Source organism: Rutidosis leptorrhynchoides, chromosome 11 (assembly GCF_046630445.1).
Source record: "Rutidosis leptorrhynchoides isolate AG116_Rl617_1_P2 chromosome 11, CSIRO_AGI_Rlap_v1, whole genome shotgun sequence".
Classification (NCBI taxonomy): domain Eukaryota; kingdom Viridiplantae; phylum Streptophyta; class Magnoliopsida; order Asterales; family Asteraceae; genus Rutidosis; species Rutidosis leptorrhynchoides.
The window spans coordinates 53,182,145-53,254,233 of NC_092343.1; the positions used below are offsets into that span (position 1 = coordinate 53,182,145).

The window sequence follows — 72,089 nt, forward strand, 5'->3', positions numbered from 1 at the left end:
GGACAGAATTTTGACTTACACCCTTACAACATTCGCTAACATACCCTTATTATTAGAATTAAAATTAAAATTAAAATTAAAATATAAATTATATATATATATATATCGTATATATTGAGAGAGATTAAAATTATGTGTGTAAAACTCGGCAGAAAACTGGCTTTATATAGGACCTGACCAACATTTTCACTCCATGCGACTCGCATGGATTTTGTGCTTCTGGCCATGCGAGTCGCATGGCCACCCTGGATCCAGCCAAATTGCTTTGTTTTCTTCTTGCCGACGTAATATAATATATATAATAATAATATATAATTATATATAATTATATATATATTATATTATATTCTTGTGCATAGTAGACTAGATATTTTTGGTCCGTTGCGTCGGGCGTTTCTTCTTGGCTCAGGTCCCGGTTCCGGATTTTCGGACGTCTTCGCGTATTATTTTATATCGTGTACTTTGCGTCTTGTAACTTGTACTCTTGTCATTTTGAGACGTTCCTCATCAATATTTTGAACCTTTTTAGTTGTATCTTGTACTTTTTAGCTCTTTGGACCTTTTTGTCTTCAATTTGTCGAATCTGCCTTTTGTCTTCACTTTTTAATATTTAAACGAATATTGCTTGTAAATCGAACAATACCAACTAAAATCTTGTCTTTCTTGGGGAATAATGCTATGAAATATATGTTCGTTTTTAGCATTATCAAATATTCCCACACTTGAGCGTTGCTTGTCCTCAAGCAATATTGTCTTGAAATACTAGAATCACTTCTTTATTCTTCATACTTTGTACATCAGTGATTTCTATACGGCGGTATAAACAATGGTAATAACGATATGGTTTACAGTCCCACATGACTATAAAAATTTAGATCCATTAAGGAAATTGGATCTTTATGAAAACATTTGATCTTTTGAAATCTAGTTTTTTACCCTAGATAAGTTTTCCGGAATAACCCTTTACCGGTGTTTGCAAAATATTTTTGTGGGTTTGGTGGGTTTCAGATTTGAAAATTTTAGCTCAAAACTTGCGGTTTTGTGTCACCCACTTGCTAACCTTGTATTTGGAAAGCAACACGTCCAGTTTACTTGTCCCGTATATTACCTTTCGGTAAACTACCGTCCGGTTGTAAAGGAAAGCGTTGAACAAGCAACTGTTAAGGCAATGTCCCGTGACATGCTTTTGATTATGGTCTATAACGTGTCGGACGCAATTACTATCCTTGGTAGGAGCAATAGTAAAAGCTCACCCTTATAATTTTTCGGTCTGGCACAAGGTCCTGTCTTTGACCATGTTATGCAACCACCGTTCTTACGGTTGACACCCGATTTAGTTCAGGTGACCTAATGAATTCCAGGTGAATTCCTAGGATTTTACGTTCAATGGTAATGAACGCATTGAAAATAGGGTTTTCAGAAAACAAATCGGTTTGTATTTTTGATCAAAATATTTTCTCGTTCAAGCTCGAGTTTAGATATCATTGAATTCCATGAGTTTGTAATTCTCAATCTTTAAGGTCAATCTCTAGGATTGAGTAATATCAGTCTTAAAAGCTGATTTTTAATCTTTAAGGAGATTATCCTTTCTGGGAATCTGATTCATTAGTCTTATCCAGCTAATTTGCATGGTGCCTCCCCATTGTACGAGATAAATCCTTCTCATGGTTAGGATAAATCTGACCACTTGGCGACCCTGTTTAATGCTGAGGTCCGTGGATTTCCTGCTGATTTTAGTGATGACTTTTCTAGATTTTTCGTCAACCTACAGCTGGTCTGAACGACAACTTCATGACCTAAATCAAGAAGCGCGTGTCTTTTTCGGAAGACTTTACTTCCTTTTAATGATGGAATTGATTCATCGTGTAGATCCATCTCTTCTTTTCTTTCATCGGGTAAAACAGTTTAGTTTAGTTCAAAGCAAAAGTATTTTCAGTTATTTGTTACAGATATATGTGGCATATGTTTAAAATAACTTGGTAAATTTTCCCACACTTGGCTTTTATTTTCCTTTTTATCGTTCTCTATTCCATTTTAAATGAATTTTAACATTTTAGTTTGTTTCTCAATTTATGTCCTTTCCGAGGTAACAATAATTTCGGTGTTAAAACCTAGTTTTATCGTTCATAAATATGTATAAACATGATTTGAATTCATTTAATTGAAAAATTTTACTAGAATTGGGTAGTCAGTATATAAGACTAGGGCTGTTCTTTTTTATCAGAGAGCACTAGATTCTAATACAACTACTGCTTTACTAGTATTTTTAATGGTAACCAAGTGTTTAATATAAAAATTTTAAAATCCGAAAGAATTTAACCCCTTCCCACACTTAAGATCTTGCAATGCCCTCATTTGCAAGAAATCAGTAACAATTTAAATTATTGAGGGTGATTTGTGTGAAAATGATTAAATTTTTACCAAAGTTTCCAAATATATTGGCGTTTGTTTGCTGAATGATAAATGGTGCACATCATTTGTTCATTCCGTCTTGTTGCTATTTCACATATATTTTTCATCTTGTCGTCAAAATTTGTTGCTTTTGCTGAACTTAATGCCAGTCTTTGAAAATGCGTTGTTTTACCCTGTTTTGTGCATAAAAGAGAATACATACAATACAAATATAATCATACATGCAATTTGAAATGGAACTTTGGCATCCCACTTTCAAACTATAAGAAAAATATTAGTACACAATAATAATAAGAATATCAAACATTACATAAACGTAATAAAATGTTAAGTGTTTAAAATAAAAATAAAAATTACCAACTTATCTCTACTGATCAGGAGGTGGGTTAGGAGGATAATTAGGATAGGGATCCCAATTCATGTTCGCGTCCGGGTTCCATGGCTGATTATAGGTGAACTGGTATGCTGCGTCATAATCATATGAATCATAGGGTGGTCTCATTTCTGGCTGATGTGCGGGATAGTATGCGGGTCGGGTCGGATAATACATCTCGCCAGGCTGCAACTGGCTTATAATTTGGCGCTGATGATAATCCCATCGGCCATGCTCTCGTTGCCGGGAATGCTCGTAGTCATTCCGACGTTGCCATGCCTCGTACTGCATATGCCTATCATAGTTCGTCATGTATTCATCCTCCATACGAACGCCTAAATCAAGAGCAGTCTCCCGAACAACTCCTATAATGTTGTTCGCCTCTTCCATTTCATCATCCGAACCTCTTTCTACCTGTCGCTGAGGTCCCTCGTATCGATATACCCGACCACGTCTCATCAATAATACCCTTGCACCGTGATAAAGGTTTGAACTTATAGTTTCACCTCCGTCCTCTATTTCGTTCATTGGACCCCCTTGGTGCTTATCTACACCTAAATACTCTCCAATGAGAGTAATGAAAATACCACCACCTATAATACTCCCCGATTTCATCCCCGAAACTACATTAGCGAGATAATAACCAACACAATAGGGAATGTTAACGAAACTCCTCGGGTCTCTAATACACTTGAGGTAGAACAAATCGTTTACGGTCAATTTCTCCTTATTTCTTCCCCTTTGTGTAATTGTGTTTGCTAAGAATCTATGAATCACCCGGAGTTCAGCTCTGTCTATATCTAAGTATGTATGATTTCCACTGGCGTGAAATTCATTAAAGTGGGACATACACCTCCAGATGGCGTTAATATCAAATTCCCTATCTACCCTTTCTCCTTGGGCAATCAGGCTATTACAGTCGGGGCTCAAAAGTTCAGCAGGGGTGTAAATCTGTAAAGCCCTAGCTAAATCTATCATGGACATTCTGTACATGCGTCCACCTAACAGAAATCTAATAAAGCTTCTATCATCTATCCTCCTAACATCACTGTTTAACTTAATAGTACTAAGTAATTCTATACACCATTCCCTATATATGGTTCTACGAATGGAAAATAGGCGCATCCAATCGTTAAACTGAGAATTACCATACCTTTGCACCAATAATTCCCGAATCGGTTCGGCAAGGTCAACTGTTTCCAAAGGTACCCAGTCAATTGCCCTTGGCATTTCAACAACCTTAAAGTAGAGAATGTGCATGTTCTTTTGATAATCTGGATACTCTATCCAACATCGATCAAATCTCAGATTTGGGTGTAACTGATCTTCATTAATGTCTAAGCTCAGAATCCTTTGATGTGGAGCGAATTGACGAAACTGATTCATGAATAATTGATCTTGATCGTGATATGGAATATGTTGCTCCTCCTGTTCTTCTTCTTCTTGTTGCATATGTTGTTCTTGTTCATGAAACATTTCCGGTTCGGGCTCTGGTTGCCTGGACGATGATGCTCCTGAACCTCCAGTATCGGCTCTCTGTAAAACACATTAAACACAAAAATTGTGCATCCAAATATGCATTAGTGTTAGCAAAATAATAACTTGAAACAATTATGATGACATGTTCAATTCATAACACATTTTATACACATTTTCTTAACAATAACAATTCTACATTTTTACATACGAAAATGTATACAATGTTTTATCACATTTAAACTCTTAAACATGTCAACAATAATCATTATAGCAATTAAACACTTGTTACATGGCATTCAAATCAAACTAGTGCTCATTTTCATATTTTTGTCAAGTCTACACTTTGTCAAATAAGCATATACGAAAAATGTACATCAAGTTCATAAGCATTTATCTTAAATAACATGCCAAAATAATCACTACTAGCAATGAAACAAGTTTCAAATGGCCTTTATATCAAATTATCCAAGTTCATGAATTTTTAGACTTAAAAAGTCCACTTTAATTCTCAAAAACATGTTTAGGCTCAAAGTTTGGATCAATTAACTACCTAAACATGTTACACTACTTAATTTAGCAACAATTCATGACAAAAATCGGCCATAACCTGTTTATATCAAAAAGCCCCAAATTGCTCAAGAACACAAACCCTAGATTCTTAAAAATTTGAAGTTTTTAGCTTCAATTCATGTTAAATAGCTTCTATCTAGGATATACATGCATAATATAACAACAATTTAGCTCTAATTACACCTAAATTTAACAAAATCAAAATATAAAATTTCTAGCTCAAGAACACAAAAATTCGAATTTAAAGAGATTAGGGGTGAAATCTTTACCTTTCTCCTGAAGGGGTTGAGACTACTGAATCTAGGCATGATTATTGTGAAATTTTTGCAAGAAATTTGGTGAAAATTGGTGAAAAATTGAGAGAGTTTGGGAGGTTTTCGTATGTGTTTGTGTGTGTATTGTGAGAGACAGAAGCAATTCGCTGGATAAATTGATCCTGTCCAGTTTTTGGCTGCCATGCGACTCGCATGGTATAAGCCTTTCCCCCATGCGAGTCGCATGGGGTGTAATTCTGGTATTTTTTTTTTTTTTTTTTTTTATATAAAAACCTTATACTTTTAAAACATAAAATTTAAAAAATTTTGTTTCTTTTTAAGACGAGGTCGTTTCGGGACGATGCCCTAGTCCGCCCCTCGACAAAATTTTAAAATTTTGTCATTTTCAAGCGATTGTTTTAAAAGCTTAGATTTTTGGATTTTTTTTAATTTTTTTGGCATACTTTAAATCAATAAGATTAAAAATAATGATAATAAAAGTTCTCGTCCCTCCCTCGGGTAAAGCAATTTCGGTTCAAAGACCTAGTCTTCAACTTACGACGAATTTTTAAAAATCATATTCTTAACTTAATGAGATAAAGTAAATTTTTGTTTTTAAATTCACACAACTTAAATATAAAATTCAAAATTAATATTAAAATTTCACACCAAACTTAAAATTTGAAATGCATAAAATTAAAATTTTATATTTTAAAAATTAAAAATTCACACCAAACTTATATTAAATTTTTTTTTCAAATATTTACAATTTTAAATATATTGTTTTTACAAAGTTTACAATATTAATTTAAGATTTAAATATTAATTTTAAAAATATGGTAAAAATAAAATTAAAAATCTTTTTGTCTTTTTATCCCACTTTAATCAATCAAATATTATCAAAAATATGCGCCCCTCTTTTCGGTAAAGTAATTTCGGTTCCAAGACCTAATTTAACTCATGACGAATTTTTGAAATATTTTGGGTTGATTGATTAAAGATATTTATACCTTAAGAATAAACGTTAAATTTCGCAGTGATGTAATAAATTTTTGAACGATATCAATAATTTCGGTCGCCAAACCTAATTTTATTTAATACCAATTTAATACTTTTTAGCGAACAAATTAGCGTTTATTATCAAAAGGTTAAAAAAAATAAAAATAAAAATAAAAACTGTACAGACATACCTGTGAAATAGATTTCTTAGTTATATGATCTATTCCATTCATAAGATAGTCGGTTTAATTGGTTTTCCATGGCTGCATAAGCGTAACCTCGAGCATTCATTGTCTTTTCTTCTAAACATATGAACGGTCCGTCTCTGCATAAAGTAACAAATTCGGTATTTGAATAGGTTTGATTATTTGAACATTTACCTCCATGTGACCATTTTCCGCATTTGTGACATCGTTCTAGGTGTCGTGCTCTTCTTTTCGCTGCGGATTTTGATTTTCCTTTACCAAATTGTAACTTATTATCTTCGCATCTGGATCCTTTTCTAACTCCGTCCATTCTTTCTCTGATTACTGATACTAATTCACTCGGTAGTATGTCATTATTACGTTTAGTGATCAAAGCGTGTAGCATTAGACCATGGTTTAGTTCACAGGCAGTCTTCATTTCGTAAAAACCTAAAAAAAATAAAAATTCAGAATGGGGGGAAAAGACTAGTTCTTTAGGGTCTGCTAGGGAAAGACCATACGTGTTCCATTTTCGAGAACTACACGAAAACAGACAATCTAACTCTAACAGAAATACATATTATCCTTTAAAGACTTGATTCTCCCCACACTTAGTTAGCTGTGGTATCGAAATTGTGATTAACTTCGTTGTCGACTTCCATCGGACCATGTATGTAATGTTTAACTCTGTGACCATTAACTTTAAATTCAATCCCATTTGAATTTATTAATTCTATCGTTCCGTATGAGAAAACTCTTTTGACTATGAATGGTCCAGACCATCTTGATTTCAATTTTCCAGGAAATAGCTTGAATCGTGAATTGAAAAGAAGAACTCTGTCTCCTTCTTTGAATTCTTTTGAACTTCTGATTCTTTTATCATGCCATTTCTTCGTTCTTTCTTTATAGATTAACGAATTTTCGTATGCTTCATGTCTTAATTCTTCTAATTCGTTTAGTTGACTTAATCGTAGACGTCCGGCTTCATGTAAATCAAGATTACATGTTTTCAAAGCCCAAAATGCTTTGTGTTCAATTTCTACTGGAAGATGACATGCTTTTCCATAAACAAGTCTAAAAGGTGTGGTTCCAATTGGAGTTTTGTAGGCTGTTCTAAAAGCCCAGAGTGCATCCTCCAATTTAATGGACCATTCCTTTGGATTTGATCCTACGGTTTTCTCTAGAATACGTTTTAAAGCTCGGTTGGTATTTTCAACTTGTCCACTTGTTTGTGGATGATATGCGGTGGAGATTTTATGAGTTACTCCATATCTTTTAAGAACTTTCTCAAGTTGATTATTACAAAAATGAGTACCCCGATCACTTATTAAAGCTTTCGGTGTTCCAAACCTTGCAAAAAGACGTTTTAAAAAGTTGACTACAACTCGTGCATCGTTAGTTGGGAGAGCTTGTGCTTCCGCCCATTTAGATACATAATCAATGGCTACGAGTATATATAGATTATTATGAGATTTTGGAAATGGACCCATAAAGTCAATACCCCAAATGTCAAATACTTCACATACTTGGATGACATTTTGTGGCATTTCATCACGTTGACTTATTCTTCCGGCCCTTTGACATGCATCACAGGATTTGCAAAGAAGGTGTGCGTCTTTGTAAATTGTAGGCCAATAGAATCCAGCTTCATAAACTTTTCTTGCTGTTAGTTGAGGCCCATAATGCCCTCCTGTTGGTCCTGTGTGACAATGGTTTAAAATTTTACTAGCTTCATCTCCAAATACACATCGGCGTATTATTCCATCGGGACAACTTTTAAACAGATGTGGATCTTCCCAGAAATAGTGTTTTATATCACTGAAGAATTTCTTTCGTCTTTGGTACGATAATCCTTTTTCAAGGAATCCACAAACTAAGTAGTTTGCATAGTCTGCAAACCATGGGATTTCTTTATAATCTATCTTCAATAGATATTCATCAGGAAAGTTGTCTTGTATGGCCGATTCATTTAGAACTTCTAATTCGGGATTTTCAAGACGAGAAAGATGATCAGCGGCGAGATTTTCTGCTCCTCTTTTATCTCGGATTTCAATATCAAACTCTTGTAAGAGTAAGATCCAACGGATTAATCTTGGTTTAGCATCTTGTTTTGAAAATAGGTATCTAAGAGCAGAATGGTCGGTATAGACCACCGTTTTTGCTAGAACGAGATATGATCGAAATTTGTCAAAAGCAAAGACAATAGCAAGGAGTTCTTTTTCAGTAGTTGTATAGTTCGTTTGTGCTCCTTGTAATGTCTTACTAGCATAATATATAGGTTGAAATCGTTTTTCAATCCTTTGTCCTAAAACGGCTCCCATTGCAGAATCACTTGCATCGCACATTAGTTCAAATGGTAGATTCCAATTTGGTGTTATCATGATCGGTGCATTAGTGAGTTTTTCTTTAAGAATATTAAAAGATTTGATACACTCATCTGAAAAGATGAATGGCGCATCCTTTTCTAGGAGTTTATTCATAGGAGTGGCAATTTTAGAAAAATCTTTTATGAAACGTCGGTAAAAACCGGCATGCCCTAGAAAACTCCTAACTCCTCTAACATTGGTGGGATGTGGAAGTTTATCAATTACATCTACTTTAGCTCTATCCACTTCAATTCCTTCTTTTGAAATTTTATGTCCAAGAACGATGCCTTCTTTAACCATGAAATGGCATTTCTCCCAATTAAGTACTAGATTTGATTTTTCGCATCTAATTAGCATTCGTTCCAGATTAACTAGACATGATTTAAATGTATCACCGAAGACTGAAAAGTCATCCATGAATACTTCCATGCATTCTTCTATCATATCATGAAAAATCGCCATCATACACCTTTGAAAGGTTGCAGGGGCGTTACAAAGTCCAAATGGCATGCGTTTGTAAGCAAAAGTACCATAAGGGCACGTGAATGTGGTTTTCTCTTGATCTTCGGGTGCTATTGGAATTTGAAAATATCCGGAAAATCCATCTAGAAAACAATAGTAACTATTTCCGGCTAATCTTTCCAACATTTGATCTATGAAAGGTAAGGGAAAGTGATCTTTTCTGGTGGCGTCATTTAATTTTCTATAATCAATACATACACGCCATCCTGTTACAGTCCTAGTAGGAATAAGCTCATTTTTCTCATTTGTAATGACAGTCATGCCACCCTTCTTAGGCACGCATTGAACTGGGCTTACCCATGGACTATCAGAAATTGGATATATCAAACCTGCATCTAGCAGTTTAATAATCTCTTTCTTAACTACATCTTGCATATTAGGATTTAGTCTTCGTTGGCGTTGCACATACGTTTTATGACCTTCTTCCATAAGGATTTTATGTGTGCAATACGAAGGACTTATTCCTTTAATATCATGAATCTTCCATGCAATGGCTGGTTTATGAGCTTTCAACACAGAAATGAGTTGTGATTTTTCATTTTCAGTAAGAGAAGACGATATTATTACAGGTAATTCAGATTCACCATGTAAATAAGCGTATTCCAAATGGTTTGGAAGTGGCTTTAACTCTAATTTCGGAGGTTCTTCTATCGATGATTTATATCGATATCTGTCTTCTTCTTTTAGCATTTGAATTTCTTCTGTTGTTGGTTCATATCCATTAGCTATAAGTGTAGCTAACATTTCAGCTTCATCAATTGGTTCATTACCTTCTCCTAAAGAACATTCTCCCGTTCCTTGTAATTCTGGAAATTCTTCTAATAATTCTGCATGTGCATCTATAGTTTGAATATAATAACATGTATCATCTGCAGATTGTGGTTGTTGCATTGCTCTATCAACTGAAAAGGTAACACTCTCATCCTCTATACTTAGGGTCAGTTTCTTACCGAACACGTCTATCATTGCTTTAGCCGTGTTTAAGAATGGTCTTCCTAATATGAGAGGAACTTGTGAATCTTCTTCCATGTCCAAAACAACAAAATCTACTGGAAATACTAAAGTACCAACTTTAACTAGCATGTTCTCCATTATCCCTCTAGGATATTTTATTGATCTATCGGCTAGTTGTATGCTTATTCTGGTTGGTTTTAATTCTCCAAGGTCTAGTTTAGCGTATAGTGAATACGACATTAGATTTATACTAGCACCTAAGTCTGCCAATGCTTCTATTGAACTAAGACTACCCAGAAAACATGGAATTGTGAAACTTCCTGGATCAGATAGTTTTTCTGGTATCTTATTCAACAGCACTGCTGAACAATTTGCATTCATAGTGACAGCCGAAAGTTCTTCCATTTTCTTTCTATTCGTGATCAGATCTTTCAAGAATTTAGCATATCTAGGCATTCCTGAAATCACATCAATGAAAGGAAGATTTACATTTATCTGTTTAAACATATCCAAGAATTTGGATTGCTCGGCTTCAAGTTTTTCCTTCTTCATTTTACTCGGATAAGGAAGTGGTGGTTGGTATGGTTTAACATAAGGTTTATCCTTAACTGTGTTATCTTCATTAACCTTTTCAACTACCGGTTCTTTTTCCTTATCTTGATCAGGTTGTGGTTCTTGTGGAGTAGGAATAGTTTCATCAGAAGTTACAGGTATTTCAGGTGATTTAAGTGTTGTACCACTTCTTGTGGTAATAGCTTTAGCTGTTTCATTCCGGGGGTTAGCATTTGTATCACTAGGTAAACTTCCCGGTTTTCTTTCACCTATTAACCTTGCTAGGTTACTTACTTCTTGTTCCAGATTTTGAATAGAAGCTTGTTGATTTCTAAATGCTTGAGCATTTTGTTCATTAGTTTGTTTTTGAGATGTGAAAAACTGCGTTTGAGTTTCAACTAGCTTCGTCATCATATCTTCTAAATTCGGCTTTTTATCATCGGTTTGTTGTGGTGGTTTGTTTTGAAAATTTGGTCTTTGCTGATTGTAAGTATTATTGGATACTTGTTGATTGCTAGGACCTTGTTGGTTGTTGTATGGAATATTTCGGTTATAATTCTGGTTTTGATTGTAAATCGGTCTTGGCGGTTGATAATTATTCTGATAATTATTTCCAGGCCTTTGGTTTATGTATGAAATATTCTCTCTTTGTTCCATTGTTAATTCAATACTGAGACAATCTTTTGTCAAATGTGGTCCTCCACACTGCTCACAACTGATTCGTATTGAGTGAATATCCTTAGTCATCTTTTCCATTCGTCTCTCGAAAGCATCTATCTTTGCCGAAATGGAATCTAAGTCATGGCTAGAATCGGCTCTAGCTGCTTTAGATGATCTAATGATGTCTTTTTCTTGGTGCCACTCATGTGAGTGGGAAGCAGTGTTATCAATAATTTTGTAAGCATCAGTTTCGGTTTTCTTCATAATAGAACCACCAGCTGCTATATCTATGTCTTTTCTTGTAGTGATGTCGCATCCTTGGTAGAATATTTGTACTATTTGACAGGTGTCTAAACCATGTTGCGGACATCCTCTTAACAACTTTCCATATCTTGTCCACGCCTCATATAGAGTTTCATTTGGTTTCTGTGTGAACGTAACAATTTCTGCTTGAAGTCTTACGGCTTTAGATGCAGGAAAGAATTGTTTAAGAAATTTGTCAATTAAAACGTCCCATGTATCGATCGCTCCTTCAGGTAACGATTCCAACCAATCTTAGGCTTCTCCCTTTAAAGTCCAGGGAAATAACATGAGATATATCTGTTCATCCTCCACTTCTCGTATTTTAAATAGTGTGCAGATCCTATTAAAGGTACGTAGATGTTCATTTGGATCTTCCTTCGGCGCACCACTAAATTGGCATTGATTAGTCACCATGTGTAAAATTTGTCCTTTGATTTCATAATCTGGCGCATTAATGTCTGGATGAGTAATTGCGTGACCTTGGCCAGTGCGTTTAGCTCTCATTCGGTCTTCCATACTTAGAGGTTCCAGATTCTCCATAATTGAATTTGTTGAATCGGTATCACTAGATGCTTCAGATTTAATGGTTCGTTCCTCAACAATCTCTGTTTGAATGATTGGTGGCTCCGGAGGAAAGTTTAGTGGTTCAGGATCTACGAACCGTTCCTGAATATTTTCCGGATTCTCAATTGTGAGGTTGGGTTCAAAAAATGGATTATCGGAAATTTGAACTGAAGTACTTGGTCGACTGGATGACGATTCTAAAGAAAAATCAATGGCGGTTATATTTGTTAAACGATGTCTTGATCGAGTTACAGGTGGTGAACGTACAAAAGGTGATGAACGTCTTGCTCGGTGCATTCACTGAATATCCTATTAGTTTTTAAAAGGAAAGAAAAATTATAATAAGTTATCCAATCAATAGACTTTTCTGATTTTGCCCACGTTTCGAATAGCCAAAAGATGCAGCAGAGGGGCAGGATTCGTTTGGTCTCAATATAATTGAGGACTGTTTGGCTCCAATAACCCGGTCCACGTACAAATCCAACTATTACTACGAACCAGAAAATTTTGATGTCTATTAATTTAAACACTTAAAATAAATTTTCGTAATTTTAAGAAATTTAGATAAGAAGTAGAAAAAATTCTAAGTCCTAAAAACTAGAATGGCGAGAAATAAGAGAGAAAAAGAGTTCGTCGAAAAAGGTCGAAAAAGAAAAAATGGTTGAAAAATAAAAGGTGACGGAAAAATAAAAGAAACTTATAAAAACTTAAAAATACTTTACTAACCTAACCTTATTACTACAACTAACTTAAAATTATAATCGCAAATTGAGATTACTAATTGGAATGATAATTGATACATAGTAAAAGGTCCAAAAATATTAAAGCTTACAGGAAAAACTAAATCCCAAATGGAAATAACTTAAAAAGAAACTAAAACTTAAAAAAAAACGTCGCAAAATTCTAAAGCACCTAAATCTTAGTCTAAAGAAAAAGCACTTAAGGAATTCTATGGCAAAGCCTAAAAATCTAGGAGTAAAAATAACTATAGCAAAAACTAAGTTTAAAATTAAATATGAGCTAAAAATACAAAAGTTACGCTACAACGATTAAAAAGGGACAAAATATAAAAATATACAAAAAGTTGTAAAAGTATAATTTTTATAAAAATATTATTTTTATATTTTATAATAAAAGTATTAAGTTTATAATAAATAAAACTAGTTTAAAAGTAATATAAATAAAATAAAGTAAAAACTTAATTATAATAATAATAATAATAATAATAAGATTAGGGTTTAATAATAATAATTAATAATAATATATTATACTCCGCATTAAATGCAGAATTAGGGTTAGGTTGTGGCCTTGTCAGACCCCTCATGCGAGTCGCATGAAATAAGGGGGTGGGTCATGCGAGTCGCATGGACACCCTGAACTGGTTCAATTGGACTGGTTCAAATGACAGGTCACGTAATATTTAATATTTTATTTTCTTTTTTTTTTCTGTTTTAAATTTAAAAGATAAATATATATATAATTAAAATAAAACTTAATTTTAAAAACTAAAAATGTACTTAAAATACTTTATAATTTTGTAAAAATAAAAGAAAAACTTAAAAATATATTTAAAATACTCTTTTTTTTTTTTCGTTTTTAAAAGATTTTTTAATTTTTTATATCTTTTTAAATTTTTATAATTTTTAAACAAAAATATATATATAACAAAAACTAATTAAAACTTAAAAATATTTTTTTTTTTTTTATTATATTGACGTTTCGCTTCGGTGTTCCCCGGCAGCGGCGCCAAAAATACTTGATGTGAAGCGAGGTGTATTTAAAATAGTTATTATTTTACTAGGAAAACACTATTAAATACGATACAATTTTACACAAGATATTTATTTATTTATAGAATGGATATACTTAAACCTTGCTACAACACTTATAGGCAGTGTACCTAATCGTACAGTAGTGTAGTTTTTAGTAAGTCCGGTTCGTTCCACAGGGAAATCTTTAAACAAAGCTCAACGCTATATTAGTTTACTTTTATAAAAATACAAATATATATATAAGTAATATTATTATTATAAAGGGGGGGTTTTTACCGTTTAATGACCGGTTTATCGATTTTAAGACTTTAGTCGCAGTTAAAACCTAATGTAAAATATAAAATAAATACAAGACTTAAATTAAAGCGTAAAGTAAATAATGATAATGAAATTGCGAATAATAAAAGTGCGATAAAATAAACTTGCGATAATTAAAAAGTACGATAATTAAAAATGCGATAAAATAAAATAAATAAAAGTGCGATAATTAGAAGTGCAATTAAATATAAAATAAAGGAAATTAAATATGAAATAAAAGAATTATGCTTATTTAAACTTCCGTAATCATGATGTTTGACGTGTTGATTTTAGTTTTATGCCCATGGGTTAATTGTCCTTTGTCCTGGATTATTCAATATGTCCGTCTGGTTTTTGTCCATAACAGTCCATCAGTCATAAATATAAAGTGCGAGTGTCCTCATCAAATTATTATTATACCCGAAGTTAAATATTCCAACTAATTGGGGATTCGAATTGTAACAAGGTTTTAATACTTTGTTTAATGAATACACCAGGTTATCGACTGCGTGTAAACCAAGGTTTTACTACTTTGTTAACAATTACACCAATTACCCTTGAATGTAATTTCACCCCTGTTTTAATTATTCTAGTGGCTATTAATCCATTCCCGTGTCCGGTTAAATGAACGATTATTCGTACATATAAATACCCCGCCCATCGTGTCCGATCGAGTGTATATGGTAATTTATAGGGACGCCCAATTGTAAATCTTTATATTAACATTAACAAACTTTCATTTAGTTAAACAAATATAAAGCCCATTAATAGCCCATAGTCTAATTTCCACAAGTGTCGTTCTTTTGTCCAAACCCCAATTATGGTACAAAGCCCAATTACCCAATTTTAGTAATTAGCCCAACATCATGATTACTTCGTTTTAAATAAGCATAATAATAACTTAGCTACGAGACATTAATATAAAAAGGTTGAACATAACTTACAATGATTAAAAATAGCGTAGCGTTACACGGACAGAATTTCGACTTACACCCTTACAACATTCGCTAACATACCCTTATTATTAGAATTAAAATTAAAATTAAAATTAAAATATAAATTATATATATATATATATCGTATATATTGAGAGAGATTAAAATTATGTGTGTAAAACTCGGCAGAAAACTGGCTTTATATAGGACCTGACCAACATTTTCACTCCATGCGACTCGCATGGATTTTGTGCTTCTGGCCATGCGAGTCGCATGGCCACCCTGGATCCAGCCAAATTGCTTTGTTTTCTTCTTGCCGACGTAATATAATATATATAATAATAATATATAATATAATATATAATTATATATAATTATATATATATTATATTATATTCTTGTGCATAGTAGACTAGATATTTTTGGTCCGTTGCGTCGGGCGTTTCTTCTTGGCTCAGGTCCCGGTTCCGGATTTTCGGACGTCTTCGCGTATTATTTTATATCGTGTACTTTGCGTCTTGTAACTTGTACTCTTGTCATTTTGAGACGTTCCTCATCAATATTTTGAACCTTTTTAGTTGTATCTTGTACTTTTTAGCTCTTTGGACCTTTTTGTCTTCAATTTGTCGAATCTGCCTTTTGTCTTCACTTTTTAATATTTAAACGAATATTGCTTGTAAATCGAACAATACCAACTAAAATCTTGTCTTTCTTGGGGAATAATGCTATGAAATATATGTTCGTTTTTAGCATTATCAACGTTCGAAAATCCGGAACCGGTACCTGAGCCAACTATCAACGCCCAACGCAATGGACCAAAAATTACAAGTCTACTATGCACAAGAATATAATATAATATATAAATAATTATATTAATTATTTATATTTTATATTTATATATTTATTATGTCGACAAGCTAGGAGCCAAAAGTTTGTGAGCTGGAAAATCAAACTCCACGACTCGCGGAGTTTGAAGGCCAAAAACTCCACGACTCGCGGAGTTTGAAAAATCAAAAATCCCTATAAAAGGTCACGAATTCTGCGAGTAAAAATAACATAATAATAATAATACTCCGTAGTATAATATAAATAAATATATATATATAATATATATATATATATATATATATATATATATATATATATATATATATATATATATATATATATATATATATATATATATAGTATAGATTAGTGTTATATTAGATTAGTTTGGGTTATGTAAAATTTATTTTTACGGGTTTTAAAGTCGGAGCTCTGTCCGTGTACCACGACTCGCGGAGTTTGAAGGCCAAAAACTCCACGACTCGCGGAGTTTGAAAAATCAGAAATCCCTATAAAAGGTCACGAATTCTGCGAGTAAAAATAACATAATAATAATAATACTCCGTAGTATAATATAAATAAATATATATATATAATATATATATATATATATATATATATATATATATATATATATATATATATATATATATATATATATATATATATATATATAGATTAGTGTTATATTAGATTAGTTTGGGTTATGTAAAAGTTATTTTTACGGGTTTTAAAGCCGGAGCTCTGTCCGTGTACCACTACGCGATAAATAATCAATGTAAGCTATGTTCTCCTTTTTAAATTAATGTCTCGTACTTAAGTTATTATTATGCTTATTTGAGCCAAAGTAATCATGATGTTGGACTAAATATTAAAGACGGGGTAGTTGGGCTTTGTACCATAATTGGGGTTTGGACAAAAGAACGACACTTGTGGAAATTAGACTATGGGCTATTAATGGGCTTTATATTTGTTTAACTAAATGATAGTTTGTTAATTTTAATATAAAGATTTACAATTGGACGTACCTATAAATAACCACATACACTCGATCGGACACGATGGGCGGGATATTTATATGTACGAATAATCGTTCATTTAACCGGATACGGGAATGGATTAATAGTCTATGGAATTATTAAAATAGGGGTGAAATTATGTACAAGGACACTTGGCATAATTGATAACAAAGTATTAAAACCTTGGGTTACACGCAGTCGATAACCTGGTGTAATTATTAAACAAAGTATTAAAACCTTGTTACAGTTTAAGTCCCCAATTAGTTGGAATATTTGACTTCGGGTATAAGGATAATTTGACGAGGACACTCGCACTTTAAATTTATGACCGATGGACTGTTATGGACAAAAACCAGACGGACATATTAAATAATCCAGGACAAAGGACAATTAACCCATGGGCATAAAACTAAAATCAACACGTCAAACATCATGATTACGGAAGTTTAAATAAGCATAATTCTTTTATTTCATATTTAATTTCCTTTATTTTATATTTAATTGCACTTCTAATTATCGCACTTTTATTTATTGTTATTGTATTTAATTGCACTTTTAATTATCGTACTTTTTAATTATCGCAATTTTATTTTATCGCACTTTTATTTATCGCAATTTCTTTATCGTTATTTACTTTACGCTTTAAATTAAGTCTTGTATTTATTTTTAATATTTTACATTAGGTTTTAACTGTGACTAAAGTTTTAAAATCGACAAACCGGTCATTAAACGATAAAAAACCCCCCTTTATAATAATAATATTACTTATATATATATTTGTATTTTTATAAAATAAAACTAATATAGCGTTAAGCTTTGATTAAAAGATTCTCTGTGGACGAACCGGACTTACTAAAAACTACACTACTCTACGATTAGGTACACTGCCTATAGTGTTGTAGCAAGGTTTAGGTATATCCATTTTGTAAATAAATAATTAAAACTTGTGTAATTTGTAACGTATTTCGTAGTAAAATATAGTACTATCACGTACCCCCACGCTACCACATCAAGTTTTTGGCGCCGCTGCCGGGGAACTTGGCGAAATGCTAGATTTTTAATTTATTTTTGTATAAATATATTTATATATCATTTTAGAAAAATAATATAAAATTTAAAAAAAAAACCGAAAATTCAAACTCCACGACTCGCGGAGTTTGCAGGCTTAAAACTCCACGACTCGCGGAGCCACCCTGACAGACGCGCCCAGAACCCTAATTTGGCATTTATTACGAGTATAATTTAATTATTATTATTAAAACTTAATTAGGTTTATATTTAATATTAATATTTTGTTTTAGTTTTTAAATTAATTTGTATTTTAAATATTAATTAGTATTATTAAATATATATATAAATTAATACTTTTATAAAATAAATAGGATAAAAATAATATTTTTATAAAAATTATAATTTTTACAACTTTAATTTTATTTTTATATTTTGTATCTTTTTAATCGTTTAATCGTAATATTGTATATTTATCGTTCGTAGCTAGTTTTAAGCTTAGTATTTTGCCGTAGCTTATTTTTATTTCTAGATTTTTAGGCTTTGCCGTAAAATCCCTTAAGTGCTTTTTCTTTAGACTAAGATTTAGGTGCTTTAGAATTTTGCGACGCCTTTTTAAGTTTTAATACCTTTTTAAGTTATTGCCATTTGGGATATAGTTTTACTTGTAAGCTTTAATATTTTTAGACGCAACTTTTTTTTTTTTTTAGTACCTTTTAAGTTACGACGCGCTACTTTCTTTTTATTTTCAACCTTTTATTTTTTGACATTTTTCGACGCGCAATCTTTTTCTTTCTTATTTCTCGACACGCTAGTTTTTAAGACTTAGAAATTTTCTCTATTTCTTATCTAATATCTCAAACGGAAAGAAAAATTATTTAAGTGGTTAAATTAATGGACGTTGACAATTTTCTGCTTCGTAGTAATAGTTGGATTTGTTAGTGGCTGAGTTGTGAGCTTCCGATTTAAAGGGTTCTGGCTCCCTGCTGCATCTTTTGGCTATTTGAAACGTGGGCAAAAGCAGAAAAGTCTATTAATTGGAAAACTTATATAAGTTTTTCTATTTTTATAACTAATAGGATAATTAGTAAATGCACCACATTGTAGCTAAAATTTGGCCATCGCAATAAAATGGAAAATTTTGAAAACAAGGCTATGGAAACCCTTTTTGATATCCAAAATCAATTAAATCAATACTCTCAAACGAGTATTGATGACAATTCGTTCGGTCAATCTTGGATCACGAATGACGAAACAATAACTGGTTGTGAAATCTGTGGAGATTATCACTCAACATGGGAATGTTATTATTACGTTCCTATGGAAAATTACGCACCCACGGAACCTGAATGGAATGATTATGAAGAATACAATTCAATTTGGGATTATTCCCAAGAATATATCCAAACTCAACAACCAGTAGACGAGGAAAATTACGTGTCTGAAAATTTATTAGACAATATGAAAATCAAACTCGAAGAACTCAATGCTCAAAATGAACAAATTAGAGAGTTTGTAAACCGGCAAGCTGAAACTCTATCAGACTACACACCTGTTGATCTGAGGAGTATTGTGTAAGAAAATCTCATATCATCGAATTTTGATGAATTCGAGAGCTCCGAAATTACCAACTATCCCGATGATACTTTTTATTCAGTCTTACCAATTTCACAACATATCGACACATTAGCCTCTACCGACGAAATCATCGATCCATCAATGGATAAAGAAGAAGTAAGGGTGACAAATTGGTACTCTTGGGAAAACGATAACGTTGAAAATTTTACCCCCGAGACCAAAATGGTGAGACCAATAAGTACCGTTAATGAAGAAGAATCTACTCCAATCCCGAAATTCACCATTCCACAACCTTCCAACCCAATATTCTCAATAGACGAGTCATCTACCGAAGATGAACTACGAGCTTTAATAGATAATGACACCTCGAATTTCACCCAATTGGGTAATAGAAGTGAAACCTTTGATCCCGAGAATGAACGGAAGGAAATGTTAGGAATTATTCACCCTATAGAAATATGTATGTCGATGTATATCGATCCATTTGACCAAGAACCAGAAAAGAGACATATCCATTTACTAAAAGCTACACTTAAAAAAGAATTAAGTAGTGTCGATCGGGAGAGTCTAAACTTTAAACCCATTGATATAATATATACCACCCGAGATGTAAATAACTGGCTCACTATTTTAATTCGTGGAACTTATTCTACCAACTTCACATGTCGTCAGCTAAGAGTGGGGAAGTCTAACCCCACTTAACGTTAAATTCGGGGTTCGGGTTAGTGCATAACTAGTTAATAAAAATGCAATATTAGGGTAAAAGACGCATTTTCAAAAATTAGCAAACAGTCCAGAAAAGCAACCGTTTTTGAAGAAAAACATGTTTGATAAAACAAGAAGGAATGAACGATGAGGCGCGCCATCTATCATTCGACGAGCTTTGTAATTACAAACTAGGTATTCTTAATAACTTTTCTACACTAATCACCCTCATGAATTTATAATTATAGTCTGATTTCATGCAAATGAGGGCATTGCATGATCTTAAATGTGGGGAAGGGTTATAAATTCTCTCGGGTTTGCACTTAGTTTATTTGCCAAATTTTGTGAAAATTTTAAAAATTTTCAAATAAATGAATTCAAAATCATGTTTATACATATTTATGAACGATGAAAATTAGGTGTTAATACCGAAATTATCGTTACTTCGGAAAGGACATAAATTGAGAAACAACTAAAACGCTTGAATTTATTTATTAGGATATAAAAAAAAGCATGAAAAAGCCAAGTGTGGGGAGAATGTACCAAGTTATTCAATTAAAAACTATATCTCACATGTTTCTGTAAAGTTTATTGCAGGTGCTTTTGTTTTGGACTAAATTAAATGTTTTACCCGATTTACTGTAATGAAAGATGGATCTACACGATGAATCAATTCCATCATTAAAAGGAAGTAAAGTCTTCCGGAAAAGACACGCGCTTCTTGATTTAGGTCAAGAAGTTGTCGTCCAGACCAGCTGTAGGTTGACGAAAAATCTAGAAAAGTCATCTCTAAAATCAGCAGGAAATCCTCGGACCTCAGTATCAAACAGGGTCGCCATATGGTCAGACTTATCCTAACCATGAGAGGATCTGTCTCGTAAAATGGGGAGGGCGCCGTGCAAATTAGCTTGATAAGACTAATGAATCAGACCCCCAGAAAGGATAATCTCCTTAAAGATTAAAAATCAGCTTTTAAGCCTGATATTACTCAATCCTTGAGATTGACCTTAAAGATTGAGAATTACAAACTCATGGAATTCGATGATATCTAAACTCGAGCTTGAACGAGAAAATATTTTAATCAAAATTACAAACCGATTTGTTTTCTGAAAACCTATTTTCAATGCGTTCATTACCATTGAACGTAAAATCCTAGAAATTCACCTGGAATTCATTAGGTCACCTGAACCAAATCGGGTGTCAACCGTAAGAATGGTGGTTGCATAGCATGGTGGGAGACAGGACCTTGTGCCAGACCGAAAAAATTATAGGATGATCTTACTATTGCTCCTACAAAGGATAGTACTAGCATCCGACACGTTTTTGGACCATAATCAAATGCATGTCATTAGACATTGCCTTAACAGTTGCTTGTTCATCGCTTTCCTTTACAACCGGAAGGTTGTTTGCCGAAAGGTAATATACGGGACAAGTGAACTGGATGTGTTGCTTTCCTAATACAAGGTTAGCAAGTGGGTAACACAAAAACACAAGTGTTGAGCTAAAATTTTTAAATCTGAAACCCACTAAACCCACAAAAAGAATTTGCAAACACCGGTGAAGGGTTATTCCGGAAAACTTATCTAGGGTAAAAGCAAGATTAAATTTTCAAAAGATCAAATATTTTCATAAAGATCCAATTTCCTTAAGGATCTACATTTTCATAGTCATGTGGGACTGTAAACCGCCTTTCAAATGTGCACTTTGCTTTGGAAACCAAAAGTAAATCGGCTATTTGATTGCAAGTGTCGTTGACCTAAACCCGAGGCAACTGTGGATGACACACCCACCTTTAACCATGGTTCTATCGTTACTATCATTGTTTATACCACCATATCAAAATCACTAATGTACAAAGTGTAATGAATAAAAAAGTGATTCATGTATGTTTTTATTTCAAGTTCTGTATTGCTTGAGGACAAGCAACGCTCAAGTGTGGGGATATTTTATAAGGCTAAAAAGGAACATATATTTCATAGCAATATCCCTTCTAAATAATAGTTTTCATATGTAATTGTATTATATTTTCATTGTAATTGTTTAAATAAATAAGTGCGAAGACAAAAGGCGAAAACGAAGATTTGAAGACACAAACGTCTAAAAAGCTCAAATGTACAAGATACAACTCAAAAGGTTCAATTTATTGATGAGAAACGTCTAAAAATGACAAGAGTACAAGTTACAAAACGCAAAGTACAAGATATTAAATTATACGAAAGGACGTTCGAAAATCCGGAACCGGTACCCGAGCCAACTATCAACGCCCGACGCAATGGACCAAAAATTACAAGTCTACTATGCACAAGAATATAATATAATATATAAATAATTATATTAATTATTTATATTTTATATTTATATATTTATTATGTCGGCAAGCTAGGAGCCAAAAGTTTGTGAGCTGGAAAATCAAACTCCACGACTCGCGGAGTTTGAAGGCCAAAAACTCCACGACTCGCGGAGTTTAAAAAATCAGAAATCCCTATAAAAGGTCACGAATTCTGCGAGTAAAAATAACATAATAATAATAATACTCCGTAGTATAATATATATATATATATATATATATATATATATATAGTATAGTATAGATTAGTGTTATATTAGATTAGTTTGGGTTATGTAAAAGTTATTTTTACGGGTTTTAAAGTCGGAGCTCTGTCCGTGTACCACTACGCGATAAATAATCAATGTAAGCTATGTTCTCCTTTTTAAATTAATGTCTCGTACTTAAGTTATTATTATGCTTATTTGAGCCAAAGTAATCATGATGTTGGACTAAATATTAAAGACGGGGTAGTTGGGCTTTGTACCATAATTGGGGTTTGGACAAAAGAACGACACTTGTGGAAATTAGACTATGGGCTATTAATGGGCTTTATATTTGTTTAACTAAATGATAGTTTGTTAATTTTAATATAAAGATTTACAATTAGACGTACCTATAAATAACCACATACACTCGATCGGACACGATGGGCGGGATATTTATATGTACGAATAATCGTTCATTTAACCGGATACGGGAATGGATTAATAGTCTATGGAATTATTAAAACAGGGGTGAAATTATGTACAAGGACACTTGGCATAATTGATAACAAAGTATTAAAACCTTGGGTTACACGCAGTCGATAACCTGGTGTAATTATTAAACAAAGTATTAAAACCTTGTTACAGTTTAAGTCCCCAATTAGTTGGAATATTTGACTTCAGGTATAAGGATAATTTGACGAGGACACTCGCACTTTAAATTTATGACCGATGGACTGTTATGGACAAAAACCAGACGGACATATTAAATAATCCAGGACAAAGGACAATTAACCCATGGGCATAAAACTAAAATCAACACGTCAAACATCATGATTACGGAAGTTTAAATAAGCATAATTCTTTTATTTCATATTTAATTTCCTTTATTTTATATTTAATTGCAATTTTATTTTATCGCACTTTTATTTATTGTTATTGTATTTAATTGCACTTTTAATTATTGTACTTTTTAATTATCGCAATTTTATTTTATCGTACTTTTATTTATCGCAATTTCTTTATCGTTATTTACTTTACGCTTTAAATTAAGTCTTGTATTTATTTTTAATATTTTACATTAGGTTTTAACTGTGACTAAAGTTTTAAAATCGACAAATCGGTCATTAAACGGTAAAAAACCCCCCTTTATAATAATAATATTACTTATATATATATTTGTATTTTTATAAAATAAAACTAATATAGCGTTAAGCTTTGATTAAAAGATTCCCTGTGGACGAACCAGACTTACTAAAAACTATACTACTCTACGATTAGGTACACTGCCTATAGTGTTGTAGCAAGGTTTAGGTATATCCATTTTGTAAATAAATAATTAAAACTTGTGTAATTTGTAACGTATTTCGTAGTAAAATATAGTACTATCACGTACCCCCACGCTACCACATCAGATATCACCACGTACGAATGACGATTCACAGAATTGTGCCTATTGTGTCCCAGAACGTTCGAAGACGAAGAAGAGAAGATCGATGCATTTGTAAAAGGGTTACCGGAAAGAATTCAAGAAGATGTGAGTTCACACGAGCCCGCCTCCATACAAAAGGCAAGTCGAATGGCTCACAAATTAGTGAACCAGATCGAAGGAAGGATTAAAGAGCAGGCGGCCGAAGAGGCTAACATGAAACAAGTCAAGAGAAAGTGGGGAGAAACCAATGACAAGAGTCACCAATACAACATCAACAATCACAACCACAATCGCAATAACTATCCCAATAACCGCAACATCAATCGCAACAACAACTTCAACAAACGTCCCAACAACAACTACAATAACCGTCCCAACAACAACAACAACAACAACAACAACAACAACAACAATAACAATCCCAACAACAATCTCAATAACAAAAATGGCAACAAAAACCCAAAACAGCCATGCCAAAGATGTGAAGAGCATCACCTGGGGTTTTGCATGACATTTTACAACAAGTGTAAAAAAATGGTCATAGCGCGAAGAAGTGCGAAATCTACGGACCAATGCATAACAGAACTAAAAGAACAAATAATGTCGAAACAAATAACACCGCCATAGTTTGTTTTAGATGTGGAAAACCGGGCCACTTTAGTAGAAATTGCCCGAATCAGGGGAATACTAATGGGTAGGGCCGCGGAAGAGTTTTCAATATTAATACGGCAGAAGCGCAGGAAGACTAGGAGCTTGTTACGGGTACATTTCTCATTGACAGTAAATTTGCTTATGTTTTATTTGATTCGGATGCGGATAGAAGCTATATGAGTAGAGATTTTTGTGCTAAACTAAGTTGCTCACCGACACCCTTGGATAATAAATTTTTACTCGAATTAGCAAACGGTAAATTAATTACAGCAGATAATATATGTCGGAATTGAGAAATTAAACTGGTTAGCGAAACATTTAAGATTGACTTGATACCAGTAGAGTTAGGGAGTTTTGATGTGATAATTGGTAAGGACTGGTTGAAAGAAGTGAAAGCAGAGATCGTTTGTTACAAAAATGCAATTCGCATTATACGAGAAAAAGGAAAACCCTTAATGGTGTACGGAGAAAAGAGCAACGCGAAGTTAAATCTTATTAGTAACCTGAAGGCACAAAAACTAATAAGAAAAGGTTGCTATGCTGTGCTAGCACACGTCGAGAAAGTCAATTCCGAAGAAAAGAACATCAATGATGTTCCCGTCGCAAAAGAATTTCCCGATGTATTTCCGAAAGAATTATCGGGACTACCTCCACACCGATCTGTTGAATTTCAAATAGACCTTGTACCGGGAGCTGCACCAATAGCTCGTGCTCCATACAGACTCGCACCTAGCGAAATGAAGGAACTTCAGAGCCAATTACAAGAACTTTTAGAGCGTGGTTTCATTCGACCAAGCACATCACCGTGGGGAGCTCCTGCTTTGTTTGTCAAGAAGAAGGATGGTACATTTAGGTTATGTATCGACTACCGAGAGTTGAACAAACTTACCATCAAGAACCGCTACCCACTACCGAGATTTGACGACTTATTTGATCAGGTGGATCCAGCAAAGATTGAAACCGTTAAAAAATGGGAAACCCCGAAAACTCCGAAGCATATACGCCAATTTTTAGGACTAGCTGGTTACTACAGAAGGTTCATCCAAGATTTTTCCAGAATAGCAAAACTCTTGACTGCATTAATGCATAAAGGGAGGAAATTTGAATGGAAGGATGAACAAGAGAAAGCGTTTCAATTGTTAAAGAAAAAGTTAACTACGACACCTATATTGTCATTACCTGAAGGGAATGATGATTTTGTGATATATTGTGATGCTTCAAAGCAAGGTCTCGGTTGTGTATTAATGCAACGAACGAAGGTAATTGCTTATGCGTCTAGACAATTGAAGATTCACGAGCAGAATTATACGACGCATGATTTGGAATTAGGCGCGGTTGTTTTTGCATTAAAGACTTGGAGGCACTACTTATATGGGGTCAAAAGTATTATATATACCGACTACAAAAGTCTTCAACACATATTTAATCAGAAACAACTGAACATGAGGCAGCGCAGGTGGATTGAATTGTTAAATGATTATGACTTTAAGATTCGTTACCACCCGGGGAAGGCGAATGTGGTAGCCGACGCTTTGAGCAGAAAGGATAGAGAACCCATTCGAGTAAAAGCTATGAATATAATGATTCACAATAACCTTACTACTCAAATAAAGGAGGCACAACAAGGAGTTTTAAAAGAGGGAAATTTAAAGGATGAAATACCCAAAGGATCAGAGAAGCATCTTAATATTCGGGAAGACGGAACCCGGTATAGGGCTGAAAGAATTTAGGTACCAAAATTTGGAGATATGAGATAAATGGTACTTAGAGAAGCTCATAAAACCAGATACTCAATACACCCTGGAACGGGGAAGATGTACAAGGATCTCAAGAAACATTTTTGGTGGTCGGGTATGAAAGTCGATGTTGCTAAATACGTAGGAGAATGTTTGACGTGTTCTAAGGTCAAAGCGGAATATCAGAAACCATCAGGTCTACTTCAACAACCCAAAATCCCGGAATGGAAATGGGAAAACATTACCATGGATTTCATCACTAAATTGCCAAGGACTACAAGTGGTTTTGATACTATTTGGGTAATAGTTGATCGTCTCACCAAATCAGCACACTTCCTGCCAATAAGAGAAGATGACAAGATGGAGAAGTTAACACGATTGTATTTGAAGGAAGTCGTCTCCAGACATGGAATACCAATCTCTATTATCTCTGATAGGGATGGCAGATTTATTTCAAGATTCTGGCAGACATTACAGCAAGCATTAGGAACTCGTCTAGACATGAGTACTACTTATCATTCACAAACTGATGGGCAGAGCGAAAGGACGATACAAACGCTTGAAGACATGCTAAAATGTGTTATTAATTTCGGAAACAGTTGGGATCGACACCTTCCGTTAGCAGAATTTTCCTACAACAATAGCTACCATTCAAGCATTGAGATGGCGCCGTTTGAAGCACTCTATGGTAGAAAGTGCAGGTCTCCGATTTGTTGGAGTGAAGTGGGGGATAGACAGATTACGGGTCCGGAGATAATACAAGAAACTACCGAGAAGATCATCCAAATTCAACAACGGTTGAAAACCGCCCAAAGTAGACAAAAGAGCTACGCTAACATTAAAAGAAAAGATATAGAATTTGAAATTGGAGAGATGGTCATGCTTAAAGTTGCACCTTGGAAAGGCGTTGTTCGATTTGGTAAACTAGGGAAATTAAACCCAAGGTATATTGGACCATTCAAGGTTATTGATCGCGTCGGACCAGTAGCTTACCGACTTGAGTTACCTCAACAAATCGCGGCTGTACATAACACTTTCCACGTCTCGAATTTGAAGAAATGTTTTGCTAAAGAAGATCTCACTATTCCGTTAAACGAAATCCAAATCAACGAAAAACTTCAATTTATCTAAGAACCCGTCGAAATAATGGATCGTGAGGTTAAAAGACTTAAGCAAAACAAGATACCAATTGTTAAGGTTCGATGGAATGATCATAGAGGACCTGAGTTCACCTGGAAATGAGAATATCAGATGAAAAAGAAATACCCGTACTTATTTCCAGAAGATATGTCAAAACCTCCAACTGCTTAAAATTTCGGGACGAAATTTATTTAACGGGTAGGTACTGTAGTGACCCGAACTTTTCCATGTTTATATATATTAAATGAAATTGATATTTACATGATTTAGTATTTCTAACATGTTAAGCAATCAAACTTGTTAAGACTTGATTAATTGAAATAGGTTTTATATAGACAATTGACCACCCAAGTGACCGGTGATTCACGAACGTTAAAACTTATAAAAACTATATGATGACATATATATGGTTATATATATAGTTAACATGATATTATGATAAGTAAGTATCTCATTAGGTATTTTAAAAATGAGTTATATACATAAATATGAGACTACTGATTTAAGAAACTCAAAAACGATATATATATAACGATTATCGTTATAACAACGTCTTACTAATTACATATGAATCATAATAAGATATTGTTACACTATGTTTAATCATGATAAATGATAGGTAAACATGTCATTAAGTATATTAAGAATGAACTACATATGTAAAAACAAGACTACTAACTTAATGATTTCGAAACGAGACATATATGTAACGATTATCGTTGTAACAATATTTAACTGTATATATATCATATTAAGATATATTAATACATCATATTATCATGATAATGTAATAATTTAACATCTCTTTAGATATAATAAACAATGGGTTAACAACATTTAACAAGATCGTTAACTTAAAGGTTTCAAAACAACACTTACATGTAACGACTAACGATGGCTTAACGACTCAGTTAAAATGCATTTACATGTAGTGTTTTAATATGTATTCATACACTTTTGAAAGACTTCAAGACACTTATCAAAGTACTTCTACTTAACAAAAATGCTAACAATTACATCCTCATTCATTTTCATCAACAATTCTACTCGTATGCACTCGTATTTGTACTCATACAATACACAGCTTCTAAATGTATTTACTATTGGTATATACACTACAATGATCAGCTCTTAGCAGCCCATGTGAGTCACCTAACCATGTGGGAACCATCATTTAACATCTAGTATGAAAAATCTCACAAAATAACAAACTAATGGAGCCTATATGATACCTCCATATTCACGTGATTTAGGGAGTCCACAAACACATTCATTTTTCAACTTACATGCATCAAACTACTGTCTCTCAAGTGTTCTTCCATTTTTCTAAGTGTTCTTCATCATCTTCATCAAAATCTAGTTCAATCTAGTTCATAAATCCATACATAAACCAAGTTATAAAACAACTACTCAAGAACACACCAACAACACTTCCAAGTTTGCTAACTTACTTCCAATCTTGCAAATCCACTTTGAGTGATCATCCAACCTCAAGAAATCTTTCTTATTTACAATAAGATATCTTTCTAATATAAAGTATTACTCATATTCAAACTTTGATTCAATTTCTATAACTTTAACAATCTTATTTCGAGTGGTAATCTTACTTGAATTTGTTTTCGTGTCATGATTCTACTTCAAGAACTTTCAAGCCATCCAAGGATCCTTTGAAGCTAGATCTATTTTTCTCATTTCCAATAGGTTTATCCACAAAACCTGAGGTAGTAATGATGTTCATAACATCATTCGATTCATATATATATAACTACCTTATTCGAAGGTTTAAACTTGTAATCACTAGAACATAGTTTAGTTAATTCTAAACTTGTTCGCAAAAAAAAGTTAATCCTTCTAACATGACTTTTAAAATCAACTAAACACATATTCTATATCTATATGATATGCTAACTTAATGATTTAAAATCTAAAAACCCGAAAAACACCTTAAAACCGGATATACGCCGTCGTAGTAACACCGCGAGGTGTTATGGGTTAGTTAATTAAAAACTATGATAAACTTTGATTTAAAAGTTTTTCTTCTGGGAAAATAATTTTTCTTATGAACATGAAACTATATCCAAAAATCATGGTTAAACTCAAAGTGAAAGTATGTTTTCCAAAATGGTCATCTAGACGTCGTTCTTTCGACTGAAATGACTACCTTTACAAAAATGACTTGTAACCTGTATTTTTGACTATAAATTTATACTTTTTCTGTTTTGATTCATAAACTTAAGTTCAATATGAAACCATAGCAACTTGAATCACTCAAAACGGATTTAAAACGAAGAAGTTATGGGTAAAACAAGATTGGATAATTTTTACTTGTTGTAGCTACGTAAAAATTGGTAACAAATCTATATTAATCATATCCTAGCTAACTTATATTGTATTATACATGTATTCTAATATATTATGTAATCTTGGGATACCATATACACGAATACAATGTTTTGACATATCATATCGACCCATCTATATATATATATATATATATATATATATATATATATATATATATATATATATATATATATATATATATATATATATATATATATATATATATATTCGGAACAACCATATACACTCTATATGTAGTAATGTTGGAGTTAGCTATACAGGGTTGAGGTTGATTTCAAAATATTATATATACTTTGAGTTGTGATCTAGCCTGAGGCTTGTATACACGAGGTCGTGGATTGATTCGAGATAATATATATTGCTTTATTTCTGTACATCTAACTGTGGACAACTAGTTGTAGGTTATTAACGAGGACAGCTGACTTAATAAACTTAAAACATTAAAACGTATTAAAAATGTTGTAAATATATTTTGAACATACTTTGATATATATGTACATATTTGTTATAGGTTCGTGAATCGACCAGTGGCCAAGTCTTACTTCCCGACGAAGTAAAAATCTGTGAAAGTGAGTTATAGTCCCACTTTTAAAATCTAATATTTTTGGGATGAGAATACATGCAGCTTTATAAATGTTTTACAAAATAGACACAAGTACATGAAACTACTTTCTATGGTTGAACGATCGAAGCCGAATATACCCCTTTTACTTGGTAACCTAAGAATTAGTAAACCAGTATACTAATTAATGCGAATCCTAAAGATAGATCTATTGGGCCCAACAAACCCCATCCGTTGTAGCGGATGCTTTAGTACTTCGAGTTTTTATATCATGTCCGATGGATGTCCCGGAATGATGGGAATATTCTTATATGCATCTTGTTAATGTCGGTTACCAGGTGTTCACCATATGAATGATTTTTATCTCTATGTATGGGATGTTTATTGAAATATGAAATCTTGTGGTCTATTATTACTATTTGATAAATATATAGGTTAAACCTATAACTCACCAACATTTTTGTTGACGTTTAAAGCATGTTTATTCTCGGGTGATTATTAAGAGCTTCCGCTGTTGCATGCTAATATACGGACAAGATTTGGAGTCAGCATGCTTGTATAATATTGTTTAAAACTGCATTCGAAATTTACTTTGTTGTAACATATTAATATTGTAAACCAATATGTATTGGTAGTGTGTAAGTGTGATATTTTTAGATTATCATTTCTGATAATCTAGGTGGTGTCCTTTTAACCTTATCGATAAAATAAAGGTTATGGTTTGTTTTAAAAACGAATACAGTCTTTGAAAAACGTCTCATATAGAGGTCAAAACCTCGCAATGAAATCAATTAATATGGAACGTTTATAATCAATATGAACGGGACATTTCACCTATATCATTTGTGTATATATATTAATACACATAATCGTAATTAAGAAAATTTATATATTACAAGTGATATAAATGTTATAGTAATAATTTATATGTTTATATATTAATATCATAGTATTTACATATTAAAAGTTTTGGTTATTTAATATTTATTATATCATTACATTAATAATTTTAATAACTAATATTTATATTTGAATTATCATAATACATTTATTAATATAAATGTAGTAAGTACCTGTTAAAATATTTTTAATACATAATTTATATCAATATGTTTAAATATTCAAAGTTTTTAATATGTTAATATTTTAAGTAAATACAAATTATATAGTTATGAAAACATAATATATTATATTATTACTAAATATTTATATACTTGTTAATATGTCATTTAAAAATATATGCTTATATATATATATATATATATATATATATATATATATATATATATATATATAAAGAAAATTATAATCAATATACATTGTATTTATTACTAATATTTATATATAACAAGTTATATACTTATTTTCCATTAAAACCATGTTCATAGAGTTTACTTATTCGTATATGCATCGTTTTAAATACAATTTTTACATCATTACATATCTATACTTCTACGTATGTCATATTAGTATTTATTATACATATCGTGGTTATATCCATAGTATTATCCTAATATATCATAACTTTAATCATACCTAATTCAATCACAATCATATATTATCTTATACTTATTTTAGTAATCATGATAATTATAATAATAACAAATAATAATAATAATAATAATAATAATAATAATAATAATAATAATAATAATAATAATAATAATAATAATAATAATAAGAATAATAATAATAATAATAATATTATTATTATTATTTAGTGATATTACTTAATATTAACTAAAATGATAATAATAATAATAATAATCATATCCGAATTTTTAACATAATAATAACAATTTTCATAATGATAACAATAATCAAATAATAATAATGATAATAATAATAATAATAATAATTGAAACTACCTTAATAGCTTTTCAAAAAAATTGCCACGAACGAGGCTCGAACCCGTAACCTCTCGATCCTCAACACAACAACCTAACCATTCCTCCGCTAACTGTTTTTCTGATTTAAAATACCATCGACTATATTTAACTCAGTTTAGTTTTCTGTCCCTTTCTCTTCTTCTTCTTCACTTATTAAGTCGACCAGAGGTACCCATAACAACGAATAACTAATTATTTTAGGATTTGGAAATTGAAACAAGATAAATCGGCTGTGACTAATTTGGATTAATCAGAAGAAGAAAAACGTTTAGCAGTAGCAGTAGGTCACGTAAGCATATTAAGAACTCAAAACATGTTTTTAAAATCTAGACACTTTTAGGTTATACATATAACATGAAAAGGTTTGCATATCTTCATTATAAACTATCTGGATCATCAATTTAACATAAAACACTATAACAAGTTCGAATTTCTCTATGAACACATTATTTAACTTTTTAAGATGAAACTTTGACTTTGAAATTCGAATTCAAGAGATGAAATTGGAGTTTGAAAACTTACAGATAGTTTGAATAAGAGATTCTTAACACAACTGCATTTGTACATTTTGAAAATTGGTTTAAAATTCAGGGTTTTGATTAAGGCAGTCAAGAACAGGGTCGTCAGGTTTATTTGCTTGAAATTTCTGTTTCATTTTCGATTTTTCAGATAATTAATAATGGTAATGGGTATTGAATGATTCTCAACAACAATTGGAATTTACCAATTGATTTATAGTAATGACTTTGGGTCGACAGGTTATTAATCAGACAAGAAAAATAAAAAAAATAAAAAAAATAAATAAAAGAGGAAAACGATTTCTAACTGAATTTGGACTTACTGTTGTTGATTGAATTTGATTGTATGAATTTGTAAATCAAAAATAGTAGGAAAGCTACAAGCAACAGATTCGTTCGTCCTTGTTTTGATTTATGGTTTATAAAATAAATTTAACTTTATTAAAGGTATTATTAATATTAATAATTATATTAATATTAATAATAGAATATAATGATATAAATAATAAAAGAATGATAATAAACCTGTTATTAATGTTAGAAATCATAAAATGTATTATTTTCAAATAGATATTAATAATAACACTAATAATTAATTTAATAATAATTATAATAATAGTAGATAATAATAATGATATTAATAAATAAAATGGTAATAATATTATTCATAATACTAAATATACTACTCATTATAACAATATTAACATTATTAATAATAATAATACAGATAATAATAATCATTAATTTTCATAATAATACTGATAATGTTATTAATAATAATAATACTAATACTGATAATAACAATAATATGATTATTAATAATAATACTAATAACAATATCGAAATAATACTAATTATAATTATAATATCAAAATAATAAAGAGAAATAATAACACTGATATGATTATATTAATAATGATGTCTAATAATATTACTAATATAGCAATTTATATACATCAAATTTCATATTTATAACATAATATTATTAATACTGATATTTATTTTGAAAATAATAATAAAATTAATACAACAATAATATTTTACTTTGTTTTAATATATATATATATATATATATATATATATATATATATATATATATATATTATTACTTATGTAATATTTAATAATCATATATAATAACTTTTATTGAATATTTAATATTTATACATTTTATATATATTACAATATACACATAATAATAATTATATAGAAACCATGTAAATATATTACATATACCAATCTACCATTGTTAATATATATTTATTTGTTATTAAGTTTGTTGAGAAAATAAAACTAATATTTCTAAATACTGTGTTCAAAGTTTTTAATATAAATTTGAAATATTATAAATAGTTTTATTACTTAACAAGTTTTTATTTTTAAAATCATAAACTATTTACATTTATAATTTCAACAACTAAACTGTACTATATATATATATATATATATATATATATATATATATATATATATATATATATATATATATATATATATATATATATATATATATATATATATATATATTTGCACATATCTATTTACAATCAGTTGTTCGTGAATCGTCGAAATTGGTCAAAGGTCAATGAATTCACAAAACAGTTCAAAATTTTTAAGACTCTACATTACAGACTTTGCTTATCGTGTCGAATTCGAATAAAGATCGAGTTTAAATTTGGTCAGAAATTTCTGGGTCATCACACATACTTTGAAAGACGTTGCATTCGAGTCGTTGAGTTCATCAACATTAATATTAAGTCAATTATAGTTGGATGTAATATGAAATGGTATGCATGTCGTCAATTTTTGATGTAAAGAAAGTTTGTCTTTTAAAAACGAATGCAATGTTTGTAAAATGTATCATATATAGGTCAAATACCTCGCGATGTAATCAACTATTGTGAATCATTTATAATGTATATGAATGGGTCATTTCAGTTGGTATCAGAGCGGTGGTCTTAGCGAACCAGGTCTGCATTAATGTGTCTAACTGATAGTCGTTAGGATGCATTAGTGAGTCTGGACTTCGACCGTGTCCGCATGTCAAAAGTTTTGCTCATCATTTTTGTCAGAAATTACCTGCTTATCATTATTAGTCTAGACACATCTTATTGCATTGATTGCATGAATAGTGTATAGACAAAATTCATATCTTAGCGTATCTGCTAATTCATATTTTAGCGTATCTGTTACTGTAAACTTTGCCTGACATAATATGTAAATTCCTCCATAATCTATGAAACCTTTTGCTCTATATATATAGATATTCTATGTAATTAGAATACCACCCGATAGCCGGAAAATCATTTCATATCGAAAAATCCTTTATTCAATTGTACGAAATGGAATTCGTCATTAGTTCAAGTCCCTCGGATTTCGAAATAGAATCCCACTCAAGCTCCGAAAGCAGTGTGACTGGAATGGATCAACTAATCAGCCATCATCTATTCTGGATGAATTGGAGATGGGTTCGTAGCCTCCTTAATCATTGGAGACAAGAAGAAGGCGATCCTTTCCATCCACCACATTGCCCTCTTGGCGAAGAATCTGAAGCACTTACCGGCGAACCTGTCCGAAACACCATTTTCTCTCTCATTTCTAGAGTATCTCGTCACGATTATATACTATACCAAATTCTAGATTTTATTTATCCGCTCGTCTGAACCGACAATCACCCCGGTGTAATAGATGAAGTCAACGAGCTTCGCACTCGGGTAGTGGCTTTAGAGAATATGGTGCAAAGATTACAAACACCAGCAGCAGCACCAGCAGCATAACCAGTACCACCATCATCATCGCCAACAGTTCCATTACCACCCCCAACCACAACCACGTCGTAAACCTCAACTTTACAATCTATCCCACGAGCACTGATAATGCTAAAAATGAACATATATTTCATAGCATTATCCTTCCAGAAAGACAAGCTTTTAGTTACTATTGTTCTATTTTTATGTAATAATCGTTTAAATAAATAAGTGCGAAGACAAAAGAAGAAAACGACGATTTGAAGACGCAAACGATCAAAAAGTTAAAAAGTACAAAGTACAATCCAAGTGGTTCAAATTATTGATGAGAAACGTCTAAAAATGACAAGAGTACAAGCCGTGAAATGCAAAGTACAAGATATTAAATCGTACAAAAAGGCGTTCGAAAATCCGAAACCGAGACATGAACCAACTTTCAGCACGCGACGTAACGGAACAAAAATTACAAGTCAACTATGCACAAGAATATAATATAATATATAATTAATTATATATATTATTATATATTATATTTTTAAGCAGCCCACGTTTAAATCACTTTGGTGAGCTGGAATCCATACCTCTGCACTCGCGGAGCTGTGATGAAGAAAACCTCCGCACTCGCGGAGCTCAACAGTTCAAAGTGGGCCTATAAAAGGCCGCGCATTCTGATCGATTCCTTAACCCTTTTCTTTCTTTTCTATACACGTAAAAATATATATATATATATATATATATATATATAATTATAATTATAATTTTAATTTAAGTTTAATAATAATAAGGTTATGTTGGCAAATGTTTTAAGTTTGTAAGTCGAAATTCTGTCCATGTAACGCTACGCGATAAATAATCACTGTAAGCTATGTTCTTCCTTTTTAAATTAATATCTTGTAACTAAGTTATTATTATGCTTATTTGAGCCGAAGTAATCGTGATGTTGGACTAAAAATTAAGATTGGGTTATTGGATTTTGTACCATAATTTGGGTTTGGACAAAAGACCGACACTTGTGAACATTGGACTATGGACTATTAATAGGTAGGGGGTATTGTCTAATCGAATGACAACTCATTAGAACCTGTCGAACCTATCTTCAAAATAGTTAATCTAATAATTATTAAAATGATTATGTATGTCCTATTTAGTGACGTTTATACGACATCTTTTAAGATCATTTAATTAATTATTCGGGTTGGGTAATTGATTATTCATTCTGATCAAGTGGGTAAATTAATATTCATATCTCATTAAAACAGGGGTGGATTACATACAAGGATAATTGGTGTAATTGTTAACAAAGTATTAAAACCTTGGATTATACGCAGTCGATAACCTGGTGTAATCATTAAACAAAGTATTAAAACCTTGTTACAATTTGAATCCCTAATTAGTTGGAATATTTGACTTCGGGAATAAGGTTAATTTGACGAGCATTTTATAATTATGACCGATGGACTATTATGGACAAAAACCAGATAGGTATCAAATAAATCCAGGACAAAGGACAATTAACCCAGATAAATAAATTAAAATCAAAACGTCAAACATCATGATTACGGAAGTTTAAATAAGTATAATTACTTTATTTTATATCTTATCGTACTTTTAATTATCGCAATTTTATTTACCGTGATTTTATTTATCGCACTTTAAATTATCGCACTTTTATTATCGTCATTTACTTTACGCTTTAAAATAAGTTCTATTTATTTTTAATATTTTGCATTATGTTTTAATTGTGACTTAAGTTTTAAAATCGACAAACCGGTCATTAAACGGTAAAAACCCCCTTTTATAATAATAATTATACTATTTGTATATATATATATATATATATATATATATATATATATATACATATACAAACATAGTTAATAAAATTATAGCGTTAAACTTGGCAAGCTCCCTGTGGAACGAACCGGACTTACTAAAAACTACACTACTCTACGATTAGGTACACTGCATATAAGTGTTGTAGCAAGGTTTAGGTATATCCCATTCTATAAATAAATAAATAACTTGTGTAAAATTGTATCGTATTTAATAGTATTTCGTAATAAAAATATAACTATTTTGTATACACCTCGCATAACATCAAGTTTTTGGCACCGATGCCGGGGAGACACTTAACGCTGAAAGCGAAACGCTATATTTTGAAGAAAAAAAGATATTTTTATTAAAGTTTTAATCTATTTTTGTAAAAATATAAGTTTTAAATATTAAAAACAAAAATATAAAAACATAAAAAAAATCTATATCTATATTTTTAAGTTTATTAAAAAGTTTATATTTATTTTGAAAAGTTATAAAAAAAACTAATAAGTAATTTTTAATATAAGTTTTATTTAAATTACATTTTCTATTAAATAAAAACATAAAAAAAAAACGTTGAACCTACATGAATTTGAACCTGCAGCTCGTTTGAATTTGCATACTCCGCACTCGAGGAGGTTTTAGGCAGCAGACATCCGCACTCGCGGAGCTGTCTGACAGCTGCAACCTGGTACATCATTAATTACCAATTTAGGGTTTAATTTAATTATTATTATTATTAATTAACCTAATTAGGGTTTATATTTAATATTAATTAGTTAAATTTAATTAAAGTAGTATTTTAAGTTTTAAGTGTTAATTAGTTTTATAAATTTATAAAATTAAAACTTTTATAAAATAATAATATAAAAATAATATATTTATAAAAATTGTATTTTTATAACTTTAAGTTTTATTTTTAACTTTTGTATCTTTTTATTAGTTTAATTTGTAATTTGTATTTTTATCGTTCGTAATTAGTTCGTAACTTAGTATTTTGCCATAGTTATTTTATATCTCTAGATTCTTAGGCATTGCCGTGAAATCCCTTAAGTGCTTTTTCTTTAGATTAAGATTTAGACGCTTTAGAATTTTACGACGTCGTTTATCGCTTTATTTTTAAATAAGTTTTAGTGCCTTTTTAAGTTATTGCCGTTTTGGATATAGAATTTCTTTTAAGCTTTAATACCTTTAGACGCAAGTTTTAATTTTTAGTTTTTAGGCTTTTAAGTTTCGACGCTTTATTTTCTTATTTTTATTTTTCGACTGTTTGTTTTTCGACGATTATTTTTCGACCTTTTATTTTTCGACGTTTTTCGACGCATTCTTTTTCTTTCTTATTTCTCGACGCTCTAGTTTTTAGGACATAGAATTTTCTTTATTTTCTTTAAATTTCGATGAAAAATTATTTTAAGCGGTTAAATTGATAGACATCCAAAATTTTCTAGTTCGTAGTAATAGTTGGATTTGTTAGTGGCGAGTTGTGGGCTTCCGATTTAAAGGGTCCTGGCTACCTGCTGCATCTATTGGCTATTCGAAACGTGGGCAAAATCAGAAAAGTCTATTAATTTAATAACTTATATAATTTTTATTTTTATTTTTATAACTAATAGGATATTCAGTGAATGCATCGAGCAAAACGTTCACCACCTTTCATACGTTTACCACCTGTAACTCGATCAAGACATCTAGCCAATATTTTCGCCGTTGATTTTTCTTTAGAATCATTATCAAGTCGACCAAGTACCCCAATTTAAATTTCCGATAATCCATTTTTTGAACCCGACCTCACAATTGAGAACCCGGAGGATATTCAAGGACAATTCCAAGATCCTGAACCAATAATCATTCCTCCTGAATCACAAATCGTTAAATCAGAATCTTCTAGTGATTCGTATCCAACAAATTCAAATATGGAAATAACGGAACCTCTAAGTATGGAAGACCGAATGAGAGCCACACGCATGGGCCAAGGTTACGCCATTATTAAGCCAGACATTAATGCGCCAGATTATGAAATCAAAGGACAAATCCTACACATGGTAACTAATCAATGCCAATATAGTGGTACGCCAAAAGAAGATCCAAATGAACATCTTCGAACCTTTAATAGGATCTGTACTCTATTTAAAATCAGAGAAATTGAGGACGAACATGACAGATCTATCTCATGTTATTTCCCTGGACTTTAAAGGGAGAAGCCAAAGATTGGTTAGAATCGTTACCCGAAGGAGCGATTGACACATGAGATGTTTTAGTTGAGAAATTTCTTAAAAGATTCTTTCCGGCATCTAAAGCCGTGAGACTTCAAGGAGAAATTGTTACGTTCACGCAAAAGTTAAATGAAACATTATATGAGGCGTGGACAAGATTCGGAAAGTTGTTGAGAGGATGTCCTCAACACGGTTTAGACACTTGTCAAATAGTACAAATATTCTACCAAGGTGTCGACGTTGCTACACGAAAAGACATCGACATAGCAGCTGGTGGTTCCATTATGAAGAAAACCGCAACCGAAGCTCACAAAATCATTGATAACACAGCCTCCCACTCACATGAGTGGCACCAGAAAAAAGATATTTTTCGTTCATCAAAAGCAGCTAGAGCCGATTCTAGCCATGACTTTGATTCCGTTTCTGCAAAAATAGATGCTTTCGAAAGACGAATGGAAAAGATGACTAAAGATATTCACGGAATACGAATCAGTTGTGAGCAATGCGGTGGACCACACTTAACGAAAGATTGTCACATTGAGCAAATCATGGAACAACAAGAGAATGTTTCCTACATGAACCAAAGGCAGGGAAATAATTATCAAAATAATTATCAACCGCCAAGGCCAAACTTCAATCGAAATCAAAACATTATTTACAATCCAAATGGACCCAACAATAACTCGTACAACCAACAAGGTCCGAATAACCAACCAACTCAAAACAACACTTTCAATCAATAAAGACCTAGCTTGTATAAACCACCACAACAAACCGAAGAGAAAAAGCCAAATCTAGAAGAAATGATGGCAAAGCTAATGGAATCTCAAACACAATTTATTACATCTCAAACCCAAACAAATGAGAAATTTGATCAGTCATTAAGAACTCAACAAGCTTGCATTTTGAATCTAGAAAAACACGTAGGTACTCTTGCTAGCTTAATGAGTGAGAGGGAATAAGGAAAGTTACCGAGTAATACTGAAGTAAATCCTCGGAATGAAAACGTTAATATGGTATCAACAAATTCTGAAAAACCAACACCAGAAGATGGGAAGGTTTTAGATGTGAGTAACAATGAAGAAGTTACACCACCACCACCACCACCACTCGAGTATGTAAAGCCAGTGGTAGCACCCTACAGACCACCCAACCCGTTTCCAAGAAAAGGAGTTGAGTATGAGCAAGTGATAGGTAATAAAGTTTGTGATACCTCTGGAAAGAAGAAGAAGAATAAGAAAGTTAAAGATAAACCCGGTGAAGACAGTTCCACCAAAACCTCCACCCAGGGTGGGTGATCCGGGTGAATTTATTGTTCCTTGTCTACTTAGTGATTGTGTCATGTATGATGCACTAGCAAATTTAGGTGCAAGTGTGAGTGTAATGCCTCTTTCATTATATAAGAGATTAGGAGTAGGTGAGTTAAGTCCAACAGAGATGAGTGTTCGACTCTTTGATCAAACAATTAGGCACCCAGTTAGAATTGCTGACAACCTACCCGTTCAAGTGGGTAATTTAACCTTTTTAGTCGAATTTATTGTATTGACATAGAAGAGGACTCAAACGTTCCTCTAATTTTAGGTCGACCATTCTTAGCGTCCATCGGGCCGTTATTTGATGTAAGAGAGGGTAGAATGACACTTAGTAATGATGAAAAATCGATCACCTTTATGATTTGAAAGTCTAAATCTCCACCAACCAAAACCGTTGATCCAATAAAAACGATTGGTAAAAACCATGTTGTTTTACCAACTCCAACGGTATTGCTTAGCAATAATAAAACGACTAAGTGTGGGGAAGATGAAGTAACACCTAATGATGACCTGATAACAAAGAACCCCGTTGTTGATACAAAATTAAATGACCCCGTTATTAACAGTTCAATGAAGAAACTTATTAAACGAATTCGCGATGCTAGAACCAAGGGGAACTTTAAGTTATGTAACCGGTTAGTATCCAATCTATCGCCTAAAAAAAGGCGGAACTAGTTGAATTTATGGATATTACACAGGAATCCGACCAATGGCTTAAAGCAAAAGTCACGTATATGCAAGTTGATTATGGTCCAAGAGAAATTGACGATAACACCACAGCTACCTAAGTGTCGGGAGATTCAAATGTTATAAAAAGAAAATGCTATCTAAAGTTAGTTTTTCTGTTCTCGTGTAGTTCCGAGAATGGAATCCGATTGGTCTTTTCTGCTAGCAGACACTAAAGAACTAGTTTTCTCCCCCCATTCTAAATTTTTTGTTTTATAGGTTTTATATGAAATTTATATGCATTTTTTAAATTTAAGTTTTGTGTAAATTTAAAAACAAAATTTACTTTATTTCATTAAGTTTAAAAAAATGATTTCTAAAATTCGTCGTAAGTTAAAGACTAGGTCATGGAACCGAAATTGCTTTACCCGATGGCGGGGCGAAAAATTTGTTATCATTATTTTTAATATTATTGATCCAAAGTATGCCAAAAATATTATATGAACGTGAGGTTATATACCCAACTTCAAAATATATATATATATATATATATATATATATATATATATATATATATATATATATATATATATATATATATATATATATATATATATGTTTGTATTACATCACACTTTCAAAGACTGTCATTAAGTTCAGCAAAAGCTACTAATTTTAATGACAAGAAGCAAAATATCAAATGTGATATAAAACAATATGTTTGCAAACTCGGTATTTTTAATCACTTTTCTACACTAATCATCCTCATGAATTTATAATTATAGTCTGATTTCATGTAAATGAGGGCATTGCATGATCTCAAGTGTGAGGAAGAGTTATAAATTCTCTCGGGTTTACACTTAGTTTAATTGCCAAATTTTGTAAAAATTTGAAAAATTTTCAACTAAATGAACTCAAAATCATGTTTATACATATTTATGAACGATAAAACTAGGTTATAATACCGAAATTATTGTTACCTCGGAGAGAACATAAATAGAGAAACAATCCAAAACGCTTGAATTCATTTAAAATGGAATAGAAGAGAATAAAAAGGCAAAGAAAAGAATAAATAAAAGCTAAGTGTGGGAAGAATTTATCAAGTTCTTTAAAATACATATCACATATTTTGTACAAGATTATTGCAGGTACTTTTACTTTGGACTAAACTAATCAGTTTTACCCGAATTACTGTAATATATTTGAAAGAAAGATGGATCTACACGATGAATCAATTCCATCATTAAAAGGAAGTAAAGTCTTCCGAAAAAAGACACGCGCTTCTTGATTTAGGTCAGGAAGTTGTCGTCCAGACCAGCTATAGGTTGACGGAAAATCTAGAAAAGTCATCTTTAAAATAAGCAGGAAATCCACGTGAAAGGACCCGTTCATATACATTATAAACGATTCACAATAGTTGACTACATTGCGAGGTATTTGACCTCTATATGAAACATTTTACAAACATTGCATTCGTTTTTAAAAGACAAACTTTCTTTACATCAAAAATTGACAGGCATGCATACCATTTCATAATATCCACTATCCAACTATAAATTGATTTAATAATAATCTTTGATGAACTCAATGACTCGAATGCAACGTTCTTCGAAATATGCTATGAAAGACTCCAAGTAATATCTTTAAAATGAGCAAATGCACAGTGGAAGATTTCTTTAACACCTGAGAATAAACATGCTTTAAAGTGTCAACCAAAAGGTTGGTGAGTTCATTAGTTTATCATAATCATTTATTTCCATCATTTTAATAGACCACAAGAATTTCATTTCCAGTTCTCATAAATATACGTCCCATGCATAGAGACAAAAATAATCATTCATATGGTGAACACCTGGTAACCGACATTAACTAGATATATATAAGAATATCCCCTATCATTCCGGGATCCTCCTTCGGACATGATATAAATTTCGAAGTACTAAAGCATCCGGTACTTTGGATGGGGTTTGTTAGGCCCAATAGATCTATCTTTAGAATTCGCGTCAATTAGGGTGTCTGTTCTCTAATTCTTAGATTACCAGACTTTAATAAAAAGGGGCATATTCGATTTCGATAATTCAACCATAGAATGTAGTTTCAATTACTTGTGTCTATTTCGTTAAACATTTATAAAAGCGCGTGTATTCTCAGTCCCAAAAATATAAAGGGTAAAAAGGCAAATAAAACTCACCATACTGTATTTCGTAGTAAAAATACATATAACGTCATTGAACAAGTGCAAGGTTGGCCTCGGATTCACGAACCTAAATTAATTATATATAATTATGTGTTGGTCAATATTTGTCTAACAAATTAGGTAAGTCATAGTGTACCACAATCCTAATGCTCGAGACTAGTATGCAAAAGTCAACAAAAGTAAATTTGACTCAAAATAATTTCCAAAAATCTATACATGATTAATATATAGTTTAAATATCGTCGTTTTATATTTTTAAATATTTTTAAAAGATTTATTAGAGTAAATAATATAATTTATTTATTAATAAATAAAATTTTTATATTAAATTTATATAATAAAATATACTTTTATATATATTAAGTAATAAAATTTATAGGGTTCATTTAATATCATAAAGATAATATGATAGGTATTATTAAAGTAAGTTATTACACGTAGTAAAATATGTTTGTATCACATATTTATTTGATAAAATAATATCTATAATGATAGTAAGTAAAAGTTGTATTATTTTGTAATAATAATTATTATTATAAAAATATCAATATTTATAATTTATAATTACTAAGATGACATTATGATAAAACGATAATTCTAATTATGATAACTTTAATATTTACGATAATTTTTAATATTATCTTTAAAATAATAATTCTATTTAAAATAATAATAATAATGATATTTTATAGTAACAATGACATTTCTATTAAAATGATAATTTTTTGTTAAAATGATAGTTTTAATACTAACGATACTTTTAATAATAATAGTAATGATAAAAATAATAAGAACGATAATTTTATCTAAATCAATATCTTATAATATTTTAATTTCATCATAATACTCTTACTCATTATTTTCTAATCGTTTCGTTTAATAGCTTTTAATTGTCTTTTATATCGTGTTCATAATAATGATAATAATAGTAATCAAAATAATTAGGTGTTACAAATATTTGTTTTAATTACACTAATATTAATAATGATAGTTACTATAACATTATTAAAGATAATACTAATAATTATCTTAATGATAATATAGTAATAATAATAATAATAACAATAACAATAACCATTTTTAAATAATGATATATATATATATATATATTAATAATGATAATAATAATAATAATACTAATAATAATAATAATAATAATAATAATAATAATAATAATAATAATAATAATTGGATAATAATAATAATACTAATTATAACTTTAACGATAATAACGATAGTAATAATAAAAAAATAACAATTTTTAATGATAAATCTCTTTTATTGATAAAGATAATAATAATGATAATAATAAGATAAAACTAGAACGACGATAAAAACGACGATAATAATAATCATTTTTAATAAAAATATCGAAAATTCAATTGATTATAACTTCTAATCCGTTCATCGAATCCATTCGATATCTAAAGAAAAAGTTCTTAATTTTTCGCTAGCTTTTCAAGGACATGCATATCTTATACCTTATCTCAACCGCAAGTGTAACTAATTCAATATTCAACCTAACCTATCTAAGGGCAATATCAAAAGTACAAGCATGCATAATCCTAAATACTCGAGCACTAGTCAGGGATACACTATTAGTATGTAAAAGTTAAATTATGAGTACTCACGTATCAATATTGAGATTCAATATTGTAGGAAAGGTACGTAGACGCAACGGAAATGATAAACACTATATTGACCTCACGAGCATACCCATGAACCATACTCAATCACCTCTATAGCTATAACCCATAATTTCTTTAATCCTATCCTACTCGAAAAACAATTTCGAAATCACTCGGACATCACTCCGTCGTAATATTTTATGTATACTAATAATATCTTGAAATAATACGGAGTAAATATATATATGTAAATCGATTGAGAGAGTTTAGAGAAAAATATTTTCAAGTTTCTATGAAATAATGAAACCTATTGAATTCTATTTATAATAGATTTTTGAATTATTAAAGTGAATTATTAAAGTATGAATTATTAAAGTGAATTATTAAAGTATGAATTATTAAAGTGAATTATTAAAGTGAATTATTAAAGTTAAAGTAAAGTAAATGTAAAGTTTAAGTATAGTAAAAGTATAAAACTATGTACGTATAATACGCGTATAAATATATATAATATTAATTTAAATCGTTATATATATTTAATAAAATAAAATATAAATATCGTTATCTTTATCATACTAGTTAAGTAATGAGTTGTCAAAAGTGGTTCTAGATATTTATAAAAGTTATATACGTTTTAATAATAAAGTTCTTTTTAAACTGAAAACGTTTTTTTTTTACGTTTGAAACTAAATAGATCAATCGAGTCTTTATGAGATTCAATCTTCCACTATCCTTTGTCTAGTTCTCAATGATTGACAATTTGTTCTTATTTATAAATCACTTTACCATTTTCCGAATATTGTTAAAATGGAAAGATTTCTCAAATCAACGTGAGCCTTTCAACAGAGACTTGTAATCATAATTCAATATATCTGATAATTTAATCATTTGATCTTATCTTCTAATTCCATTGATAAACATTTTGAAACAGATACAATCATATAAAGTATTTAATCTAATATTTTGTTTACGTTTCAAGTTATAATATATATACACATATACATATATAATCATATTCGTTCAATGGTTCGTGAATCGTTGGAACTTGGTCGAGGTTGAATGAATGTATGAACATAGTTTAAAATTCTTGCAATTTAACTTAACAAATATTGCTTATCGTGTCGGAAACATATAAAGATTAAAGTTTAAATTTGGTTGGAAATTTCCCGGTTGTCATAGTACCTACCCGTTAAAGAAATTTCGTCCCGAAATTTGAGTGGAAAGGTCGTGAATGATAATAAGTATGTTTTCATGATGCATACGGGCTGAAAATTAGAGTTTTATCATCAGCGAATAATTTGGATAAACAATCCATTTATATGAAGAGTACGAATGAAGCTAACATAGAAGAGTGAAATGAGTAAGTGTAGATTCATCTTATCATTTGACGTAGATATGATTGATTCCCAGATTTCAAGGGATTTGAAGAAAATCTTCTTAATAAGATTTAACTCTCCGGTAATCAAGGGAATTAGGATCCGCTTTAAATGCGATCGTCCATTTTAATTGTTCTGTCGGAGATTTTCTTATAAATTCACCTCCTTCATTTCCTTACAAGTCACACCTTCTGTTGATGCATTTTATGCAAGTCCCTAGTCATCTACCCACATCCATTGCAGGTACAACAGTTTACAGGCCACCATGATTGCTCGTTATTATCCTATCCGTGTTTGTATGTGGTTACAGGAACTGCAGGAACGAGATTTAGATGTTTGACTATGTTAGACTTAGTCAGACGTACGAGTGAAGCCTCACTAGTACGGCTGACAGGCTCATACGCACGGTTGATGCTGAGCTAAGTCACAATTACAACCTAAATGAGAAGACACGAGTGAGTGATCACCCGTATGGCTGATGAAGCCAACTCGTACGTGTGATGATTGAATCGTATGGGTGAGTCAACAGCAGGGGTATATAAAGTTTTATGTTCTTCATTTTAGGTTAAGCCTCTCATTTGTTACACACACTCAGATCTAGTGAGCTCCTCCGATTCTCTCTCAGTCCAAATCACCCAGGTGGTGAATAATAGCTCTAGGTGTTGATCTAATCACACTTGATTTAGTTGTGGTTTGACTAAATTAATCAAAAAAAAAAAACTTAACCTATTCACTAGAGGGTTTGATTCACTTATTCCGCCATTATGTGAGTTAAATCTGTTGATTTCTAAGTTCCTAGTCATGTTTCATCACCTTCTATTCTTTCCCCCTCAACTCATATTTTAAAGTATTCATCAATATGCTCCATCCAGTTCTGATTCTCGATATACTTCTAACTTTCATATCGGTCATTCTTCTTTTTCATCTACCGCCGGAAGAATCTATTTACTTCTACTATACTCTAGGATTTATAGTGTTTCTAGTTCTCCCGTGTCTTTATATTGCTATATGCATCGATATATATGGTTTATAATTTCTGGTTTGTCGTTGGGATTTATATGTTCCCTTATATTTCAACGTCTCTGCTTCTGTCTTCTATAATCATTATCATTCACAGTTAATGCTCTCTTTTATTTGCTGCAATTTATACCCCAATTTCTATTTCGAAGTTTTGTCCTTTCGTTTCTTCTTCTTGCGATTAAGCACCGCTTGTAATGGTCCAGAATTCACAGATATGAATTTCGGAATGAACATTGTTAATGTTCTAGGAAGGAAATTGTGATGGCATGATCTTGACTTGTCAAATTACTAGAATACCTTGGAAAAGGCCGAATTATCAAGAAATATTTTCTTGATATTTTAGAGGTTAAACAGAATACAAGAGTCGTATAATATGGCACATGATGATGTTATGATCTGTGAATCATCACGTTCCATTTAGAAACTCAGCATGACTTACTGTAATATAATCATATTGATCAAGTGTCATTATATTATACTAATTCATGCTTCAGTTCCCAACATTACTTCAAAATATTCCTATTTTAAACTTGAATGTTTCAGAATTTAGAAACTAAAATAGTTTCTTTTATGATGTAATACAGATAGCGCGAAGAGGTAAATGATTTCAAATAAGAAAAATTAAGAAAATATCTTCAGAAATATGGAGGATATTTATAATGAAAGATATGATGATATTTTAGAATTTATAATATCAGAGGATGATGAAGAATATTGTCCGCAGGGGTTTAGAGTCAGGAGCAAGGTATTCGTTAATGACTTCAGCAGGTACTGAATCATTTGGATCCTTTGAAGTCAGGTTCAGTCTTTGTAATTTGTCCACAGCCTCCTTCCTACTTTGCTCAATCCGTTTTCCAGTTCCAAAACGTCTCTTTTTCTGCGCTTTGCCAGCACATTTCATCATTATCATCCAGCTTTTACCGTTTAAAGTCGTTTATAGTTTTTGCTGCTTCATCAGCATTTTTTTCCCATTTTCGGAGAACCAATTCGTAGTTCGGAGTGTTTTTCAGAAACTTCACATTCAAATTAAGTCCAGAAGATAGACGTTATATACACATATAACTGTTGGCGTAGACATCCTGCGAGATTTCAAAATACTGATTGCTAATTCCCAATGATTCGTATGGCAATTCTCATTACAAGATGCGAATGAGTAAATGATGGGGTTTCAATGAATAATTATAATGACTTTTTGGAGAGGCTAAAGTCAAAGGGTAATGAAGTTGTTGGTACATCTGCTAATAATGTGGTGGAATGTAAATGGTTCCCTGGTAACGATGGTGTATATCTCAAGGTTATAATAAGGTTAGTCTGACTGAAAAGTCGAAGTTGACTTGCTGGAGCTGTGACAAAACTGGCTACTTTGAATAGGGGTCGCAAAGTTATTTTTGCTAATAAATGCCAAAGAATCTGACGCGGATACGTTGTTTAAACTTTTACTATGGTTTCAAGAGTTTTTCGGGTACATAACTGTGGGTAACATGTGGTTGGATCATCATCTCGATTGCTCATCATTCGAAGTGTCTTCAGAAATTTTCGAAGGGTTTGAACACAGATTGTAATCGTTAACATACATTTGATGTTCTAACACAGTTTTGAAGTCAAAATATAGCTTGTGAAAGATGTAAGGATCTAAGAGTGATGATTTTGGTCATATCTCAAGTTGAATTTTGAGATTTCAAAATCAGAATATGTAATTAAATTTTGAATGAGTATGGTTGTTTTGATTTCTATAAAAGAATGTATATTGTTATGAAAGTAGGGAGTATAATGGATGATTTGCTGAATCAGATTCGAAGAATGTAACATATTAATTGTGAATTTATATATCTCTCGGGTATTACCTACCCATTAAAAAAAATTTCACAATTAATATTTTGTACAAAAGAATTTTATTACAGTCTTTATGAAAATATATATATGTATATTTTCTTCAGATGTAACATTGATTTAATGAGTTAATGTTAAATTAAACTCATTTGATTTACGGTTGAAACTAGAATTGAATAATCCCTAAAGGCTTTAAAAAGTACATAACTTTTACGCAGTATTTCTTTAATGACATTGAAATTATGAATCAATACTTCGTTATTTGTTGATGTACGATGTTTGGTTCGTGGAATTCTTGTGAATTTCGCAAAGTACGAATGATGTTATCTGAAAAGTTTCGGGTACATCGATGATGAAAGTGTAAAATCAAATATATACTTGATTTATTATGAATTGGAATTTGTTGAATTGCGACAGAGATTGTAGTTAACGTTGGTTAAGTTGCGGCCGAAGGACGTACATTATTGCATATTTGTAATATGAATTAACCGAGTAGTTAAGATTCACACACAATAGCTTAGCACGGAAAGATTTATTTCAAAATATATATATATATATATATATATATATATATATATATATATATATATATATATATTATATATATAATATACATATAATTTCTTCAGAGGGAATGAGTTAATTCTTCATAACTCTTTGATACAATATACACGTTATTGATTTGTAATGATGTCCACAGTGATTCTTGAACTGACAGAGTTTGTGATGTTATTGGTGTTGTTGATTCGGATGTTGACTGTACTGACGATGCTGGTAACGCTGACGGTACTGTTGATGCTGTTGGTAAAGCAAGTTTAGCTTGTTAATCATACACCATTTTTGTCAGGGTTTCTACTCTTCCTTCTATCATTTTGGTTCGTTTAACTGATTTATGGTTAGGGCTAGATTAGATAATCTCTAAGACTTTAGAGATTACATAATCGCCGCGGAATGTTTCTCCAATGAAGTTATGAATTAATACTTCGTCAGTTATTGTTGTTGGTACTCCTTGGTATCTATGGTGCGTATGACGTTGATGCTCGTGGGACAGATTGTGAAGTTGAGGATTACGACGAGGTTGTGGTTGGAGGTGGTAATGGTACTGTTGGCATTGATGATGGTGGTACTGGTTATGCTGCTGATGCTGCTGCTGGTGTTTGTAATCTCTGCACCATATTCTCCAAAGCCACTACCCGAGCGCGAAGCTCGTTGACTTCTTCTATTACACCGGGGTGATTGTCGGTTTGGACGAGCGGATAAATAAAATCTAAAATTTGATGTAATATATAATCGTGACGAGATACTCTGGAAATGAGCGAGAAAATGGTGTTTCGGACAGGTTCGCCGGTAAGTGCTTCAGGTTCTTCGTCAAGAGGGCAATGTGGTGGATGGAAGGGATCACCTTCTTCTTGTCTCCAATGATTGAGGAGGCTACGAACCCATCCCCAATTCATCCAGAATAGTTGATGACTGATTGGTTGATCTATTCCAGTCACACTGCTTTCGGAGCTTGAATGGGATTCCATTTCGGAATCTGAGTGACTTGAACTGATGACGAATTCCATTTCGTACGATTGGATAAAGGATTTTTTTTTTTCGATATGAAATGATTTTGGCAAACGGATGGTATTCTAATTACATAGAATATATATATATATATATATATATATATATATATATATATCAAAAGATTTCGTAGATTACGGAGGACTTTGCGGGATATGTCAGGCAAAGTTTAAAGTAACAGATACGATAAGATATGATTTAGCAGATATGCTAAGATATGAATTTTTGTCTATACACTATTCTTGCAATCAATGCAGCAAGACGTGTCTTAGACTAATAATGATAAGCAGGTAATTTCCTGAGGATGATAAATAGTTAATTTTTGACACAAAATGATAAGCAAAACTTTTGACATGCAGACACGGTCGAAGTCCAGACTCACTAATGCATCCTATCAACTTATCAGTTAGACACACTAATGCAAACCTGGTTCGCTAAGACCACCGCTCTGATACCAACTGAAAGGACCCGTTCATATACATTATAAACGATTCACAATAGTTGATTACATTGCGAGGTATTTGACCTCTATATGAAACATTTTACAAACATTGCATTCGTTTTTAAAAGACAAACTTTCTTTACATCGAAAATTGACAGGCATGCATACCATTTCATAATATCCACTATCCAACTATAAATTGATTTAATAATAATCTTTGATGAACTCAATGACTCGAATGCAACATTCTTCGAAATATGCTATGAAAGACTCCAAGTAATATCTTTAAAATGAGCAAATGCACAGTGGAAGATTTCTTTAACACCTGAGAATAAACATGCTTTAAAATGTCAACCAAAAGGTTGGTGAGTTCATTAGTTTATCATAATCATTTATTTCCATCATTTTAATAGACCACAAGAATTTCATTTCCAGTTCTCATAAATATACGTCCCATGCATAGAGACAAAAATAATCATTCATATGGTGAACACCTGGTAACCGACATTAACTAGATATATATAAGAATATCCCCTATCATTCCGGGATCCTTCTGCGGACATGATATAAATTTCGAAGTACTAAAGCATCCGGTACTTTGGATGGGGTTTGTTAGGCCCAATAGATTTATCTTTAGAATTCGCGTCAATTAGGGTGTCTGTTCCCTAATTCTTAGATTACCAGACTTTAATAAAAAGGGGCATATTCGATTTCGATAATTCAACCATAGAATGTAGTTTCAATTACTTGTGTCTATTTCGTTAAACATTTATAAAAGCGCATGTATTCTCAGTCCCAAAAATATAAAGGGTAAAAAGGCAAATGAAACTCACCATACTGTATTTCGTAGTAAAAATACATATAACGTCATTGAACAAGTGCAAGATTGGCCTCGGATTCACGAACCTAAATTAATTATATATAATTATGTGTTGGTCAATATTTGTCTAACAAATTAGGTAAGTCATAGTGTACCACAATCCTAATGCTCGAGACTAATATGCAAAAGTCAACAAAAGTAAATTTGACTCAAAATAATTTCCAAAAATCTATACATGATTAATATATAGTTTAAATATCGTCGTTTTATATTTTTAAATATTTTTAAAAGATTTATTAGAGTAAATAATATAATTTATTTATTAATAAATAAAATTTTTATATTAAATTTATATAATAAAATATACTTTTATATATATTAAGTAATAAAATTTATAGGGTTCATTTAATATCATAAAGATAATATGATAGGTATTATTAAAGTAAGTTATTACACGTAGTAAAATATGTTTGTATCACATATTTATTTGATAAAATAATATCTATAATGATAGTAAGTAAAAGTTGTATTATTTTGTAATAATAATTATTATTATAAAAATATCAATATTTATAATTTATAATTACTAAGATGACATTATGATAAAACGATAATTCTAATTATGATAACTTTAATATTTACGATAATTTTTAATATTATCTTTAAAATAATAATTTTATTTAAAATAATAATAATAATGATATTTTATAGTAACAATGACATTTCTATTAAAATGATAATTTTTGTTAAAATGATAGTTTTAATACTAACGATACTTTTAATAATAATAGTAATGATAAAAATAATAAGAACGATAATTTTATCTAAATCAATATCTTATAATATTTTAATTTCATCATAATACTCTTACTCATTATTTTCTAATCGTTTCGTTTAATAGCTTTTAATTGTCTTTTATATCGTGTTCATAATAATGATAATAATAGTAATCAAAATAATTAGGTGTTACAAATATTTGTTTTAATTACACTAATATTAATAATGATAGTTACTATAACATTATTAACGATAATACTAATAATTATCTTAATGATAATATAGTAATAATAATAATAACAATAACAATAACCATTTTTAAATAATGATATATATATATTAATAATGATAATAATAATAATAATACTAATAATAATAATAATAATAATAATAATAATAATAATAATAATAATAATAATAATAATAATAATAATAATAATTGGATAATAATAATAATACTAATTATAACTTTAACGATAATAACGATAGTAATAATAAAAAAATAACAATTTTTAATGATAAATCCCTTTTATTGATAAAGATAATAATAATGATAATAATAAGATAAAACTAGAACGACGATAAAAACGACGATAATAATAATCATTTTTAATAAAAATATCGAAAATTCAATTGATTATAACTTCTAATCCGTTCATCGAAACCATTCGATATCTAAAGGAAAAGTTCTTAATTTTTCGCTAGCTTTTCAAGGACATGCATATCTTATACCTTATCTCAACCGCAAGTGTAACTAATTCAATATTCAACCTAACCTATCTAAGGGCAATATCAAAAGTACAAGCATGCATAATCCTAAATACTCGAGCACTAGTCAGGGATACACTATTAGTATGTAAAAGTTAAATTATGAGTACTCACGTATCAATATTGAGATTCAATATTGTAGGAAAGGTACGTAGACGCAACGGAAATGATAAACACTATATTGACCTCACGAGCATACCCATGAACCATACTCAATCACCTCCATAGCTATAACCCATAATTTCTTTAATCCTATCCTACTCGAAAAACAATTTCGAAATCACTCGGACAGCACTCCGTCGTAATATTTTATGTATACTAATAATATCTTGAAATAATACGGAGTAAATATATATATGTAAATCGATTGAGAGAGTTTAGAGAAAAATATTTTCAAGTTTCTATGAAATAATGAAACCTATTGAATTCTATTTATAATAGATTTTTGAATTATTAAAGTGAATTATTAAAGTATGAATTATTAAAGTGAATTATTAAAGTATGAATTATTAAAGTGAATTATTAAAGTATGAATTATTAAAGTGAATTATTAAAGTTAAAGTAAAGTAAAGGTAAAGTTTAAGTATAGTAAAAGTATAAAACTATGTACGTATAATACGCGTATAAATATATATAATATTAATTTAAATCGTTATATATATTTAATAAAATAAAATATAAATATCGTTATCTTTATCATACTAGTTAAGTAATGAGTTGTCAAAAGTGGTTCTAGATATTTATAAAAGTTATATACGTTTTAATAATAAAGTTCTTTTTAAACTGAAAACGTTTTTTTTTTACGTTTGAAACTAAATAGATCAATCGAGTCTTTATGAGATTCAATCTTTCACTATCCTTTGTCTAGTTCTCAATGATTGACAATTTGTTCTTATTTATAAATCACTTTACCATTTTCCGAATATTGTTAAAATGGAAAGATTTCTCAAATCAACGTGAGCCTTTCAACAGAGACTTGTAATCATAATTCAATATATCTGATAATTTAATCATTTGATCTTATCTTCTAATTCCATTGATAAACATTTTGAAACAGATACAATCATATAAAGTATTTAATCTAATATTTTGTTTACGTTTCAAGTTATAATATATATACACATATACATATATAATCATATTCGTTCAATGGTTCGTGAATCTTTGGAACTTGGTCGAGGTTGAATGAATGTATGAACATAGTTTAAAATTCTTGCAATTTAACTTAACAAATATTGCTTATCGTGTCGGAAACATATAAAGATTAAAGTTTAAATTTGGTTGAAAATTTCCCGGTTGTCATACCACGGACCCTAACATCAAACAGGGTCACCAAGTGGTCAGACTTATCATATCCATGAGAGGATCTGTCTCGTAAAATGGGGAGGGCGCCATGCAAATTAGCTTGATAAGACTAATGAATCAGACCCCCAGAAAGGATAATCTCCTTAAAGATTAAAAATCAGCTTTTAAGCCTGATATTACTCAATCCTTGAGATTGACCTTAAAGATTGAGAATTACAAACTCATGGAATTCAATGATATCTAAACTCGAGCTTGAACGAGAAAATATTTTGATCAAATTAAAACCAATTTGTTTTTCTAAAAACCTATTTTCAATGCGTTCATTACCATTGAACGTAAAATCCTAGGAATTCACCTGGAATTCATTAGGTCACCTGAACCAAATCGGGTGTCAACCGTAAGAACGGTGGTTGCATAGCATGGTCGAAGACAGGACCTTGTGCCAGACCGAAAAATTATAGGGTCATCTTTGCTATTTCTCCTACAAAGGATAGTAATTGTATCCGACACGTTGTGGACCATAATCAAAAGCATGTCATTAGACATTGCCTTAACAGTTGTTTGTTCAACGCTTTCCTTTACAACCGGACGGTATTTTACCGAAAGGTAATATACGGAGCAAGTATACTGAACGTGTGCTTTCCGAATACAAGGTTGGCAAGTGGCTGACACAAAACCATAAGTTTTGAGCCAAAATTTTAAAATCTGAAACCCACAAAACCCACAAAAACATTTTGCAAACACCGGTGAAGGGTTATTCCGGAAAACTTATCTAGGGTAAAAGCTAGAATGAATTTTCAAAAGATCAAATGTTTTCATAAAGATTCAATTTCCTTAAGGATCTAAATTTTCATAGTCATGTGGGACTGTAAACCACAAGGTTACTATCATTGTTCATACCGCCATATAAAAATCACTGATGTATATAGTGTGAAGAATAAAGAAGTGATTCGTGTGATGTATTGTTTTATTTCAAGTTTTGTATTTCTTGAGGACAAGCAACGCTCAAGTGTGAGGATATTTGATAATACTAAAAACAAACATATATTTCATAGCATTATCCTTCCAGAAAGACAAGCTTTTAGTTACTATTGTTCTATTTTTATGTAATAATCGTTTAAATAAATAAGTGCGAAGACAAAATAAGAAAACGATGATTTGAAGACGCAAACGACCAAAAAGTTAAAAAGTACAAAGTACAATCCAAGTGGTTCAAATTATTGATGAGAAACGTCTAAAAATGACAAGAGTACAAGCCGTGAAACGCAAAGTACAAGATATTAAATCGTACAAAAAAGCGTTCGAAAATCCAGAACCGAGACATGAACCAACTTTCAGTACGCGATGCAACGGAAGAAAAATTACAAGTCAACTATGCACAAGAATATAATATAATATATAATTAATTATATATATTATTATATATTATATTTTTAAGCAGCCCACGTTTAAATCACTTTGGTGAGCTGGAATCCATACCTCTGCACTCGCGGAGCAGTGATGAAGAAAACCTCCACACTCGCGGAGCTCAACAGTTCAAAGTGGGCCTATAAAAGGCCACGCATTTTGATCGATTCCTTAACCCTTTTCTTTCTTTTCTATATACGTAAAAATATATATATATATATAATTATAATTATAATTTTAATTTAAGTTTAATAATAATAAGGTTATGTTGGCAAATGTTTTAAGTTTGTAAGTCGAAATTCTGTCCATGTAAAGCTACGCGATAAATAATCATTGTAAGCTATGTTCTTCCTTTTTAAATTAATGTCTTGTAACTAAGTTATTATTATGCTTATTTGAGCCGAAGTAATCGTGATGTAGGACTAAAAATTAAGATTGGGTTATTGGATTTTGTACCATAATTTGGGTTTGGACAAAAGACCGACACTTGTGAACATTGGACTATGGACTATTAATAGGTAGGGGGTATTGTCTAATCGAATGACAACTCATTAGAACCTGTCGAACCTATCTTCAAATTAGTTAATCTAATAATTATTAAAATGATTATGTATGTCCTATTTAGTGACGTTTATACGACATCTTTTACGATCATTTAATTAATTATTCTGGTTGGGTAATTGATTATTCATTCTGATCAAGTGGGTAAATTAATATTCATATCTCATTAAAACAGGGGTGGATTACATACAAGGATAATTGGTGTAATTATTAACAAAGTATTAAAACCTTGGATTATACGCAGTTGATAACCTGGTGTAATCATTAAACAAAGTATTAAAACCTTGTTACAGTTCGAATCCCTAATTAGTTGGAATATTTGACTTCAGGAATAAGGTTAATTTGACGAGCATTTTATAATTATGACCGATGGACTATTATGGACAAAAACCAGATAGGTATCAAATAAATCCAGGACAAAGGACAATTAACCCAGATAAATAAATTAAAATCAAAACGTCAAACATCATGATTATGGAAGTTTAAATAAGCATAATTACTTTATTTTATATCTTATCGTACTTTTAATTATCATAATTTTATTCACCGTCATTTTATTTATCGCACTTTAAATTATCGCACTTTTATTATCGTCATTTACTTTACGCTTTAAAATAAGTTCTATTTATTTTTAATATTTTGCATTAGGTTTTAATTGTGACTTAAGTTTTAAAATCGACAAACCGGTCATTAAACGGTAAAAACCCCCTTTTATAATTTTATTAACTATATATATATATATATATATATATATATATATATATATATATATATATATATATATATATATATATATATATATATATATATATATATATATATATATATATATATATATATATATATAGCTAATAAAATTATAGCGTTAAACTTGGCTAGCTCCCTGTGGAACGAACCGGACTTATTAAAAACTACACTACTCTACGATTAGGTACACTGCCTGTAAGTGTTGTAGCAAGGTTTAGGTATATCCCATTCTATAAATAAATAAATAACTTGTGTAAAATTGTATCGTATTTAATAGTATTTCGTAATAAAAATATAACTATTTCGTATACACCTCGCATAACATCAAGGACCAATGTCATACGCTCTGTAGATACCAAGGAATACCAACAACAACAACAAACGATGAAGTGTTTATTCATAACTTCATTGGAGAAACACTCCGCGGCGATTATGTAATCTCCAAAGTCTTAGAGATTATCTATTCTAGCCCTAACCATAAATCAGATGAATAAACCAAAACAGAAACCCTGATAAGAATGGTGCGTGATTTACAAGCTAGACTTGTTCTATCAGCAGCATCAACAGTACCGTTAGCATCACCAGCACTGTCAATACCGTCAGCATCATCAGCACTAGCAGCACCTATAACATCACAAGCTCCGAAAGTTCAAGAATCACCGTGGACATCATTACTAATCAACAACGCGTATAATGAAGTATTAATTACAGTAGTGAAATACTCTGTGAAGATTATGAAATCTCTAATGTTAGAGATTATTCATTTCTAATTCCAGCCTAAGATCAAATGAGCTTAATTTAGTATCAACTCATCAAATCTGTATTACATCTGAAGAATATATATATATATATATATATATATATATATATATATATATATATATATATATATATATATATATATTCATAAAGACTGTAATAAAATTCTCTGGTACAAAACATTATTTGTGAAATTTTTTAACGGGTAGGTAATACTCGAGAAATATATAAATTCACAATTAACATCTTACACTATACAATCTTCGATTCTGGTTCAGCAAATCAGTAACTATACTCACTACTTTCACAACAATATACATTATTTCATAGAAATCAAAACGACCATACTTATTCAAGTTCAAATGCATATCCTGATTTTGAAATTACAGAATTCAATTCGAGACATAACCGGTATCATCACTCTTAGAATTCTTATATCTTTCAAAACTATACTTTGACTTCAAAACTGTGCTAGAACATCATATGTATATTAACGATTACAATCTGTGTTCCAACCCTTCAAAATTCCTGAAGACACTTCAAATAATGAACAATCGAGATGATGATCCAACCACATGTTACCCACAGTTTTGTACCTGAAAAAAAAACCTCGAAACCAAAGTCATAGTTTAACACGTATCCGTGTCAGACCCTTTGGCATTTATTAGCTAAAGTAATTTTTCAATTCCTTTTCAAAATAGACAATTTTGTCACAGCTCTAGCAAGTCAACTTCAACTTTTCAGTCGAAACAGCCTTATTATAACCTTGATATATACGTTGCCCTTTCGTCATCGTTACCGGAGAACCGTTTATGTCCCACCACATTAGCAATAAACTTAGCAACAACTTTACTGATCTTTGACTTTTCGAAAATTCATTATATTTATCGAAACCCCATCATTTACTCATCAGCATCTTGTAACAAGAATTTTCATACCAATTACTGGGAACCAGCAATCAGTATTTTGAAATCTTGCAGCATATATACACCAACAGTTATATGTGTAAATATAACGTCTATCTCCAAGACTTGCATACTTCGAATGTGAAGTTTCTGAAAAACACCCTAAACCGCGAACCAGTTCTCCGAATTTTGGAAAAATGCTGATGAAGCAGCAAAAAATATAAACGACCTTAACAGTCAAAAGTTTGATGATAAAGAATAGTGTGTTGGCAAAGCTCAGAAAAAGAGAAGGTTTGGAACTGGAAAACGGATTGAGCAAACTATGAAGGAGACTATGGACAAATTACAAAGACGAAATTTACCTTCAAAGAATCCAAATAATTCAGTGTCTGCTGAAATCCTTAGTAATTACCTTGCTCTTTACTCTAAAACCCTTGCGGACGATATTCTTCATCATCCTCTTATCTTAAATATTCTAAGATTTCATCGTATCTTTCATTATAAATATCCTCCATATTTCTGAAGATATTTTCATAACTATTCTTAACTGAAATCTTTTATCTCTCCGCGATATCAGTATTACATCAGAAAGGAAACTGTTTTAGTTTTAAATTCTGAAACCTTCGAGTGTAAAATATAAATGTTTTTGAAGTAGTGTTGGGAACTGAAGCATGAGTTAGTATAATATAATGACACTTGATCAACGTGATTATATTACAGTAAGTCATGCTGAGTTTCTAAACGGAACGTGATGACTCACATACCATAACGTTATCATGTGCTATGTTACACGACTCTTGTATTCTACTTAACCTCTAAACATATCAAGAAAATATTTTTCTTGATGATTCGGTCTTTTCCGAGGTATTTTGGTAATTTGACAAATCAAGATCGTGCCATTACAATTTTCTTCTAGAACATTAACTATGTTCATTCCGAAATTCATATCTATGAATTCTGGACCATTATATACGGTGCTTAATCGCAAGAAGAGAAAATGAAAGAATGAAGCTCCGAAATAGAAATGGGAGTATAAATCGCAGCAAATAGAATGGAGCATTAACTGTAGATGACAATGATTATAGAAGACAGAAGTAGGGACTTGGAAATATAAGGGAAGATATAAAGCCCAATGACAACCCAGAAATTATAAACCATATATATCGATGCATATAGTAATATAAAGATACGGGAGAACTAAAAACACTGTAAAACCAAGAGTATAGTAGAAGTAAATAGATTCTTCCGGCGACAGATGAAAAAGAAGAACGACAGATATGAAAGTGAGGGGTATATCAAGAATCAGTACTGGATGGAGCATATTGACAAATACTTTAAAATATGAGTTGAGGGAGAAAGAATAAAAGGTGTGAGTTGTAAGAAAACGAAGAGGGTGGATTTATAGTGAAGTACCAGATAGAACAATCAGGACAGATCATAGCATTTAACCAAAGAGGATTCTAATTTCCTTAATTATCGAAGAACCAAATCTTATGACGAAGATTTCCTCTAAATTCCTTAAAATCCGGAAATCAACCGTGACTACGTCACTGGTTAAAACGAATCTGCATTTATTCATTTCACTCTTTTGTGATAGCTTCACTTATACTCTTCGCGTAATCAAATTGTTTTATCTATATTACTCAATGATTAAAAAACTCTATTTATCAACTCATATTCGTCATGAAAATATTTTTATGGTTAGCCATGACAACCTCGATCAAATTTCGGGAGGAAATTTCTTTAACGGGTAGGTACTGTGATGACCCGGAAATTTTCGACCAAATTTAAACTTAGCATTTATATGTTTCCGACACGATAAGCAGAATTTGTAATGTTGAATCTCAAAAACTTTGGAACTACATTCATGTAATCAATTACCCTTTGACCGTGTTCGACGATTTACGAACAATTGTGTGTATATAGATATGTATATATAATATATAATATTAATTGAAAACATTAACAAAGTATTAGATATATGATACTTTACATGAACGTATTTGTTTCGATATATTTATCGACAGAATTAAGAGATAATATCAAATGATTGAATTATCAGATACATTATGATATGATTACGGGTCTATGTTATGAGGTCCACTGTGATTTAAGAAATATATTCTTTTTGACAACTCATTACTTAACCAGTATGAAAAAGATAACGATATTTATATTTTATTTTATTAAATATATATAATGATTTAAATTAATATTATATATATTTATACACGTATTATACGTACATAGTTTTATACTTTTACTATACTTTAACTTTACCTTTACTTTACTTTTACTTTACTTTTACTTTAATAATTCATACTTTAATAATTCATACCTTAATAATTCACTTTAATAATTCATACTTTAATAATTCACTTTAATAATTCATACTTTAATAATTCACTTTAATAATTCATACTTTAATAATTCACTTTAATAATTCAAAAATCTATTATAAATAGAATTCAATAGGTTTCATTATTTCATAGAAACTTGAAAATATATTTCTCTAAACTCTCTCAATCGAATTACATATATATATTTACTTATTATTATTTCAAGATATTATTAGTATACATAAAATACTACGACGGAGTTATGTTCAGGCGATTTTAAAATAAGTTTTCAAACGAGATAGAGCTAAGGAAATTATGGGTTATAGCTATGGAGGTTATGGGTATTGTTCGAGGGTATTGCTCGTGAGGTCAACCTAATGTTTTTCATTTTCGTTGCGTCTACGTACTTTCCTGCAATATTGAATCACAATATTGATACGTGAGCATTTATATCTTATCTTTTATATATTAATAGTGTATCCCTGACTAGCGCTCGAGTATATATGATTATGCATGTTTGTATGCTTAGTTTCGTCGTTAAATAGTTTATGATAAATCACGAATTTAATACATATGCTATTGAGATAAGGTATATGATATGCATGTCTTTGAAAAGTTGACGAAAAATTAATAACTTTTCATTTAGAAATCGTGTGGTTTCGATAAACGGATTAAAAGATATGGTCAACTGAATTATCATTAATTTTAATATTATTATTAAAACGATTATTATAATTGTTATCAGTTGATGTTATTACTAAAATTATCTTTATTACTAAAAATTAATATTTTTATTGAAACTATCATTTTATTATTTTTATCATTATTATTATTATCAATATTATTTTATCAAATAAATATGCGTACAAAGATATTTTTACCACACGTAATATAATTACATTAATAATACATACCACTATATTTTTATGATATTAAGTGAATTTTATAAATTTTATTACTTGAGATATATAAAAGTATATTTTTATCATATATGAATTTTAATATAAATTTTTATTTATTAATAAATGACTTGTATTATTTAGTATAATAAAATCTGATAAATATATTTAAATATATAAAACGACTATATATAAGTTATATAATAAACATGTATAGATTTTGGAAGTCATTTTGGGTCAATTTGACTTTTGTTGACTTTTGCATGTCGGTCTTGAGCATTAGGATTGTGATACACTACGACTTGGCCTAAATTGTTAGACAGATATTGACCAATATATAAATATATATACTTAATATAGGTTCGTGAATCCGAGACAAACCCTGCACTTGTTCAGTGCCGTCATATACATAATTGCTACGAAATACAGTATTGTGAGTTTCATTTGCTCCCCTTTTTAATTGCTTTTGCAATATATATTTTTGGGCTGAGAATACATGCGCTGTTTTATGTTTGACGAAATAGACATAAGTACTTAAAATATATTCTACGTTGAGTTGTACCACCTTTCATATCTTCCCTAATAGCTTGGTAACTAATATTTACATGTTGTAAGAACATGTAAGCGCGAATCCTATTGATAGATCTATCGGGTTTGACAACCCCAACCGGGCTAGTCGCTATAGTATCGTAAACGGTTGCATAGTACTTCGTTTTTACTACACTTGGTACAGTGTAGGGAGATTTCATAATAAAGGGAATATGCCACATTAATTGTTAAGTATGGTTACCGAAGCGTTCAACAACTTATAGAATACTTTTATACACTTGCGAGTGTACAGATATTTATGGAAACTGAAATCTTGTGGTCTATTACTATTACGGAAATGATTGATTATGATAAACTAATGAACTCACCAACCTTTTGGTTGACACTTTAAAGCATGTTTATTCTCAGGTATTAAAGAAATATTCCGCTGTGCATTAGCTCATTTTAAGGATATTACTTGGAGTCATTCATGACATACTTTGAAAGACGTTGCATTTGAGTCGTTGAGTTCATCAAGATTAATATTAAGTCAATTATAGTTGGATGTAATATGAAATGGTATGCATGCCATCAATTTTTAATGTAAAGAAAGTTTGTCTTTTAAAAACGAATGCAATGTTTGTAAAATGTATCATATAGAGGTCAAATACCTCGCGATGTAATCAACTATTGTGAATCGTTTATAATGTATATGAACGGGTCATTTCAAAACAAGAGAAGTCGAAGAAGAAACCAAATCTCTGCGTGTCTTATGGATTTACACGTTTTCGAACAAAATCGGCTAAAGTCTGGCACAAAATATTTATTCAATTACCGCTATAAAGAGCAATCTTTTTATCTTTTTCAAAATGTCAACAATAAATAAATTACACTTTTAATATGAATAAATTTATTAACACATATTATCAATTTTTTGATGATGTGTATTCTTTTTACTATACAACTTCAACACACAACAAAATTTAGGACAATGATCGTACAATATCGATATTGAATATACGTTGGCAATATACTATATAACGTTTTCGTAAGAGTCCCCGTGCAACGCACGGGCTCGATAAATCTAGTTTTATATATTACTTGTGAAGTTGTTAAGAAACCAAAACAGTTTCATATAATATGAATTACTGATAATAAAGCGAGCTAGCTATAACGTTAATAAAACAAAAACAATAAGTTGATGACCATAATAGGAAGTTTAGTTTGTAGTTAATTTTTCATTCAAGTTTCCCGATTACACAATAATTGTAATCTCTAAACATGTTGATGAATTGTATAGAGAGCGAAAGATGTTTGTTTTACTATGAGTATACTCTAAATCTCCTTCAAGATAAGAACATGTAATATATCTATACCTGCAAGAAATTAAAATAAATAACATTAGAACATTCCATGAATTAAATAGATCATGTGTGTAAATTATCAAAAATAATGTTGAAAGAGGTAACAGTATGAATGTCGAAGTGAAATATATTAAATCACATGATCTAAATAATTTTTCATAACAGATAACTTGTCATTTTGTTCAAACATGTTAATTATTTAATTAATTCGTCATAACATCATAATCTCCTTTATTAACAAAAGACTTTCTAGAGACTGTGTCACCTAGATTTTTTTCAAGGTATCCTTATCATTGTTTGCAAAGTAGATAATTTTGATGGTTCTATTTTTTCGATTAGCTTTGGTGACAATTTAACGTGATTTATTATTAACTTGAAAGTTTGAAACATAAGAAATCATTAATAATGACTATTTAAGTATTAAATGTTACTATCATCAAAGCTAATGTGAACTTTGCTACAATATTTTTTTTGCAAAAAGAATAATTATCATTATTTAGTTTTACTTTGAGAATATGTGAAAGTTGCATCTCACTAATTTAGTGTATCCAGTTTAGTGTATGTTAATAATACATGATTTAGTATCCAGTTTAGTTTATGTTAATAATAACATATATAGTATTGTATATGAATATGAATAGAGTACGAATTTAATTATATAACGTTGTCTTTTAGAAAATCTCAACATACCTTAATTTATGATTGTAATAACAATTGATATTTTATTTTTGGTGTGTTTGATCATTCCTTCAAGTTCATTACATATGCCTAAACGAATACAAAAATGTTAGTAGTGTATGTATTCTTGAATTAAAAATGAAGGGAAAAAAGACGCGTAGTGTATGTATTCTTGAATTAAAAATGAAGTGAAAAAAGACGCATGATAACATTACCGAGACAAATACATACCAATATAATTCATACTAATGTATATAACTATAAGACACAAATGAGAATTGAGATGAACACCACAAATACATACCAAATCTATAATTCATTGTGCAATTTATGCTTCAAGTTTATCAAAATAATAACATTCATCATAAAGTGTATTTTTTAAATGTTTATATTTTCATGTGATCTTAATGTTTGAAAAAAAAAATTATAAAAAAACGAAAAAAATTACGTTCTCCCATTTCTCTCAAAAAAGTGATTCCTTTTTAATGATGACTATATATATATATATATATATATATATATATATATATATATATATATATATATATATAACATATATATATATATATATATATATATATAATAAAGATAAATATAACATATAAACTTAAACAACATAACACCGATGATGATAAATGATGATGATCTAACTGATCAAACCCTATAGATATACGTTAACTACTTTGGACTTTTGCTTGTTACTTTGGTAATACATAACTAAATTGTTGTGCACTTAATGTGAGTTCATAGTCTCAACTTTTCTATTGTTTTAACTGTCTTAAATATTGGGATGAGAATACTTGCTTCTTTATAACTGTTTTACAATGTATACACGAGTACCTTAAACCGGTGTCGCATGAGTTACATGACCGAAAAGCCCTTAGCTCGAATATGCTAAATTACTTATGTAAGCGCGAATCATATGAACACATCTGTTAGGTTTTGACAAACCCCATCTTACTTTTTTGAGGTGCATGTTACTTCGTAATCGCTACACTTGGTCGGTGTACACTATTAGGGGTAGAAAGAAGACTCATAAGATAATATGAGCAGTTAAACTTCATAATTCGAGTGCTCATAATGTATACACTATTTTTGCATGATTTGAAACTGTTTATGAACAACTGAAATCTCGTGGTCTATACATTTATTTATGAAATAAAACATATGAATTTACTCAACCGTTGTGTTGACTTTTAACATATTATTCTCACGTAGTTAACTTTAGCTACGTTTCTGCAACAAGCGCAAAAGGTTTAGAGGTCAAGAATGACATATTTAGATCGAGCATATAAAGTGTATCAACTGGACTTTGACCTCTTAATAACACGTCACGCCAATAGGATTTTGGCATTTTGGCGGTGTGTTACAATTTACGGAGATTAAAAAAATAGAGTAACCAAAAACGCAAAGAAGATCCATATTTCATTTTCCCCTTTTTTGTGTCGCTCGCTCGTTTGCTAGGGTTTCTCATCACAAATCTTAATTCATTCCAATCACATAAAATCAAATCAAAAAATCAGAAATTGACGGTAACATCAACAAAAGTTAGGGTTTCAGTCTGTTAAATTATAATTAAACCTCTTTAATTTACATGAATGGATACGACAATTTCATGTTTAGATGATCTCAACACGCTTTCATCTTCATCCCTACCTTCTCAAATCCATCAAACGTGAGATTTCAAGTCTCTGCTGTTCCTCAATTTTGTGTAATTTGATTCGATTTCAATCACGTCAATACGAACATGCTAGAATTACTGATATTTAATTAATCAATTAATCAATCATTTTTTGTCAGTTTTTATGTATTTGAATTGAATAATTCATTTCGATTAAGAAAAATGATGAATTCCGTACCATTTCATTGATGTTTTTTTTTTATATATATATATTTTTTAACACCAGGAAAAACAGTACAGTATTGATGCTTAATATAAATATAGATTATGCATATGTAATTATATCTGGTAGTTAGATTATAGTAATCAGAATCGATTCGTCTTTCAGTAGTGGATTATATACAAAATGTGCAGTAGGATCTCAAAGTTACTGATGGCTATTGATTTACTGCTCTATAGGATATCATGTTTGTATAGATACAGATTTTGTTTGCAAGAGTTTCGATTGTGTGATGTAACGCTGTAATCAATGAATTATTTGTTTTTAATTAGTGATAGCTTGCGTACTTTTTCTATGTAGTGTAGCATTGAATGCAGTTGAATTTTTGATATTAGTTCATCTCACAAGCAATCTCTTTTAGTGATAGGAACGTGCTTCATTTGTTGGCGAGAAGAGAAATAGATCCCAAGACAAAAAAGTGCTTGCCAAAACGTAAGTGGGGAGAAGTTTATAATCGCAAGTGTCAGTCATTTGTTAAACCTGAAATTGATAGAGTGAGGAACTCAAGACGCGAACTTCTATCATGGTACTTTTATTATCTTTTTTGCTGGAATTTTTTGATGGATTTGAAGAAAAAAGTCAACTTTTTCAGACATTTTACTAGTTAGCCAAATATTTCCTTCAGGGTGGAAGCAGAGTCCTTGCGGTGTTTATCGGCCAAATATTGTCCTTTAGTACCTTCTCCAAGGTCGACAATTGCAGCAGCATTCAGTGCAGATGGGAAAATGCTTGCTTCAACTCAGTATGTTAATTGTAATTGTTGTTTTGTTTGCTGTAGTTGTTTCTCTATTTGTTAATGTCGATTTTTTTCTTTCTGGATTGACAGTGGCGACCATACTGTTAAAATAATTGACTGCCAAACTGGAAAATGTGAAAAGGTGCTTAGTGGTCATCGAAGAACTCCTTGGGTGGTAAGATACATATTTCCTACTCAAATCTTGTCCAGAGAATTAATGGTATAATATATCTTTTGTTGTAGAAAAGATAATTTTGAAACTCATTTGCATTGTTTTGATTTGTTCACTCTAAAAGGTTATATTTTACCTGAGCTAGCGGTACACCAAGTACAATGTAATCGTCAACATAGTTAACATTTTTGTGCTGGAGTTAAATCTTTGTTTAAAGACTCCACTCTGAGCCCTGCTTAAAAAACCTTGGTTGCCGTATTCTTTATTTGTTGAATCAAGATCTTTCTAACTTTGCTCTTTTCTTCTACCTCTTATTGTTGGATTTGAAAATGAAACAATTTTTTCTCAACTTTCTGATTGATTTTTCTGAACTAGAACCTTGATACATATAGGAAACTTGTATTTCTCATTCACAAATTCATCTTGGTTTATGCTTACAGAATCTCTTGATTAAATTTATTTTTATATAAAAAAGGAAAGCCAATTTATACGTATCTGTCAATAAATTAGAACGTTCTGTGAATGATGTTAATGTATATCCCAATTCAATACTTATGTCATTGTTAGGGTAGGTATTCATTCATTTGGGAAGATAGAAGCCTGAAGTCTAGTTAGCTTCACTTACAAGGGATAACAACCAATTGAGTTTGGCTTTTTTCATTTAGTTCTTTTAGTTACCATTAGAAGTTCAATGATAAAATTTTACTTGGGGAAACTGTTGTATATAGATTTAAGAGTGCCATACTTCCATTTATAACCTAAAGCTCAACTTGAACTTTAAATATCCTATTTTGAGCTTGTAGTAGCGTTATATATCTTAGGCTTTCTGTTTTGCAATATGCAAAGGTCTTCTAATTTGTCGATGTGCTAATTTTTTCTTTACAGGTTAGATTTCACCCATTACGCCCAGAAATACTTGCGAGTGGAAGCTTGGATCATGAAGTTCGACTATGGAATGCAATTACATCAGAATGCATAGGGTCTCGTGATTTTTGTAATCACTAATCTTTTTTTTCTCTATTCCGATTTATAGTATATAGTATAAGTATATATAGTATATATTGTTAAAGAATCAATTTTTTATTGAAGGTACTATTAGATTCAAATGAAGGATTGTCATTTTTTGTTTTGCAGATCGCCCTATTGCTTCGATTGCCTTTCATGCTGAAGGAGAACTTCTTGCGGTTGCTGCAGGCCATAAGGTGTTTATATGATTATACCGACTGTTTTTATACGATTTGGCAGACTCTTTTTTTTTATAAAAAAAAAAAAAACCTAGACGTATCATATCATGAAGGTTGGGTATTTCGGTAACAAGTCAGATACTTTTACAGGGTTCAGTTGATATACTCTGGATTGGCTTGACATCAAATGTTTTCTTCCTGAGATTTTCGAACTTATCAAATAGCTAGAATGCTTAATAGGTTTACAAGAATTATATTATGTCAATTATAATTCAGTCTCTTAAATAAAATGATTTATGATTTATGGGGGTATTTTGCTTTTAAAAAAAGGTGTTAGGAAACTTTCGACCTACTTGACTTGCTTTATGTAAAGGTATTGTTAACAATTATTTTGATCTATCAGAGATTAGCGTTAACCAAATCGACACATACATAGGTTAATGGGTCGAATTGTCACCTTTAGGTTTAACTGTTGTGGTAATTTACAATTCATTTATTTGATGACTGCCTTCTATTTTCAGCTCTATTTTTGGCATTACAATAATAGAGGAGAGGCTTCTTCCCCAGCTATTGTTTTGAGGACAAGGCGTTCCCTTCGTGCTGTACACTTCCATCCACATTCTGCTCCATTTTTGTTAACTGCTGAGGTAAGATTATTCTGAGTAGAATTGGCCAAATGGGTCAATTGGGCTTGCTAACAATAGTCGAGTTCAGATCAATTTCTTGAGTACAGCGTTGGTTGACCCCAGTTTATTTTTTGGTCAATTTTGAAAAATTGTTTAAGTTTGATAAATACACTGGACATCATTGCAATATTGTTAATCTAATTTACAGGAAAATTCTTTTAGGAAGTTGTATGCATCAAAAGTATGCTATCAGCAACTTATGTGCAGCTATATTTCGAGCTAGTTGTTTTGAGGTTATCTATTTGACCTTTAGAGACCATATATTACCCAAGTGGCCCCATTAAAAAGTGGTTTGAATGCACGACCTGTAATTTGGATACATTTTGTAACTACCTAGTTATATTACAATCTGCAGGTCAATGATCTCGACTCTTCGGATCCTACCATGGCACCAGCGACATCTCTTGGTTATTTACATTATCCTCCTCCTGCTGTTTATATGGGAAACATGCATTCGATCGACCGTTTAAGTTTAGTCGCCGAGTTACCATTAATGTCTGTACCTCTCTTCTGCTCTCCTCCTTATACAAATACCGATTCAAGACCACTACTTCAAATTTCCAACCGACCCGTTGACTCAAACGGTCAACTAGAATCTTCCGATCGTCTTCAAGTTCTTGCAAATGCCACAGAACTTTATGAGCAGATGACATCATCTTTTGTTCCCCCATCTACCACTCACGAGATAGTAAATACTGCAATGGATGTCACTGAAAATGGTGCTTCTGATATGGATATTTCTGTTGCTGAACCAATACCTAGTCGGTTGGTGGGGCCCACAGACGAGATTAGGCAAGATCTTTATAGAGACCGTGTGTCTTGGGAACTACCTTTTATGCAAGGATGGTCAGCTGGTCAAACCCAAGGTGGAACTTCAATGTCTACAATGCCACCTGAGTCAACCACATCTAATACAGAGACTATAGATCGTTCATTGCTTATACCATATGGTTCGAACCAAGTGATTCCAGACAGATCAGGTTTACGGGATTTGTCTTCAAACGGTGCATCAACATCTGCTTTACGATATAGGCAGGATGCGATGGTCAATGAGTCAAACGACGGGGGTGGTTCTTTTCCTATAATTAGTCGAATACAGTCTCAACTTTCTGCCTCACTAACTGCTACTGCTGCTGAGTTGCCTTGCACTGTAAAGTTAAGAATATGGCCTCATGATTCTAAAAATCCTTGTGCGTCTCTTAAGGCTGAACGGTGTCGTTTGACAATACCACACGCGGTACTTTGTAGGTAAAGATCTAGGACCTGTAGATTTTATTTTTCTGTATTGGTAATTGTTGGGGTTGAAAGTTATAACAAATTTTATTACTTGATGGATGAAAATGTTTCAAGTGTTTGAGCAGAAGATTTTAGTTTTAATTTTAAAGACACTTTAAGAGTTGGAATTGTATTTGTATGTTTTGAATCTTTTTACATGTCTTAATCAAAACTCGGGTTACTTGAAAATCGGTAAAAAAAAAGGGTCAAAATTAGGTCAAATCAGGTCAAATTCGGGTAACGTCAAACTTGGTCAACTTCCGAGTACTCCCTAAAAAGTCCCGACCGAGTACTCCCGGGTAGCGA

At 31.0% G+C, this 72,089-nt stretch overlaps 1 protein-coding gene and 1 non-coding gene across 3 annotated transcripts in view; one reads left to right on the forward strand and one right to left on the reverse strand.

Moving 5' to 3' along the window:
- Window positions 1-40,023: 40,023 nt before the first annotated feature.
- LOC139879300 (small nucleolar RNA R71) lies at window positions 40,024-40,130 on the reverse strand. The gene has a single exon (XR_011770148.1). It is a non-coding gene; the product is annotated as a small nucleolar RNA R71 (small nucleolar RNA).
- Window positions 40,131-67,312: 27,182 nt separating this feature from the next.
- Window positions 67,313-72,089, forward strand: part of LOC139876484 (uncharacterized) — an 8,456-nt gene continuing 3,679 nt past the window's right edge. The window contains exons 1-8 of one of the 2 annotated variants that reach the window (XM_071863811.1): window positions 67,313-67,504; window positions 68,092-68,256; window positions 68,356-68,472; window positions 68,557-68,641; window positions 69,524-69,632; window positions 69,773-69,840; window positions 70,344-70,469; window positions 70,864-71,756. In XM_071863811.1, the coding sequence (XP_071719912.1) occupies window positions 67,428-67,504; window positions 68,092-68,256; window positions 68,356-68,472; window positions 68,557-68,641; window positions 69,524-69,632; window positions 69,773-69,840; window positions 70,344-70,469; window positions 70,864-71,756 (1,640 nt within the window). In that variant the 5' untranslated portion in view covers window positions 67,313-67,427. The remainder of the gene's footprint in view (window positions 67,505-68,091; window positions 68,257-68,355; window positions 68,473-68,556; window positions 68,642-69,523; window positions 69,633-69,772; window positions 69,841-70,343; window positions 70,470-70,863; window positions 71,757-72,089) is intronic. The other variant, XM_071863812.1, reaches the window with a different exon arrangement.